Here is a 72089-nt window from a genome sequence, read left to right on the forward strand (position 1 = left end):
TCTTTCTCTCACATACGCATATGTAGTTTACGGGGACTCTCCGTAGACGGTTTTCTATACTGTATTTTCTATCCCCATACACTACCTCTATCCATCACGGAAAAATGTATGTTTAAAATTAAACACTGTTTAGTATTTTTTTAAGCCATTTGGTTTACGAGGGCACAGGAATCGTCCTCATAAACCATGTTTACATTGTAATACCTATGTTAGATATTTATAAACCATATACAAGAACAAACAGCGCTGGATGACAAAGTACAGCGAGATCGATTCGAATGCATTGGATCCCTGTGCTCCCTTATCGCTCTTGCTGTACTTTAATATCATATAGTGATCCTTCTGTGCAGCGGTGCTTCAAGTCGAATGCGTCTATCAACTTTGTGTATTTAGGGTCATTGTCCTTTTGGAAGGTGAACCTTCATACAGTCTGAGGTTCTGAATGCTCTGGACTAGGGATATGCCGGTATCAAATTTTCCTGTTGCAATTAATTGCTCATGCTTTTATCATGGTATACGGTATTATCATGGTATTGTAATTTAGTAAAAAAAAAGTGGTCATAATACAGCATAACAGGTTTAATAACTTTGTATAACAAAATAACTGAACATTTAAATACAATAAAGAAATACAGAGAAAATATATAAATTTAAAAATTTTACACAGATTAAAGAACTATAAAGACTCATAGGTATCACTTTACAATAAAACCTCATTAGTTAACCTTAGTTAATGCATTAACATTCACAATGACCAATAGCTGTACATTTGCTACAGAAGTTATTAATCTTTTCTTAAAAAAATAAATAAAACTCTTAGTTCATGTTAGCTCATTAAATGACAGTTGCAACTTTCGTTTTTAACAACATGTTATTAAATATTGGAATACCTAAGATTAACGAATTTTCAGAAGAATTTTTAATTGCCAGTTTATGTTAACGTTAACTAATGAAGCCCTAATGTAAAGTGTGAACGAACAATAAAGAATCAATGTTGTAGTCCAGATTAAAATTTAAAAAAAGTTTGAAAATAAATAGCATATTAAGTCAAATATTTAAGTATTCGGTACTGTGATGAACACCATAGCAAATACACTTATATGAATGGCTATTTTAATAAGTTTTAGAAAGTAGTGTGGATTCTTTATTTATGGGGTTTCCAGAGTAAAGGCAGCTTTTTTCTGCAGTTTAGCACCATCTGCTGTCAGACAGTGAATGTGCTTTCATTTAGCACGTCTCTCACGTGTTCCCCATGTGCTTCTCATGCGTGCTTGTTTACATCAGAGCGCACACACTCTTTCAAGCAGCATACAGCTAGCTGTGTTTGTGCATTTTGACCAGTTGATGGGAATAGTATTTTTAAAATGCATTCCAAATTCTGAAAAATTTGTAATATAATTATTCATGGTATTTAGAAGTTCCCACATATTAATTACCGTGATATATTGCATTACCGAATAACGGCACATATCTACTCTGGACTAGGTTTTCATTACAGCTATCTTGAATTTTTGGTGCATTGATATTTTCTTCTACTCTGACAAGTCCCTCTGTCCCTGCTGCTGAAAAACAGCTACACAGCATGATGCTGCTAACAGCACACTTTACGTTTGGGATGGTTCTCTGCAGATGATGAAAAGTGCCTAGTTTCCTTCAAACATGATGCTTAGAATTGAGGTTCAACCAGACCAAAGAATCTTGCAGCAGTTTAGACAAGGCCCTTCTCCACCAATTGCTTAGTTTGGCCACGAGGCCAGCTTTAGGAAGAGTCTTTGTTCTTTCAAACTTTTTCCATTTAGGGTAACAGAGACTACATGCTTTTGTAAACCTTCGATGCTGCAGAATTTTTTCTGTACCCTTCCCCAGATCTGTGTCTTGATAGAATCCTGTCTCTAAAGGTAAAGGTAAACCAAGGCTTGGTTTTTGCTCTGACATGCACTGTTACCTGTGGGACCTTATATAGACAGGAGTTTTAGCCTTTCCAAATCATTGCCAATCAACCGAATTTACCACAGGTGGACGGACTCCAGTAGAAACATCTCAAGGATGATCTGTGACGCTAACAATGGAGGACAGGAGGCAGATGCAAGTAAAGGTAGTTTATTGACAGAAGTAGTGATGGATGAATGCTGGTGAGTGACGCAGGAACCATGATGGCAGCACAGACAGGTGGGTAGGTGGTTTGAGTGCGTTGGTGGCGATGGCGGTGATGGTAGATCGGTGATCGGCGGTGATAATCCGTGAATGACTGTGAATATCCAATGAAGACTGAAGCGGGACACTGAGCAAAGACAGGAACACAGGAGCACGAACAGACATCGACACGAGGACCTCAAACAACGATCTGACAAACAGGAGACGAAAGACAGGGCGTTAAATAGGCGGTTGGAATGAGATGCACCTGCCGCTGATCAGGCGATCAGTGGCAACACCCACATGAACCAATCAACATGACATAACATGACTACAGCTGGAGACGGTGCATTCATGAACCGTGACAGTACCCCTCCTCCTAAGGACGCCTCCTGGCGTCCCCAGAATCTCTTACCTGTCGATTGTAATCATCGATAAGGGAGTGATCCAGGATGTCCCTAGCAGGTACCCAACTTCTCTCCTCCGGACCGTAACCCTACCAGTCCACCAAGTACTGAAGTTCTGGTGACCTACACTACACTCAAAAGGAGATAGGCCCGTAGCTGATACTGGTAAGGTATTGTGGGCGTACTCCACCATAGACAATTGTTGGCTCCAGGAGGAAGGATTCTTGGAGACCAAACATCGCAACACCCTTTCCAAATCTTGGTTGGCTCTCTCGGTTTGACCATTGCTCTGGGGGTGAAACCCTGAGGACAGACTTACAGTCGCTCCCAGTAGTCTACAGAATTCTTGCCAAAATTTAGCCACAAATTGGGGTCCCCTGTCGGAAACCACATCTATCGCACTGTAAAAAAAAAAACGTAGATTCTACGGTAAAACGCTGGCAGCTGGGGTTGCCAGAATTCCACCGTAAAGTTACGGGTAAAACATTTTTTTCTTTTACGGTTGGCAGCCATTGTAATTGTTGTTTCTACGGTTAAATCTGGTGCTTGAGTCAATGATTTACTGTAAAATAAAAAGTATTAACTTTAGGAAAAAACAATTTTTTGGTTTAACAGTTTTATACCGTAAAAAATAGTTACACTGTTGTAGGTTTAACGGTTTTACTTTATATTTACAGTTTAATACCATAATTTAATTGATATAATATTTATATTCGAACTTATTGAAGCACTGAAATCTATTTTGTACCTTCGTATTACACTGGTAACCACCAAAAGCAGGTGGTGATGAGAGAGTCACGTGGTGAAACAAAGCCCATCACAAGCAGCTTTTAAATAATAAGATATATAGAAGTTGCATGGTGTCATTCACACAAGCACTAAACACCATCATGGTGAGACTCATTAAACTGAAATATGCAATAAACATTAATTTAACAACATTTTATGTAACATACAAACCTAATAAACATAACAGATGAGAAAAAATTAAGGAGAAACATAGTTATTTCAAAGAAAAAACATCAAATGCAAACAAAATTTGAAATGCAACGCAGAGAATTCTGGGAACGTAAGTTTACGGTTTTTCCCTGTAAAGTTTACAGGAAATTACCGTTAACCAGTAAACAGGTTTGTACTGTAGCATTTTCACAGTTTTTTACCGTTAAAATCACAGTCATTTTTTACAGTGCGGGAGGCCATGTAAACGAAAGATGTGGTCTACGACGGTCAACGCTGTCTCCTTGGCTGAAGGTAATTTGGGCAAGGGAATAAAGTGGGCCGCCTTCGAGAACCGGTCCACCACGGTTAAAACTACCGTGTTGCCCTGGGAGGGCGGGAGGGTAATAAAATCTAGAGCGATGTGGGACCAGGGTCTCGAAGGAACCGGCAGCGGTTGGAGTAACCCATCAGGGGGCCGATTGGAAGTCTTACCAGTGGCACAAACCGAGCAAGCCAAAACAAAACTGTGAATGTCGCGAGCCATGAGTGGCCACCAGAATCGTTGCTTGACTAAAAATCTAGTACGGTTAACCCCTGGATGGCAAGCTACATTCGAGCAATGTCCCCACTGGATAACGTTGGACCTTAATCCCTCCGGCACAAATAAACGGTTCGGTGGACACCCGGGCGGAGGCGTTACCCCTTCTAAGGCCGTTCTGACCTTCGATTCGATCTCCCAAGTGAGAGTGGAGACCACTAATGTCTCAGGAAAAATACACTCGGGAGTGGACGGGCGTTCGGAATGGTCAAAAATACGCGACAAAGAATCGGGTTTGATATTCTTGGAACCTGGGCGGTACGAGATAGTAAAATCAAAACGTCCGAAAAAAAGTGCCCACCGAGCCTGCCTGGAGTTCAACCTCTTGGCGGTGCTAATGTACTCTAAATTCTTGTGGTCAGTCCATACTATAAAAGGAACCCCCGATCCCTCTAACCAGTGTCGCCATTCCTCCAATGCCATCTTAACTGCCAACAATTCTCGGTTACCAATATCGTAATTTCATTCTGCCGGAGATAAACGATATGAAAAAATACGCGCAAGGGTGTACCTTGTTGTCTAAGGGAGAACGTTGAGATAACACCGCTCCTACCCCCACCTCTGATGCGTCGACCTCCACCACGAACTGACGTGTAGGGTCAGGGGTAATCAGAATAGGGGCTGAAATGAAACGGCTCTTCAGTTTGGCGAACACAGCCTGAGCTGTGTCCAACCACCTGAACGCAGTCTTGGCGGAGGTCAAGGCGGTCAGAGGTGCGGCTAGTTGGCTGAAGTTGCGAATAAAACGCCGGTAGAAGTTAGCGAACCCCAGAAACCTCTGTAGGGCCTTACGGGAATCTGGGCTTGGCCATTCTACCACAGCCTTAACCTTCTCGGGATCCATGCGTATTCCCTCAGTCGACACGATATACCCCAAAAATGGAATTGACTGTGCATGAAATTCGCATTTCTCCGCCTTGACAAAAAGCCCATTCTCTAGCAACCTCTGAAGCACTCGTTGGACGTGCTGCACATGTTCCTGGAGAGAAGAGGAAAAAATCAATATGTCGTCCAGGTAGACATAAATGAACTGATCGATCATATCTCGCAGCACGTCGTTGACGAGTGCCTGGAAGACCGCTGGGGAGTTGGAGAGCCCAAAGGGCATAACCAAGTATTCAAAGTGCCCTCTGGGGGTGTTAAAAGCGGTCTTCCATTCATCCCCCTCCCTGATCCGAACCAAATGATACGCATTGCGTAAGTCCAGTTTTGTGAAAATTGACGCTCCCTGCAACCTCTCGAAGGCCGAAGACATCAACGGCAAAGGATAAGTATTCTTTACCGTGATGTTGTTCAGTCCCCGGTAATCAATACAAGGTCGCAGAGATCCGTCCTTCTTTCCCACAAAAAAGAACCCCGCCCCCGCAGGAGAAGAGGAAGGGCGGATGAATTTGGAAGCTAGAGAATCAGAAATATATTTCTCCATAGCCTCCCTCTCTGGAACAGAAAGTGAATAGAGTTTGCCCTTAGGCGGAGACTTACCTGATAGTAAATCTATGGCACAATCGTAAGGACGATGCGGAGGAAGAGAAGCAGCCCGAGACTTACTGAACACTTCCTTCAGATGGAGGTACTCAGCGGGCACGTTAGACAAATCCACCGCCTCCTCCTGCAACACAGACACAGACACAGACGGACAGGCAGACACTAGACAAGACTCATGGCACCCTTTACACCAAGACAAAACGGAGTTAGAGAGCCAGTCAATGCTAGGGTTGTGGAGGAGGAGCCAAGGGTGTCCGAGGACAATGGGTGCCAGGGGAGAGTCAAGGATGTGAAAAGAGATGGTTTCGGAGTGATTGCCAGAGGTGATAAGTGTAATGTCTTCAGTGATGTATGATATTGTGGGAAGTTGCTGACCAGTGAGGGCGTGAACCGTGATGTGGTGCGGAAGAGGTCTGAGGGGGATGTGGAGCTTGTGGGCTAATGTGCTGTCCATGAAGTTACCTTCTGCCCCGGAATCCAGTAGTGCCTGACAGTGATGTGTCTGTGCTGACCACCGCAGCCATACCGGGAGGAGCGTAGAAGATGATGGTGATGATGATGATGATGATGAGGTCTTCTCGGCGGAGATCCCACCCGATAGTAGCCTCATACGTACTACCGGGCCTGGCCTTTTACCGGACAGGCGTGGGCTTGATGTCCGGCTCCCCCGCAGTAAAGGCAAAGGCCCAGGGACCTCCGCCTCTCCTTCTCCTCCCGGGAAAGCCGAGCTCGCCCTACCTGCATGGGCTCGTGATCGTAGACGGGGCTGGCCACGTCCCCGCCGCTGAACCGAAGGGCCAGCTCAATGAGTCCATCGAACGACGGGGGAAGGTCCAGGGCGTAGATCTCCCTCTGGACGCGGTCAGCCAGCCCATGCAGGAACATGTCCCACTGCGCCTCCTCGTTCCAATGGCACTCCGCCGCCAGGGTCCGGAACTCGATGGAGTAGTCCGAGACGGATCTCTCGTGCTGGCGTAACTCCGCCAGCCTCCTGGCCGCCTCCCGTCCTGCGGCGGCCCGATCAAAGACCCGTCTCATCTCGGCGGAGAGCGCCTGGAACGAGGCGCAGCATGGGTCCTGGTTCTCCCACACCGCTGTTCCCCACAATGCCGCCCTCCCAGAGAGCAGGGTCAGGACGAAGGCCACCTTGGCCCTCTCATTGGCGAACGTTCTAGGCTGGAGGGCAAAATGCATATCACAACGGTTAAGGAAAGCTCTACAATAGTCGGGTTCACCTGAGTACGCTTCCGGAATCGGGAGGCGTGGTTCCGGCTGGGAGGGGGCCTCCGATGGTGCTGGTGGAACAGGCGGTGTGAGTGGCGCAGTGGGAGCTCGTAATAGCTGGAACTGTTGGGTGAGCTCGGACACCTGCGTCACTAAAGCCTGAACCGCGCGACCAGTGTCGTTAAGAGTCCGCTCCTGGGAGTCCATCCTCCGAACACTGGCGCTGAGGAAAGCTTCGAGGGAGGAGGGTTGATTACTCGCTGCCTCCATGTTGGTCAGATCGTTCTGTGACGCTAACAATGGAGGACAGGAGGCAGATGCAAGTAAAGGTAGTTTATTGACAGAAGTAGTGATGGATGAATGCTGGTGAGTGACGCAGGAACCACGATGGCAGCACAGACAGGTGGGTAGGTGGTTTGAGTGCGTTGGTGGCGATGGCGGTGATCTGACAAACAGGAGACGAAAGACAGGGCGTTAAATAGGCGGTTGGAATGAGATGCACCTGCCGCTGATCAGGCGATCAGTGGCAACACCCACATGAACCAATCAACATGACATAACATGACTACAGCTGGAGACGGTGCATTCACGAACCGTGACATGATCAGTAGAAACAGGATGCGGTATTGTACAAAATGTGGAAAGAGTGAAGCGTTTATATACATTAATAAAATAAAAACAAGACAATAAATCATAAAATTAATCTTTATTTGAATGTGACTAAAGTCCCCAGAGACATTGTGGTAAACCATAATCTCCTTATTTAATTCAGTTTATTTCACAGTTTACATTTGATATTGTGTTATGAATTGGTTACATATGCTTCATTTTTGTGTGTTATTTTCTCCATCTCCTGAAGCCCATGAACATGCTACAGCCATAACACAAAGTCACTATGAATGAAAATATCTGTGGAGAAAGAAAAGAACACTATTATAATAACACATTTTTTTGTGTTAATAACACTATTATTTTCATACTGTAAGTGTAACATAAGTGTATTATTTATTTATAATTGCTTTAAGCACGGCTCACAAAAAAAAAAAAAAAAAAAAAAAAAAAAATATATATATATATATATATATATATATATATATATATATATATATATATATATATATAAACTTCTGCTTTAGAAGATAATGTTAAAGGTAGGATAGTAAGGAAATTACTGAACCCTTCCAAATCAGTCAATCAATCAATCAATCAATCAATAAAAAATATACAGAACAATACTATTTTAAAATATTATTTCAATTTCTAATATTGGTTTTCTCTTTTAATATACTTTATTTGGCAATTGATGTTGAAAACACATCAAATCGACATCAAAATATATATAAAAAAGGTTAAATATGCAAATCCAACTGATGTCAAAAACTTGGAATAACGTAGATTTGATGTAAATTGAATTTCAAACATATTGGCCCACATATAAATTAAACCAATTTCAGTCTTATTTTCACCCAGTTATCACTGGAAGAAATTGCTGTCCAAACGGAATTTAAAATTATGTTACAGCATCGTGATCACTGACAAATATTTGACATCGAATTTATATCAAGGTACCCGCTGGGAAACACCTCATGTAGTAGAGGATAGGCTACAGTTATTTTACAATGGCCACGTCACTTTTCAAACATAATATGAGTAGGTTTAGATTTCTTTCTATGGAAGCATTATTTTACGTACCATATATCAACAGAAAAATAATATTGTCTCTTCATTTTAACTGGAACGCAATATATGCATTTATGTCTGACAAATGACAACTTTACAAATGTTCTCTGAAATCACAATATATAAATAAATATGAAGATATTTTAGAAATCACAGATTTCTTTAGAAACTTTGTTTTAGCCTTTATTAAACTTTATAAAACTATAATAAATGTTATGCTTAGTTAATCTATTTTACCATTTACACAGACTATAAACTATGTGATATGCCTCCCTCTTTTGGACAACATTAGTATGATTTCATTCATCCTCAATAGAAATCTCATTAGATTTCTTATACTGTGAACATTAGTACGTTTTAGTCCATCTGCAATTTTGAAAAATGTGTGGGTATGTGTGTGTGTGTGTGCACCTTGGAATATTTGGGACCATCCTGCAAAATTTGGTGTTTCTACAACTTATGGTTCTAGCTGGCCAGACACTAGCCAGGGAAGACACTTTTAGTTCATAATAAAAAAAATAAAAATATATAATAATAATAATAATAATAATGACAATAATAACGTCTGCAAGCTTAAAATTATGGGTCATCACTTTTGACCAATAGGTAGCGCTGTTATCAAATCGATGTGCCATGTTCTGTATGAGGTAAAATGGCACACACACAATGTCAAACCTTTGAGATCATACAAACTCAGGGTCGTTTTAGCATTATGCCTTAAGTATGTTTGCTGTGCTTTACAATAAGTTTTGTCTGTAGACAAAAAATACATAACTTTTTGTCAGCATGGTCTGAAGATGATCTGATTCAAGTCAAGATAAATGGTCTAGGAGGATTTACAAAAATAGTTTTTAAACATAAATCAGAAAGACGGACATTAAGTTCAATATTGATATCTATTTCTCTGCATGACCCAATGAATATTTTAAGATAATTTTCATTCCAATAGGCTATTTTAATCAAAAGATATTCGCATTTTATGGAAATTTTATTATTAATGGTTAATGGCTTAATATGAATGGATTATAGTTTTTGACCAATATGTGGTGCTGTTACCAAACTGGTGTGGCATGGTCAGTGGGCGATGACAATGGCACATACAAGATTTGGTGTCAGTATTTCAAAGCTTGGCAGAGATACAGTCTCTGATGCAGTTTTGAATCCAACAATTTAATTGATTGCAAAATGGTTTGGTCTATCAAAAAGCTTTTGATATCTTTTTGTTAGTATGTTCTGAAGATGCATTTGGTGAAATTCAGACAACCGGTCTAGGAGATGTTAGAAAAAGTAATTTTCAACATATCCAAATCAAAATGGCAGGCACTGGGCAGTAAGTTCAGCTGAATATGGCAAAAAAAGAAAAATGTATTCGTGTTCTCAGCATATATTAAGAGTTTCATTACAATAGACTAATGTACTCAAAATTTATGAGCATTTTAAATCTTATTATTAATGGTTAATAGCTTAAAATGAATGGTTTATCACTATTGTTTATCACAGGCTCTTATATTCTGTCTGGAATATATTTATATTTCTAGATGGATACTCCACTCCAAAATTACAATTCACTCATAATTTACTCACCCTCATGCCATCCCAGATGTATGATTTCTTCAGATGAACACAAACAAAGATTTTCAGTCCATATAATTAAAAAAAGTGAACACAATGGTAAAGTTTAAAATATTAATAATAATAATAATTGTATGTTTCATACATATATGCCTATTGTTCCACTTAAGAAGACACCAGCAGGGGTTATTTGGGTTACTGTTGTCTTCTCTTTGTATACCTTTTGAAGCATCATCTTTGGAGATACCGTACACTTGCATTACATGCAGAAAGATGGATTATTTTTGTTTCTAAAACTGTTAGATTGTGTTCAACTGAAGAAAGAAAGTATAAATATGGGATGACATTAAGGTGTAAATTATTATTTACACATTCTTTTTTTATATTCCACTGTGCTGCATTTTAATTGTTGTTGTTTCATTAAATAGATGTGTTTGCCATTATTATTATGCCATTGCTTTGTTTTCTCCCTTTAATCAAACTTTTGTATTTCTGAAAAAAAAAACATGCAATCTATTTTTAAGCAAATTTACTTTGCATTGAGAATATGGTTCAAAATGATGGAACAAGACAATCTACTTTTTTAATACTTGAGTATAATTTAGTCATACTTTTTTACTTTTACTCAAGTATGTTTTTGGCCAGGTACTTGTACTTTTAATTGAATAAAATTTTCGCAGAGTATCTGTACTTTGACTTGAGTATAATTTTTTTGAGTACTTTTTACATGCCTGACTCCGAGTCACAAAGTCATTCAACTTTTGCACTGGACTTCTAATATATTATACAAGTCATATGGACCACTTTAATGATACGTTGATGGTGCTTTGGGGTTTTATTTCTTTTCACATGTTGGGAGCTTTACAAAGTCATTATGAACTAACAAAGTGGTTTGAAATGATGTGAGGGTAAGAAAATAATTAACTATTCTTCAATCTTCATAATACAATATTCTGAAATAATTGCATACTCTTGTGGAGTGGAAACTATAGACTGTGATTGTGTTCTGGATGTTCTACTGCATATTTGAATTTATTTGTACTATTTTTTGTTGTTGTTGTTTGTTTTATTAATTAGTTTATTTATTTTTATTGTGTGTTCAGTGTGTTCTTTGTATATAACAAAATCTTCAGTGGTTGAATGTGAAAATTACAATCAATGAAAATCAAGGGAAAAGAAAGGTAGTGTTAACAACTCACCGCAGCAGCAACATTAATGGTATATTCTTTGTAGTCCAGAAATGTTATTATATTGCCACGGGGCCTGCGTATGCAGGTGCTGTTTGCATATGCACCCGCAGATGAAACTGTAGCTTCCAGCAAAAATGCACCAAAATAAAACAGCAAAGCGATGAAATGGTAGAACATGTCCTGTAAACAATTGGAGACAATTTGAGTTTATGATGTGTACATATCAACTGATCAAAGGATAGATTTCAGATAATCCAGTCAGATTATATTTCTAAATATATAAAAAAATCATGCATTCATTCATTCATTCATTCATGCATTCCTTAAAAAGGATTGTGCCAACATCTCCAAGACACTTGAAGAAACCTATACTGAAAATTTATACCTGAACATCTATATGCAAGTGAACCTAGGACAAAACCTGTTTTAAATGCAAAATGGTCACATCAAATATTTATTTTTCAATTTCTTCATGCTATTCCTGAGAGTCTTGATGATTGTGAGATCAGCTCATAATAGTAATAAAAACGTGCCTCACATGGCTCCGGGGCATGAATAAAGGCCTCCTGTAGCAAATACATGCATTGTTGTAAGAAATATGGATTCGCTACAGGAGGCCTTCATTCACCCCCTGGAATCATGTGAGGCATGTTTTATTACAGATGTGCACTACAATGATTGATAAACACAGAAGTAAAACACAGGCAAATTTTTATTTCTAGGTGAACAAACCCTTTAAAAGATTAAGATCATCAAAATAAATGTTTATATTACACAAAGATAATGCAAATAAATGCAAAATGCAGTTTTTAAATGATGATTTCATTTATTAAGGGAAAAAAAGCTGTCCATCTGCAATCTATCTGATCCTTAGTGAAAAATTAAGTGTCCCCTCCTGTTAAATCATGAAAAAAATGAAAGCATAAACGCAAGTTCTACTAGGAAGACTTAATGCCACGTCACATTCCAATTAAGGTCTAGCCAATCGGCTCTCAATACGAGGGATATAAAAGTGCACTACTCACATCCTATTGTGTTTGCAGATCCTGCTGCTGTTTCTTGCTCAAGCGGTCGCTTGATTTATCGTTCGACTTTCCCTGGGTTATTTGCATGTAGTTAAGTTTGTTTCCTGCAAACTATTGCGAGTTTGACACTTCTCTTAAGATGCACACGGGATCATTGGCATTGCTCGGTGTCGCGGTGAATGTTGGCAGTCGTTTGTGTTGGATGATATACAGGCTTCAGAGTTTTCTCAACAGAGGATGTGAAACATTGGCGGATCGAGTTCCAAGTGCTTTCCAGGGTTGCTAGGTTTTCTCAAAACTGGCTATTACTACTAAAAACTAGCCCAATCACGTTAAAAAAAGGGGGTTCCCCGATAAAATTCACATTCCACGGGCTAAATATGACATTAGTGGGGTCACCTCAACCCGAGGACAGGAAAAGCAACCCGTAGCAATAGTGGAGCAATCGCGTCAGCGCTGCTAAGGTCTCAATCAACAAGATATTCCAACTGTACGTTCACGTGAACCTGCAAGAATGAAGTCTCTCCAGACCTGCAGACAAAAACAAGGCTGCCGGTGTCCTTCAGCATCTAGCCCCCATCTCTTCATCAGTCTACAGAATTATAAGTATCAGTTTTGTTTTTTTCACTTGTGGTGCTTGGGCATTAATTTTATTCTCTGCGAGGTTATATACTCACACGTTCAAGATTAAATGCTGGGCGTTTCGTGCTTATCTAGCAAACTCTCACAAGATGTTGATCAAATTAATGCATATGATTTTTGGAACAACTCATTTGTAACGAGGCATTTTAAGGCTTGTTAATTAAGGCTACAATCTTTTATACTGAAAGATTGTTGCTCGCATTATTCATTTCTGTAAAAAATATGCTATGTTTAGCACACTAAAAGTATTTGTTTTCTTAATTATATGCTTTCATCTTTGTGTATTCAGCCATCATTTCATTCGCGTCTATCTACATCAATTCCTGAATGCTTTGTACGGGAATGGGATAAGTATTACGACTTACATCTCTCCTGTGACATAGACCATTCTGCTAAGAGGTCTTCGCTGTCTATTTATGCACCAGCATCCTCTGAATAAGAGCATTAACGTAAACGGACATGTTTTGTTGCTATGCTCAAACACTAAAGTTTTCCCAATACACATTATATTTACTAATAATTTCATCATACTTTCGTACAATCTGCCAAGGCCTTTCTATATTCTGTTTTTATGTACTTCCTATCATAGGTGACTTCATCTCAGAATTTCCTCAAACTTCACCAATGTCTGGACTTGTAGGTTATGTTTACTATTATTAATTTAGTTTGTGCCCCGTGATTTAATGTCCTGAACCGTGTATGCTCACTCATAACATCTGCTTTAAAGTTCTGCAAAAATCTTTGTGTAAGGACTTTGTGCTTTTACAGGATTCAATAGCCATCAAAGTTTAATTGGCTTGTAAGGCATCATTGTTAAATGTAAAGCGTTTTTATCCTTCTGCAATGGTAATGTATCAAGATTTATTTTTCTATCTTTGTCCTAGTCCATACACTACTAATATTTGCGATTTGGTTTCTTTTGAAAAGTTCACTTGTCGGGTTCATATGGTTAAATGGAGTCTATAAAGTTTTGAGGGGGAGTTAGCCAGATGTAATGCCACGCCAGCAGAGGGAGCTCCTGTTTCCTGTTTGGGACTTTTTTTTATTATTTTTATTTTTATTTTTTATTGAAATCTTTCCAGTACAGACATAACAATTATAAACATAACCATTTGAACATGACAGTTTAAGATGGCTTGCGGACAGTCAAACACAAAAGACGCTTAAGAGAAGCGAGAAAATTACAAGAGATAGAGATAGATTAACATAGTGAGAAGAAAAAATAAATAAAAAAAAATAAAAAATAAAAAACAACGGGAGAGAGCTAGGGATTTTTTTGCATTTCGAGATCATCTATCATTGTACAGAGTTTCACAGCATTCTTTCCTTTCATGTGTTTCAGAGATGAAAAGTACACCGTACAATTCTTTGTGAAAAGCAAAAAATTTGGGAATGGATTTCATAAATCTGTTCTTATATATGAAGAATTTTCCAAGTATTACTATGGAGTTGATCAACATATTGTGATAGTTATCTTTGACAATAAAACCATATAAAACTTTTTATTTCTTTAAAACATGAACAGGCAGATATTTAGACAACCAATGGAATAAATCACTCCAGAGGGCATTGATGTAAATACGATCATAGAACATATGATCTGTGGTTTCTGCGTTATTGGTACAAAACACACAGTTCTTACAGTCAAAACCAAATCTCTTAGAAAGAAACCCAGAAGATGGATAGATTCCATTTAGGACCTTGTAGTGCACTTCCTTAACTTTTGGCACAATTGGAAATTTAAAGAAAAAGGATCTTAAACATTCAGCGTCTTTTTTGGAAAAAAAACCTGGAGATTGAATTGTAAGATCTAGAGAATGGGTACAGTTCTTTGTTAAATATTTGTCTAATGTCGAGGTTACTTATTTTACCTTCAAACAGATTACTCCCTTGTACCAAAAGCGAAGGAAGCTTTGGAGTCGAACAGTCTCGATGCCGGTGAGATATCATTAAAAGAACTTGCTTAGGTATTGCATTAAAAACTTTTTTATATTGCTGTTTGTCTATAATATTAAATTTAGCACAAAAATCCTCGAATGAGAGTAAGTTACCATTACAGTCCAGTAAATGAGAAACAGACCAAATGCCTTTATCTAACCAGTTTTGTATAAACAGATTTACGATTATGTAAAATATACCTGCAGTTCCATATTGGGATATTGTGGGGGCTAAAATTATGTTTGTATATCATTTTCCAATAAAACAGAGTTTGATAATGAAATGAAGAGATTTTATAGGGAAGTATCTTGAGGTCATAGTCACAACTAAGGAGAAATTTGATGCCACCAAGTTTCATAAAGCTATTGTTGGGAATGTGAAACCAAATTTGTGTTTTTTTATTTATTTAGAAATTGTTTTAGCCAGTTGATTTTGATTGTACCATCAATACATTTAAAATCAATTGCCTTAACCCTGCCTTCTTCATAGTTCCTAATCATGTTTTTTTTTTTTTTTTTTATATATAATGCGTTTTACCTTTCCAAATGTAGTTAAAGTTTGCTTGGTTTATAGCTTTAATTGCTTCCTTGGGAACTGACAATGATTGGGCTGGGTAGATGAAGCGAGAGATGGTTTCAGTTTTTGTAAGTAATGTTCACCCGATAATAGATAGATCTCTCTGAGACCAAGAGTTGAGATGAACTTTACATTTTTCCAAGTTCCCCCAGATATTAAGTTTGGTTAATTGATTCACATCCTTTGTAATTTGTATGCCTAGATAATTAACTGTTGTTTTCACAGGGTTGGAATGAATAACTGAGAGATTACAATCATGAATAGGTAGAAGTTCACATTTATTGAGATTCAATTTTAGCCCAGACGCTTTTGAAAAGGAACCTATTGTTTCAAGGATTTTTGGGAGTTGGTCGCTATTTTCCATAAATATGGCTAATATAAAGCAAGTTGGCTAATTGTCAGTTGTTGATCAAATATTGTTAGTTTTTTAAAATCTGAATTTTTAATAAGAATGGATAACATCTCGGCTGCAATAATAAATAACAGTGGGGATATAGGACATCCCTGCTTAATACCTTTTTGAATCGGGAATCTTGGGGAAGTTCCTTGTGGCAGAAGGGACTGTGCTATTTGTATCTTTGTAAATTAATTTGACTGTTTATAAATAGTTCACCAAATCCTAAGAGCTCTAATGTTCGAAACATAAATCTGTGTTCGATCGAGTCAAAAGCTTTAAAGAAAAAAGCTTTTTTTTTTAGACAGATTAGGGCTTTTTCCACCTCTTCCATTTTAATTTCAGCATCACAGTTAATCTTAAAACAATCATCAATTTTAGGGATCTGTTCAGAGATTTTATTAAAGAAAGCTTCAGCATCTACCTGCGAATAAGAAGAGGAATATAAAATATAGCTGCAAGCAGCAATTACGGGGCCAAGCACTACACAAGTAAGCTTCAGACAAACGGCAGGAATGAGTAATTAAAACCATTTTAAGATTATTTTAGGCAAAATGGCTTGAAAACAATAAACACAACTAGTAATAGGATTTACTGGCTTATCACGTGTAACCAATAGTTGGCGCTGTTACCAAATTAGTGTGGATTGGTCAGTGTGATGTGACAATGACACATACAATGTTTGGTGCAAAAATGTTAAAGCTTTGCTGAGATACAGCCTCAAATGCATTTTGGCATCCTTCCAGCATATTTGTTGATGCGCTAAATGAGAACCGTTTCGTATATATCGACACGAAATCCATTTCCTTCAGTTGTCACAGTCTGAAGATGATATGATTCGATTTTGGTGAAAATAGGACAAACGGTCTAGGAGGAGTTCGAAAAAGTAGGTTTTGACTGAAAATCAAGATGGCGGACCGGAAGTTCAGCCAAATAAGGAAAACTTCGTATCTATGTTCTCGGCTTGACCCAAGGAATCTATTAAGACCAGCGGCATTTCAATAGCCAGATTTATTCAAAAGTTATTAGCCTTTATGTAAATTGAGTTATAACTTTTGACCACTATGTGGCGCTGTTTCGAAATATTTTGAGTAACTTCAGGAGATGGTGTTGTTGGCACATTCTGAGTTTCGTAATATTACACCAATGCATTTGTTTAGTATAACATTTTATTTTACAAAACTGTATTGAAGTCAATGGGAATTTCATGTTTTGTTCTATTATAGTGCCACCAAGAGGCTCAGTCCCACCATTTTTTGTATGTGTCATCAGAGTGAGCCCATACATATGTGTTTCAATTTTGGTGAAAATATCTCAATTCACTTCAGAGTTATAGACATTTATATGAAAAAACACGTAAAAAATGACTGACTCTTGACTTTGATTGAATTTTACTACCCCTTACTATCAATATTTTTGCATTTGGGCATTGGCATGTAGCTATCGACCTATGTTTTCGAACTTCTGACGGTGGTTTCATCTCGATCAGAAAAACTGTTTCGAAGATATAGCCAAATGGTTTTGAAGCGCTAAATCACAATGCTACACAAACCGTAAGGCGAAACCTAGCATGTTTGGTATCATAGGACTCGGTAAGGTTTCAGGAGTCTAATTTGATGAGTCTCGTGAAAATAAGTCGACCACACCCAAAGTTATAAGCATTTAAAAAAAGATCACCACTAGGTGGCGCTGTTTCGAAACTTCTCATTGTGCTGATGACCCATACCATGTTTCGTAACAATCCGTTGATACATTCTTAAAATACAGCATTTTAGCACAAAATTCAAAATGGCCAACAGTCAAAATGACCAATATGGTAAAATATCAGTCAGATATCAGTCGACTCAGCATGTTGCCCTGAATCTAATAAGACCAATTTTATGATTTTTGGACAAATTGTTCAGAAGTTATAAACAAAAATATCAATTTTCCATATCTCCAGACCAGTAGGTGGCGCTGTGCCGAAAAGCAACATGTAGCCTCAGGCCATGCTTATTATGACATGTACCAAGTTTGGTCTGGATACGATAAATCGTTGCAGAGATACAGCCTTACGACTGTTTTTGCAAGCGTTATGTAAAATTTGGTCGAGCGTTTATTGAAAACGCTTTGACGAATCAATTTGAATTCCATAACTTTTGGTCAGCTCTGCCTGAAGATGATCTGGTTCAATTTTCGCGTGAATCGGACAAACAGTCTAGGACGAGTTCGAAAAAGTAGGTTTTTCAAAATATTCTAAATGGCGGCCATATTTCTATGATGGAAAATGACTTCATAGGGTGCAATCGAATTAGCATGAGCTCAGAGATCAGAGGAAAGAAGAATTTTGTTGATTGGCCTTATGGTTAAAAAGTTGTTAACAAAATTAAAGTGAAATTTTGGACAGTTGGTGGCGCTAGAGGGAATGTCTTAGACACACCAAAATTGGTGTAATTAATGTTGGCACTGTCCTCTATCAGAATGTCAAACCATTACAACTTTCCCGCAATCGGTTCTATGGGCTGCCATAGACTCCTAGTCGAAAGAAGGAAGAATAATAATAAGAACGGGAACATTTACAATAGGTGCCTACGCACCTACGCACCTTCGGTGCTCGCACCTTCGGTGCTTGGCCCCTAATAATAATAATAAGAACGCCAACAAAAACAATAAGTGCCTCACACCTTCGATGCTTGGCCCTTAATAAATATAGCTGGGGCCAAGCACTCCAGCGGCAAATTTAGGAGCTAAGCATGGCATGGAGGACCACATCAAATGCAACAGTGAGCAATTACAGCAATTTTAGGATGATTGTATGATTAAATGGCTTATCACTTTTGACCAAGAGGTGGCACTGTAATCAAATCATTTTGGTGTGTTCTGTGAGAGATGACAATGGCACACTCAAAGTTTGGTGTCAATATGCCAAAGCATTGCAGCGATACAGGCAGACGTGTGATTTTGGCATGATGCCTCAAATTCGTTGCTGTGGTATGCAAAAATGGTTTTGTCTATCGACAACAAAAATCATAACATTTTGTCAGCACAGTCTGAAGATCATCTGATTCGAATTTGGTGAAAATCGGACCAACGGTTGATTAGGAGTTCGAAAAAGTCGGTTTTCAACATAAATTAAAATGGCGGACCGGAAGTTCAGCTTACTCTGGCATATTTGGTATCTATGTTGTTGGCATAAGCCAGGGAATATTTTGAGTCCAGTTTCATTGCAATAAGCTAATGAATTTTTAAAAGTGTAATTATTCATGGTTAATGAATGGTTTATTACTCTTGACCAATAGGTGGCGCTGTTACCAAATTTATGTTGCATGGTCCGTTTGAGGTGACAATCACAGATACAAAGTTTGGTGCAAATATGTCAAAGCTTTGCAGAGATACAGCCTCAAATGCATTTTGGCATCGGTCCAGCAAATTCATTGATGCACTAAATGAGAGCCGTTTCGTATATCGACATGAAATTCATAACTTTTGGCAAATGGGGTCTGAAGATGATCCACGTCATATTTAGTAAAAATCGGACTAACGGTCTAGGAGGAGTTCGAAAAAGTAGATTTTCAACATTAATCAAAATGGCGGACAGGGAGTTCAGATTTCCTACAAAAAAAATTGGTATGTTTATTGCTGGCACAACCCAAGGAATATTTTGAGATCAGTTTCATTACAATAGCCTAATGCAATCAAAAGTTATTAACATTTTTGGAAATTTCATAATTGAAGGTTAATGAATGGTTAATTACTCTTAGCTAATAGGTGGCGCTGTTTCCAAATTGATGTGGCATGGTCAGTGTGAGGTGACAATGACACATACAAAGTTTGGTGCAAATATGTCAAAGCTTTGTTGAGATACAGCCTCAAATGCATTTTGGCATCCTTCCAGCAAATTTGTTGATGTACAGTTTATTTCAGAGTCAGGACTGATACCTGACACAAGCCAGTAGTCTAGTCTAGATTTAATTGTTCCATCTGGTTTAAACCAAGTAAATATTTGAGTGTCTGGGTTTAGATAGCGCCAAATATCTATCAGTTTGAGTGAGTTACAAAGTACCAACAAAGCTGTATTGTAGTGATAATTTTGAAATCTTGTAGGGTACCTGTCAAGCCGTTCATCCATTACTACGTTAAAATCTCAGTGCTTCAGAGGCTGTTAGAGAATGGCCTTTTCGTCAAGGTGAAGAAATGCGTTTTCCATGCACAGTTTGTTCCTTTTTTGGTATACATCGTCTCGGTCGAGGGGGTGCGCATGGATTCCGACAAGATCCAGGCTGTGGTGAATTGGCCAACCCCAGAGACTTGTAAGGCCCTGCAGGGGTTTCTGGGCTTTGCCAATTTCTAACGGCGGTTTATTTGCAATTTCAGCCAGCTATCCGCTCCTTTGACTTCCTTAACCTCTATCAAGACTGCTTTCAGGTGGTCTAGTGCAGCGGAATTTGCATTTTCAAAACTCAAAGGCTGTTTCATTTCAGCTCCCATCCTTACTGCCCATGATCCTTCCCGGCAGTTCGTGGTGGAGGTTGACGCGTCAGAAGGTGGGGGGTGGGCGCGGTTCTATCACAGCGTTCCCTCACGGACGGTAGGGTGCATCCTTGCGCTTATATTTTTCACTGTTTGTCCCCCGCCGAGAGTAATTATGACATTGGTAACAGAGAGCTGTTGGCAGTCAAGCTTATTTTGGAAGATTGGTGTCATTGGTTGGAAGGTTCGGGGCTTCCTTATGTTGTTTGTACTGATCACAAAAATCTTGAATACATCAAGTTCGCTAAAAGATTAAACTCTAGGCAGGCTCGGTTGGTTCTTTTTTTTTCGGTCGTTTTGATTTTTCTATTTCTTATCGTCCAGGTTCTAAGAACATCAAACTGGACGCATTATCCCGTATTTTTTGATGTTTCGGATCACCCGTCTTTTTCCGAACCCATTGTACCGCAGAAAGTGTTTATTTCTGCAGTCATGTGGGAGATCGAATCGAAGGTTCGCACAGCCTCTCAAGGGGTAAAGCCCCCACCCGGATGCCCACCGGGTCGGTTGTTTGTGTCAGAGGCTTTAACCCCTTTGCATTCAAGCATCACCGACAGCCCCAGTTTATTATTGTTTCACTTTCATAGTACGTTAAACATCACTCTCTTACTTGATCTGGACAAACTGTGCATCAATGGAAAGTTTAAAGACTCTAGCTTCAATATTTGACCAATGTTTTGATAAAACATTGTTGCAGTGATAGTTATTTAGTAATATATCTCAGGAGTGCAAAATAATAAAACCGTATTATTCCTAATTTTTGAATAGAAATTCACCACCCATTCATATTCAGTCACGTCAGCAGCGGTTTATTTGTGTTGACATAGACTGAACAGCATCAATAAGGATTTATAGACAAAGGATGCATATCTCTGGAGATATATGGATATATTTACTGATATTTACTTCATATTTCTTCAGACAGAATCATCATTTCTATTCATTTTCCACTGATTTTTGCGATCTGATTATAAACAGCCTCTCCCAGCGGAGAGTTTGAGCGCTCTGAACCCTATTCCTCGCCCACCTGGGATTCCTGCGCTGGGTTAGAGTCACTGCAGCTTGAGTCACTGAAGATATTCATCTGGAGTTATGCCATCATCTTCCTTCATTTCTCATTGCTTGCTATACTGAGATATGCAAAATAAAAAAATTTGGCCCTCACACTTGGATCTCAAGACTTGATCATTGTGACACCCAGGAGTGGCCAACCTACCAAAATTACTCCAAGAGCACAACAACAATTCATCCAGGAAGTAATAAAAGAACCCATAACAACATCTAAAGAACTGCATGCCTCACTTGTCTCAATTAAGAGTTCATGATTCAATAATAAGAAAGAGATTGAAAAAAAAAAAAAAAAGGCATCAATGGGAGAGTGCCAATGCAAAAGCCATTGCTGACATTGTGTGTGTCTCGTTACATCTGTTATGGCGCTTTTCCACTACACAGTACCAGCTCGCCTCGACTCGGCTCTGTTTGGTTTTCCACTGTGTAAAAGTTGTACCTGTACCGGCTTCCAGCTACTTTTTTTCGTACCACCTCCGGCGAGGTTCCAAGCGAGCTGAGGCGATACTATAATGTGACGTGAAAACACAGCAGACTGCTGATTGGTCAGAGAGAATCGTCACTATTCACTGCGTCATCATTACACGCGCCTGCAATAGTATCCAGATAGTATCCAGAATAACCCCGCCATTTTTAAAAAGTTTGGCCAGAGATTGCGTGATATATCCAATCCATTACATATTATGGCAAGGATCAAAAACAACATGCACTCGATTTCCTCCATTGTCCTGTGTGTGTAGGTAGCGGGTGTGTGTCGCATAGAAAATTACGTCACGGCAGTTTCCTGCAGCGTCGCTATGACAACCAGGTACTATTGTGGAGGTACTATCTGCAATGGAAAACGGAGCGAAAAGCGAGCCGAGGCGAGTCGAGCCAAGTCGAGTCGAGCTTGTACTGGTAATGGAAAAGCTCCATTAGTGAATGTGAGGTGACATAAAGTGTGGTCAAGTATGGTGACCCATAGTCGGAATATGTGCTTTACATCTAAGTGCACACACACGAACCATGAACACATACCCGACAGTGGGCAGCCATATTGCTGTGGCGCTAGGGAAGCAGATGGGTATTTGGTGCCTTGATCAAGGTTCTCACCTCAGCCATAGTATTGAAGGTGGAGAAAGCGCTGGTTATTCACTCCCCCTACCTACAATCCCTGCTGGACCTGAGACTCGAACCTGCAACTCTACACTCTTTAAAAAGATTAAAGTTTTTAATCCAAAATTTGGGTTAGTCCATATTTGACCCAAAGTTGGGTTGAAACAACCCAGCATTTTTTAGAGTGTATCCATTATGCCACGACTGCCCATCATACCAACAGTCAAACATGGTGGTGGAAGTGTGACGTTCTGGAGCTGATTTGCAGCTTCAGGACCTGGAGGACTTGTCATGATTGATGAATTCTGCACTCTGTAAAAAAATCCTGAAGGAGAATTTCCGGCCGTCAGTTTGTGACCTCAAGCTCAAGTGCACTTGGGCTATGCAGCAGGACAATGATTCCAAACACACCGGCAAATCCACCTCTGAATGGCTCAAGAAAAATCAGTTAATCAGTGAGTGCATAAACACCACCAGCAGCGGCGGCATGTGAGCACCAAGCAGGAGCATCACGTGAGCAGCATTGAAGCTGGGGTTTCGGCTCAGAGTCTATTTTTGCTGCACTGCTGACGCTCAATTAAAGTAACAGTACAGTTTTGATGGACAAAATAAACATGATTTCACACAAAACGTGCTAAAATGCACATAATAAACACGTCTAGTGTGTTTTAACATGAAGTGGAATATCTCAGTTAAGAAAATGGAGAATCAAAAATATGTATAGAAGATTTACCCATTTTAACTTTTAAATTTTTAATTGCCGAAAGCAAATTATAACTTACCGTATTTTCCGGGCTATAAGTCGCACTTTTTTTCATAGTTTGGCTGGTCCTGCGATTTATAGTCAGGTGCAACTTATCAAAATTAATTTGACATGAACCGAGAGAAATGAGCCAAGAGAAAATATTACCGTCTACAGCCGCGAGAGGGCGCTCTATACTGCCAGGGATGCTGCTCATTGCTCCTGTAGCCTACAGTGAGCAGCATAGAGCGCCCTCTCGTGGCTTGGGACAGTAATGTTTTCTCTTGGTTTTAAATGAATGCGACTTATATATGTTTTTTTCCTCATCATGACGTATTTTTGGACTGATGCTACTTATAATCAGGTGCGACTTATAGTCCGAAAAATGCGGTAAAACATTTTATTAAACTCACAGGAACAATTAATCTTTTTCAGGATTTTAAGTTACAATTTAGTATATACATAAGAAATTCATTATTCATTCATTGTTGACAGCTTCTGTAAATATTGTATTGTAGCGTTCACTCACGACTTACGTGACAAACTTACACTTTTTATTTATTTTCAGTTCCACAGTTACAGAAACGGAGCTATTGATACAATAAATGCACATGAAACATAATGACATCTTCAACATTCAGCCTAATAAAAATATTATGAACACCCAGCGTGCTCACCTCGGTTAGAAATCATCTTTTTATTTTTTAAATAAATCTCTATGAACAAATAATGACTTAAACATAATTCTCACTTAACAATTAGCTAAATTACAATGAATAATTCTATTTCTCCAAGTCTTCAATATGTCACAGTGTCTGGTCTGTGTATCCCTGGGTGTCCACTAGAGGTCTCACTTCCCCATATCGTCACCCCACTTCAGTACAGCATTTCACACAAGCCTTTATCTGGACTAAACACTCCTTTCCACACAGCTGTTCCCACTCACATTGTTTGCACCTGTCTATATATCTGTCATTGTCATGGAGTCCTTGTGTAATGTCACCTTGCTTTTTCGTGTTCCCTGGTTTATGTTCCTGTTTCTTGTTTTGGACCTATTACCTGGATTTGACCTTTGCCTGGCTGTATTTATGATTCTGGATTTACCCAAATAAACACTGCTTTTGGATCACCTGTTTGTGTGTGCGTTTCGTGACAGAAGGACTCCATCATGCCCAGATCCAGCGGTGTGGGATTTCGAATCCGTTCCCCAGCCACCATGGAGGAGTGGAGGGGGAGACTCCACCCTTCGTCAAAGGGGGAGTGAGGTGGGTGGTCTGGCTTAAGTGTTTTGGACCATGGCAATAGGGCTGGAGTATAACGATGAGGCACTGAAGGACTTGTTTAATCACTGCCTGGATCACCCTTTGCCTCAATGTGAGATGAAGGGGCTGGAAATCCTGGACATTTGGGGCTTCACCAATTACCTACACCATCGTAGTCAATGGGATACACGAGCCACACCCGTCTCTCCAGACACGATGGCCGACTCTACGCTTGTGTCTCCAGACTAGATGGCCACCCGCTCAGCGACACTGCCCAAGATGGCTGCCAGCCCAGCGCCACTGCACAAGATGGCCGCCAGCCCAGCTCCACTGTACAAGATGGCCGCCAGCCCAGCGCCACTGCACAAGATGACCGCCAGCCCAGCGCCACTGCACAAGATGGCCGCCAGCCCAGCGTAACTGCACAATACGGTCGCCAACCCCACACCACTGCACAAGATGGCTGCCAGCCCCATGCCACTAGACATGATGCCCGCCAATCCAGAGTCACTGCACAAGATGGCAGCCCCCGCTAACTTTCCAGAGTTGAGTCAGGTCCCCATGGACGCTCCAGAGTCAAGTCAGGTCCCCGTGGATGCTCCAGAGTTGAGTCAGGTCCCCGTTGACTTTCCAGAGTCGAGTCAGGTCCCCATTGATCAGGTCCCTGTTGACTTTCCAGAGTTGAGTTAGGACCCCATTGATCAGGTCCCTGTTGACTTTCCAGAGTCGAGTCAGGTTCCCGTTGATCAGGTCCCCCGTTGACTTTCCAGAGTCATGTCAGGTCACCATCGACCGTCCAGAGTCAGGTCAGGTCACCATTGACTGTCCAGAGTCAGGTCAAGTCACCATTAACACCCATGAGTCAAGTAAAACCACAGTTAAACCTTATGAATCAAGTCAAGTCACCGTTGATCTCCATGAACAGGGTCAAGACACAGTTGGTCTTTATGAGCCCATTCAAATCACTACCGTTCTTCCAGAACTTCATCACATCTCAGTAGATCTTCAAGAACTTTGTCATACCACAACAGATCACCCAGAGCCTGGTCACGTCTCTGGTGAACTTCCAGAGCCTCCTCACATCTTGTCTGTTGCACCCAGCAATGTTCTCTTAGCCTGTTGTATTGCTGTCAAGGAGACTGTTACGGCTGTGGAACCTCCAGAGGTGGCGGCAACTGCTGCAGAACCTTCAGAGGCCATCTACCATGGAGGCCGCCATTAACCTGTTCATGGTGTCTATTTCAGTCCTACCTGACCAGACTTGCTCTCCTGGCCCTCCATCCCTACCCAGATCCACCACCATTCCACCTCCCTCCTGGTCACCTTGGTTTGTTTTAGGAGCATCTGGAAGCTGCTCCTTAGGGGTGGGGGGTGATGTCACAGTGTCTGGTCTGTATATCCCTGGGTGTCCACTAGAGGTCTTACTTCCCCATATCGTCTCCCCACTTCAGTACGGCATTTCACACAAGCCTTTATCTGGACTAATCACTTCATTGCACACATCTGTTCCCACTCACATTGTTTGCACCTGTCTATATATACCCTGTTGTTTCTTTCATTGTCATGGAGTCCTTGTAATGTCAACCTGCTTCTTCTGGTTCCCTGGTTTATGTTTGTGTTTCTTGTTTTGGACAGATTACCTGGATTTTGACCTTTGCCTAGCTGGATTTATGATTCTGGATTTACCCAAATAAAATAAAAAACAGACAAGAAGCCACAAATTACAAACAAGGACACAAGATGAACATAGACACACAGATATTGACAGCTTCTCAGAAAAATGTTCAGATTTAAATCACAATTTGATGGAAACGCATAGCCTGCTTTTATATTCAGCTCACATAAATACATGTTGACATTCTTAACTAGCCTAACGATTAGTTTAAATCCAACAAAATAATTCACATTTCTTCTTAAGCTTAATCACAGAGTAATCACATGAAATGTACCTAGTATTGACAGTATTGAGCTATAACTTGGTTAATACCGCATAACCTATCTGGGTAACTGCCTATGGGTAAAACTATGTATTATTATTATATTGGGGTGGCAAGGTTCAACTTTTTCAGGGTTCGGTTTGTTTCACGGTTTTGGAATGGTTCAGTATGTACTATGTTTACAGAGAAACTATACTTAAAAAAATCTAACTACAAGCAACAGCACAAAAAATACAGTAGAGTAAAAATACAAATAAAATAAACAGTGGTTTTCAGGTTTTTTTTGTAGGGAGGTCTAGCATTAGTTTTTAGGTACAGAAAGTGGATAAAGTAATCAAATGTAAAACAGCATCTCGTATTTGACTGTATAAATTAAAGATTGTTCTTTATTTAAGAAGCTTTTGTAGCTTTTTAATCAAGAGCAGTGAGTGATTTTTTTGTTGTTGCTGTTCGATTAATATAAAGTCACTTAAGAGATTGCACTAATAAAGTTGGCCTACATTCAGCCTGCTATGTCTGCTGCAGTGGTGGAAAGAGTACTGAAAATTCATACTTAAGTACAAGTACTGTCACATTGATGAAAAAATACTCAATTACAAGTAAAAGTACTGCTGTCAAAACAGTACTTAAGTAAAATTAAAATGTACTCCTCTCAAAAAATATTCAGAGTACAAGTTACTAGTTACTTTTTAGCTGGCCATATTTAGTTACCAAAGAATATTCATATCAAAGATCGATGTGGATGGATAATAGCAACTTTGAACAAAACCCACTTTTATCTTATTGACAAAGTATGTTAATTAGTGGTCATGATACAGGGATTTCTAACTTCAATGCCTTGGTTGGATAGGAGTGGTTAAATGGGTCCTATTATGCTCTTTTACAATGTCTTGAATTTGTTTTGTGTGTGTACTAGAAAAATGCTCTCATGCTTGGTTCACATTATTTTTCACATAATTTACATTATTACAATACCTTTCGACCTACAAATATCTCGATTAGTTCTGGGTTTGATGAAGACCTGCCTTCCGAAAAACAAAATGTGTTGTGACTGGTTAGCTGTCCCAGTGTGTTGTGATTGGTTAGCTGTCCCAGTGTATTGTGATTGGTGAACAGCTCAGACGTGTTTCAGTACTGCCCGCCACTTGCCAAAGCAGGAAGTTCCCTCTGATAAGGATGGCATCAATATTGCCATATCAATTTGATATTGTTTTGGAAAACAACTCTGTAGTCCAAACAAGCTGTTTATTGTAGTTCTTGAAAAGGGATTTTTAAAAAATGAAATATCTCTCTTTGGAGTGGACTTTGAGATTTGTATCTTTGCAGAGGTGGGTAGTAACGAGTTACATTTACTTCGTTACATTTACTTGAGTAATTATTTGGGGTAAATAATACTTTTCGGAGTATATTTAAAGATGGGTACTTTATACTCTTACTTGAGTAAATTTTGGGGGAAAAATCTGTACTTTTACTTTGTTACTGTGGATGACGCTCCTCTCGTTACTTTATCTTAATGCAATAAATGTTATAAATGCTTCAGTTTATTCCAAACACGCCGTCTACTTTTCTCTGGGCAATGAGCGATGCCCATTCGCGAATGATTCATTCTTTTGAGTCAATTCTGTTCAAAGGCTTGATCAAACCAATTGGCAAACGAGTGAATTGGTTCATGAATCAGTTTGAATGAGTCGTTCAGTTCCCTGCCGCACGCGCTGAGCATCTGAAGCGGTTCACTCAGAGTTGTAACGTTTTTAAGAACAGAAAGAGCGTTGAAAACCTGGCTGGAACTGCACTGAATTGAAAGCAAATCTGCAAAGGCTATTATTTGCTAGCGATGGAGATCCTTATTAGATGAACACCGCGTGTGCTGTCTACTGTTTAACAGGTAATAACTTGGGCTACATTCGATTACAGTACACGATACCTCTGACATTAGTTTGTTGTACGTGTGTGGCTTATAACAGAGGGGAGTCAAGTTGAATGCAGCTTCCAAAAGACAAAAAATAGCCGATTAAGATTTTATTAATTTTAATACAATAACTCCGGTGCGAGTATGTTCAGCAAGTCATATCATCAATCAGCTGCTAAATTCAGATCTGTGATTGCTTGCTGGCGCTGAGCCAGAGATAGATGTGTTTTTACAGCACTGCGCATTATAACCAATCACACATGATTCTTTTGAGCTTATTAAAGCATTGGCCAATCAGAGGCGTTCAGATGAGTCATCGCTAAAATGCCGGTGCTTCCTTCACTCGCTTGCTGACTGAATACCTCTTTCTGGCGAATTCTCTTGTCAGAAACAACAAAGTGCAGATGTGTGTATGAATCTTTAATTAAGATATTGATTTCACAGTGTTAACAGTTTCAGTGATTTTAATGGGAGTTTCTGAGAGTGATTGAAATCTAGACTGTCAGTGAAAATGATCTTTGATAATGTAAATGTTATTTGCTCTCTTTCTGAACAATGAAAGATTAGTAGCAATATTTATATCACATTAACTTTCAATGTTAAATTCACATTTAATATAAAGTCAGTGGTATTAAAAATATGTTATGGCATGACACCTAGCCTATATCTGTTACTTAAAGGTGCCATCTGTCATATCTGGCAAAAAAATCAAGTCATACTCCACATTCCATAACAGATGGGGGCAGTATTCCTCAATAAAGTGAATTTGTCTACTCTAGAGTAACAAACGAGAAACGGCATAGTCTCTATGCTCCGGCCCTACCTTCACAACTTCCCTAGAGCATAGCCGAAGCCTATAAGACAGCGGTTCTCAATTGCAGTCCTCGCGCCCCACTGCTCTGCACATTTTGAACGTTTCTCTTAGAGCTTCAGACATTTGTTCTATTCGAACATAAGTGCCCTGCGAAGTGGACATCACAGGATATTCAGCCATGATTCCAGTTCGAAGCGAACGTAGCTATATGTTCCAATCAAAGTGCATTGAAGTGTGCAAGACGTGAATTTAAATTGTATCGATTTACAGAGGTATATGATGTCACAGTTGTCCATGTTTAAAGACGCTGCACAGCACAAATCAGTGAATGAATGTTTCGATTGTGAGGTAAACTTCAACAGACTTCCCCTGCTCAGAGAGTAGGGAGCAATGAACATTTGAAAAACAGTTCATGCACGGAGTTCATTTCTAACGAGCTGATTATCTGAATCAGGTGTGTTAACAAAGAGAAACGTGCAAAATATGCAGAGCAGTGGGGCGCGAGGACTGGAATTGAAAACCGCTGCTATAAGAGGACGTTTTGCCTCCAGAGGAACATTGGGTGATGTCAAGTGATTTTGAAACATGACATCTTCAAGCTACTCCCCTTCACCTTTACCAGTGAATATGTTCATATTCGTTTTGTTCATATTACATTGACTTGTAAATACACATTATTGGAATTAAATTAATTTGACAGACAGCATTCTGTCAACATCATTGGTCAACATCAGACAGCTGATGTTGACCAAGCTAGCGCCAACCAACGTAACCAGAGCTGCCAACTCTCACAAGCATTCACCGTGAGACACAAGCAATTGACTCTTTTCACACGCTTTCACGCCACACATCAATTTTCTCACATACAGAAAAACCACGAAGCAAAGAGGAAATGGAGACCAACAGAGTAGACAGAGCAGGTTACTTATGATATAAAAAAATGGGTAAGTTATAGCTAGCTAATTATCAAACGCAGCTACGGTTAGCCATCGCTAACATTAGCACGTTTCTAGAACAGCCTTCGATACATTTCTATGTTATAACTTCCCGGAAAAAAAACACAAACATATAAAACAAACTTCTAGCGAAATACTAACAGCATCTAACTTACCAATCCAAAAGAAATGTTGCAAGTTCGGTGTCGGACCTCATTTCTTTCAGGTCCATCAGTTGGTTTACTCTGTTGTTTACTGTGGTTCGGCTCCTTTTCTTATCGGATTTGATTTGTGATTCCGAGCACGGTTGTTTCCCTGTAGCGGGTGGTGGTCTCTTGCCAAGGGCTTAAGTCACATGAAGTAGTGGGCTGTACTTTCCACATGATTGACATCAGGTTCAGGTACGCTTACAAGACGTGCGAGTTATTCGTGTATTGCAGGTTGGCTGGTGGTTATGTTGCCCGCATACCGCCTCCCATGGCCGAAACTGTTATTACGACACCTGTCGGGCCGGGGCTAGTAATGCTACTGCTAATTAAGGTTGATATCTCTGCAGCACTATAACTTCACATTTTTTTAATGACATCATCGCCCTTATTTCTTCTCATACTTTTGATGCGTGTAGGTCATTTATTGAATATTTTTAGCTCAATTTTTGCACATGGCACCTTTAAGTAAACAGACAGGGTTTTATAATAAATTACATAAATTGGAGTAAAGGCTGATGAAATATATACATTTATACACGCACACAAACATTACATACATTTTATCTATATATCTAAATAAAAATAGGCTCAGTATATATGACCCAAAGTAACTAGTAACTAACTACTTTTATCCAATACTCTTTTACTCTTACTCAAGTAACTATTCAAGACTAGTACTTTTACTTTTACTTGAGTAAATATTTCTAGAAGTACTTTTACTTTTACTTGAGTACAGTTTTTGGGTACTCTACCCACCTCTGTATCTTTGTAGATCTTTGTTATGACCAAACATACACACTGACTAAAATTCAAAAAGTGAAAAAGCATAATAGGACCCCATTAAGAATATCTGCTTGTTACGTCTGACATCATCCTTCACCACTTCTGGGACCTAATGCTCTGCCAGACTCCCCCCAAAAAACAACAAACTGAATCAGCTAAAATATTAGTGTCTGAGACACTGTGAGCACAGAGACTGTAGTGTGCACAGGAAATTACGCTTAGCATAAATACATAATATTAATGAAATAGTGTTAATAAATGGCTGCTGAGATAGTATTCTCAAGTGAAATGAGTAGAGGCTTGGACCCGGAAACAGCAGTCCAAACATCATGAGTTTACAAGAGGATTCTCCCAAGCCATCAAACTGACTCCATCAGAGCAAGAATGCCATTCCAGAGCCGGAAGCGACGGCAGACTATTTTTTTCCCAGTGTATTGACTAGCATGGTTCAGCTATTTGCTACAAGACTAGTACTGTGCACTAGAAAAGCAAGTAGTGTTATCAGTAGTGTTATAAACACGTGTTATCAGCACCCGGGTGATGACGGAATAAATGACTGCTCATATTCAAGCATAAGGCATTCATATTGAAAAAGAGTGCATGTTTTGTCCACTTTTTTTCTGTCTGGGAATCCAGAATGCGCATGCATCAACAGAAACATATATTAGCTGAACCCTGTTTGTTTTACGTGTTATTTATAGCAAACAATATTACAGATGCTTTGTCAGATTTAAGTTGAACCGCGGTCTCCGCGTGCCAAACCGTGTGTGGTAAACTGAATGGTGCCATCTCTTAATATATATATATATATATATATATATATATATATATATATATATATATATAAATAAAATAAAAAAATGTAAACATATGAAGAGCACGTTCTATATTTGAGTATGACTGAAATACATAATGACCAGTTCCTCTTCAGTAACTCGAGCTGTGTTAAAACGCTAGGGGGAACGCCTTTTGCATGAACGAGTCTGAATATCATGTGCAATCTGTCCAATGGAAGGGCGTGACGTCACCGACGGGGTGACCTAAACGACCAGGAAACTATAAAAGCACGTGCAATCGCTTTGTTTGTGCATGTTATCACTCTGTCTTGTAAGTCTTATTTAGTGTTGTCTGTCACTATAAGCTCCATAATATGTCTAAGAGCAAGACTAAGACTAAGCATTTGAAGGGCCATTCCAGATCGTGCTTCAGACTTTGTGTTCCTCTCTGTCCGCGTTATATTACGAGCGGGGATACACACATCCTGTACATGGTCTGCCTGGGATCCGGAGGGATCTCTTCAAGGGGGAGCCTTAGCCAACGTTCTTCGGGGGGCTGGTTCCACTTCCGCTGAGGCGGAGTGGCGGCTGCATTTGTTGGGTTTGCAGATAGATCTGCTGGAGGGAACAGAGACATGTGCGTCCTTATCCACTACCTCACCCACCAGATCTCCCCGTTCTCCGGGTTCGGAAGCCCGCGCTGCAGTCCTTTCCCCCCGAGGAGAGGGCACAATGCTGCGCCTGTCTGTCTCTGAGGAGATTGACACGGAGGGTGTCGATGAGCTCGCAGTTGCACAAACATCAGTTGCATAAACATCAATTGCATAAAAATCAGTTGCAAATGCATCAGTTACACAAGCATATTATGCCTAATATTATAACTAGCAGAATTAATAAGTAGCGTAGCTCATGCAGTTGACTCTCGAAAAAAATAAGGGGGCTGATTGTGCTTCTCCGCTCTCACCGGGCACGCTCCGAGGAGTGTGTCCATGCTTGTAATCTTGCGATTCCGGTCCTGTTGTTGCTGAGGCACAGCAGTGACTAAGTTTGCGGGGATAGAACATATCTGGCGGATGGGTTGGAAATGGTTCTTCCTATCTTCACCTGTGTTCCCTAGATCTAGAGCTTGTTCTCGGGGCTCGGAAGCCCACACTGTGGTGTCTTCCCTGCCTGACTGTGAACTTGCTGCTGCAGCTATTTAACTCAGAGGAGATTAATATTGTTTGTGTGACTAAGCAGCTCACGTGCTCTCATTTTCAGTTTTGATATGAATCTTACCACACCAGACTGTGTTAACCTATCAAGTTGTTTGGCTCCATTTGATAATTAGGAATTAAATGATGCATTTATCTGACTATGAGAAGTTAGATATATCTAACTGGTTTAAGACCAAGATGGCGGCACGTACACATCGCAAGGCTCTGCGTCTCTCCAGTTTTTGCAACTTTGCGGCGTTGTAAACAAAGGCGGTGGAAGAGCAGAGGTCTAAGGGCTAAGCTAAAGCAAACACCACTCCAGCTCTCTTTACCCAGCATTTTCCTCGCTAATGTGCGGTCACTGGTGAACAAAATGGACGAGTTACGACTTCGCATCACCCACAGTAAGAGACATTTGGACTGCAATGTCATGGTTTTCACAGAAACATGGCTACACAGCGATGTACCCAATAATGCTATTGAGCTAGCCGGACCCTACATGCTCCGGGCAGATAGAACAGCAGATGACTCTTGGCAAAACATGAGGTGGTGGATTGTGCATTTACGTTAACAAAGCTTGGTGTATGAACACTGTCATTGTTGGGAGACTCTGCTCAGCTAACCTAGAGTTTCTCATGGTTAAATGTAGACCCTTTTACATGTAGACCTTTTAATGGTGGAATTCACTTCCACCATTTTAACTGCATTCTATATTCCACCGAATGCTAATGCCAAGCTTGCTAGGAACGAACTTCAGACGACCATTAGTAAACAACAGACTGCTCACCCGGAGGCAGATTTTATTGTTGCGGCTGATTTTATTCACTGCAAATTAAAGAGAGGATTAACCTGAAAGGTGGAATCAAACAAGCTGAAGGTAGAAGTACACTTTTCCAACTCTGACCCCCGATGCATGTGGCAGGGCATCCAGGTCATCAGCGACTACAAGTCAAGCAACTCTTTTTCTATGGTCACAGAAGTCTCCTTCGTTAACGAGCTAAATGACTCTTATGCTCGCTTCAACAGCAACAGCAAGGAGATGGCCACCAAAATCACAAAATCAGCAAACCACCAACCCCTCAAACTCACCTCCACAGATGTCCACACTGCATTGAGCCGGATCAACGCATGCAAGGCTGCTGGCCCGGATGACATTCCTGGTCGTGTGCTTAGGGCATGTGCAGAGCAGCTTGCACAGGTCTTCACAGACATTGTCAATCTGTCCCTCACCCAAGCAACTGTGCCAACATGTTTAAAGTCCACATACATTGTGCCAAAACCGAAACACTCCTCCCCGCTTAAATGACTACCGCCCCGTAGTACTTACACCCATCATTATGAAGTGCGTCGAGCGAGTGGTTCTAGCACACCTCGAGGACTGCCTCCCACCCACACTGGACACACACCAATTTTCCTTCCGTAAAAATAGGAGCACAGAGGATGCAGTATGCACAGTGCTGCACTCTGCACTCACGCACTTGGACAATAACAACACATGTATGGATGTTGTTTCTTGACTTCAGCTCAGCATTTAACACTGTCATTCCCTCCAAGCTGACCACAAAACTTGGAGATCTGGACATTAACACCTCCCTCTGCAACTGGATTCTGGACTTTCTGACCAACAGACCTCAGTTTATTAGGTCAGGCCACACCTGCTTCACCACCATCACACTCAACACCGGCATACCACAGGGCTGCGTGTTGAGACCATTCATCTACTCCCTCTACACCCACGACTGCAAGCCTATGCATGGATCAAACTCCATTATTAAGTTTGCAGATGACACCACAGTGATTAGTAAAATCTAATAAATAACATGTATCTCACTTTGAGAAGTTAGATATACTGGAGGGGCTGCTGGGCAGGAGCAGCCCCCTCCAGGTATCAGCTCCTCGTACAGGGAGGCGCATAAATAGAGCATTGCCGCCTGCACTCCCCCACATCAGGACCGAAGGCTGAAACAATGCTCTTGGCTACGGGCTTGCCAGCCTAAGCCTTATCTGAGGGCCGTACGTCAGGTGTGGAGGTCCTCTGTCAAGAAGTCCTGACGTGTGTCAGTCATGACTGCAGAAGGCAGCCTCTACTGGGGTAGAGTGGTGTTTATATGCATTACATGGTGCCCGTCTCTCCTCAGTGCCCTCGGGAAGTCGATCTACCAACCCTGCCAGAGCTCCAGTGCGCAGTGGCTTCCAATCAACGCTGCTCTCAGTTTCTTCTCCCCGCGAGCGTAGCAGAGCTGAGAGGCTTGCTACCCCTTCGGGGTCTCTAAAACCCCAGTTACACCAGAGGTCAGTCTCGAGAGACTGATTCCCTTAGTAGATTATTTAGCAGCGTTGGAAACAACTGCCAAATGTATCTCAATGGGTCCTGCATATGGTAGAAAGGTTATCGCATTCAGTTCGGCTCTTAACGCAAAATTCAATGGGGTTATCCTGACGTTGTCAGACCCGAGCAGGCTCTGGTTATAGAACAAGAAGTGAATACCCTATTAAGGAAGGAGGCCATCGAGGTGGTCCCTCCTCAAGACAGGGAATCCAGGTTTTACAGTCTGTATTTCACAAGTTCCAAAGAAGGATAGGGGGGGTTGTGTTCGATCATAGATCTACGCCAGTTAAATCAGTTATGAGGCTGAAGTTCAAAATGCTCATTATAAAGCATGTTGTATCACAAATCAGGTCTGAGGACTTGTTTGTCATGATAGATGACAAAGATGCATACTTCCATGTCTCCATCCTTCCACAACACAGGAAGTTTCTGAGGTTCGCTTTCAGGGGTGAAGCGTATAAATATTGAGTACTTCTGTTCGGCCTTTCACTCTCACCCCGTATGATTGCGAAATGTGTAGATACAGTTCTGGTTCCTCTAAATTATATCGGTGATTGGTTGATTTTAGCTCAATCAGAGCAGATGGTGGTTCGACATCAAGATGTTGTTCTTGCCCACATGGGGGACCTGGGTTTAAGACTGAACGCCAAGAAAAGTGTACTTTCTCCATCACAGAGGATCACTTATCTAGGCGTAGTGTGGGAATCAACCACGATGCAGGCACATATGTCTCCTGCTCGAATCGAGTCAAGCTGACTTAAGCTGTTAACTTTTTTAATGTGGCTGACACTCCCTCTGAGTTAAAACAAACCAATATCCCAGAGTAATTAATTTACTCAAACAGTACACTGACTGAACTGCTGTGAAGAGAGAACTGAATATGAACACAGAGCCGAGCCAGATTTTCTTAAACCGGTTTATTGAATCGAACTGTCTGAAAGAACTACTTGTGATCCGAAAACCGATGAGTCAATCATTATCTGAATTGGCTCGGCGTTCATCTTCAGTTCTCTCTTCACAGCAGTTCAGTCAGTGTACTGTTTGAGTAAATGAATTACTCCGGGATATTGGTTTGTTTTAACTCAGAGGGAGTGTCAGCCACATTGAAAAAGTTAACAGCTTAAGACATTTGTTGATTAATAAGTATTGGAGACGCGAACCGTTTAAAGCGATTCAGTTCGATTTGGTGAACTGGTTCAAAAAGATCCAGTTACATCGAATGATAAGTTCGCGAACTGGATATCACAAACGGCTTTGTTTTGAACTCTCTCACAACAGACACCGAAGAGATGACAATGATGAATCAAGTCGTGGTTTTTGCTATTTTTGGACCAAAATGTATTTTCAATGCTTCAAAAAATTCTAACTGACCCTCTGATGTCACATGGACTACTTTGATGATGTTTTTCTTATCTTTCTGGACATGGACACTATACCGTACACAAAGTTTCAATGGAGGGACTGAGAGCTCTCGGACTAAATCTAAAATATCTTAAACAGTGTTCCAAAGATAAACGGAGGTCTCACGGGTTTGGAACGACATGAGGGTGAGTTATTAATAACATTATTTTGATTTTTCAATGAACTAACCCTTTAACAAACTTTCAAGACTTCAAAACATTCAAGTTTATATCTGACCAACCTCTAAAAACAAATCATCTTTGTATAAAAATGTGACCCGTTCCGGAAACCAGTGACACAAGACGGTAGCACAACTTTTGAGCAAAATGAGAAAGAAAAGGTTTTTTTTTTTTTCAAAATTGGTGATTTTCGTTTTTTTGCAGAATCTGTTAGTTGAGATCACGAAGAAGCCTCTCCGTGTTTGAGATAGCAGTATTGGAACATTTAAAAGCATACATTCTGAGGTTGAAATCGGCTTTTTTTTCGGAGATTCTAGCACGCAGTAGGGGCGTGTCATTGCCTGTGTGTATTTTCATACTGGATTTTGCCGGCTTTTGTTTCTTTTGTTATTGCCCCCACCTTCCAAGGGAAGCGTGGCTACTTATTATGCAGCGCTCTGGCCAGCAAGATGGATGCTTATGAACAAGCGCTCACTGATTCTAAAGACGATCTGAGCAATGATGAAAGCGGCATAATATGACTGAATAATATCCCTAATCTACAACTGAGCAAAGATGAAGACGAGGAAGAATGTATCGGACTGGCGTCAGACGAGTTGGACTGTAAGATATCAGAGGCTAAATCGATAGGAGAAAAGAGAACTCTCTGCATGGGAGACAGTCCTGTAGCCAGAAGCTTTCTTCAGACATTATGTACAACATACGGATGGATTCTTTAGCTGCGGAATAAGAGTGGCAGGACATGCAAATTATTGGACATTTAAAGGCAAACAGATGCACAGTGCAAACTTCGGAGATGGTTACATCCACAAAGAAGACCCCGACAAAGAGAAAGTGTGCCCGAAAGACTTATTTCATTGGAGGCAGCGAGATCTGCAAGAATACTTTTCTGTTTCTTATGGGGTGAGTTTCCATAAACATCTAAGTTTGTCGTTTTCTGTTCATTCACCAAGTTTTATGTAGAAAATCAGCAAATAACAAATAAAATTATCAATATGTACTTTTTGTTTACATAAACATTAAAATAATAACATTAAAAATGATGGCCAGATTAAAACATGTCTTGCAACATGTTATCTACAATACACAAGTTCAAAATTTTGAGTTTTGACAAAAAAGGTTTTATAAAATATAAAACTCACATATTTCAGCCTCTAAATTATTTTAATAAAAGTCAAAAAAAAAGATAAATTACTGACATTCACATTGTACATTATCCTTTATTATTAATAGTATGCGGTCCAATTTTTCCCGTTGCGTCTGTCGTTGCTATGCAACCATGCAGCTTTACAGGGGGGAGCTTTACAGGAGGTATGGCTTATCTAAATGAGATGTAAATGAGCCCTATTGTAACTCCCAGCAGGTGAGAACAGGTGAGAACTGCACAATTTTTAGAGTCCATTTTCTCCGTTTTGAGCTTTTTTGAGTGCCTACCTTCAAATGGCCACAACTTCTCCAAATATTATCAGATTTCCATGTGTTACACATCATTGGAAAGCTTAAAATCTACGCTGAATAACTCAAAATGCCCCAGAACTTTCTGTGATTGGTCAGAAATATGTAGCTTTGGAGCCGCTGCTGTTACGCTGTACAAATGCTTCCAGTGTGAATACTCTTGCACATCTACAGCTGCAGTGTTGCTGTAGTTATGCTCATGCTCTGCTCACGTGCCATTCATGCTTGTAGTTCTTGGTTGTTGCAGCAAAGGGTGGCACAACCAGTTATTAGATTTAGGGTGTGATTACTTTTTCAAAGTGCGAGGCAGGTTTAGACAGCTTTTTTCCCTTAATAAATGAAATAATTATTTCAAAACTTTATTTTGTATTTTCTCTGGTTATATTTGTGTAATATTAACATTTGTTGGATGATCTGAATCAAAGTATGACCAAAAAAAAAAAAAAACCGGGGAGGGGCAAAAACTTTTTCACACCACTGTAATTGATAACGAGATATGCCAGTACTTTGTGAATTGTGAAATTAATAAATTCTTTACTAAATGTAAGGTGGTACAGAATCCACACTGTTTTTTATGTTTGTTTGTTTTTGTTTTTTTTTTGAGAAAAACTATTTATATATAAACATAAATTTAATATCATCCATCCATCCATCCATCCATCCATCCATCTTCTTCTGCTTATCCGGGTCGCGGGGGCAGCAGTCTAAGCAGAGAACCCCAGACTTCCCTCTCCCTAGACACTTCCTCCAGCTCTTCTGGGGGGACACCGAGGCGTTCCCAGGCCAGCCGGGAGACATAGTCTCTCCAGCGTGTCCTAGGTCTTCCCCGGGGTCTCCTCCCAGTGGGACGCGCCCGGAACACCTTTCCGGGAAGGCGTCCAGGAGGCATCCGGAACAGATGCCCGAGCCACCTCAGCTGACCCCTCTCGATGTGGAGGAGCAGCGGCTCTACTCTGAGCTCCTCCCGGGTGACTGAGCTTCTCACCCTATCTCTAAGGGATCGCCCAGCCACCCTGCGGAGAAAGCTCATTTCGGCCGCCTGTATCCGGGATCTTGTCCTTTCGGTCATGACCCAAAGCTCATGACCATAGGTGAGAGTAGGAACGTAGATTGACCGGTAAATCGAGAGCTTCGCCTTGCGGCTCAGCACTTTCTTCACCACGACAGACCGGTACATCGACCGCATTACTGCAGAAGCTGCACCGATCCGTCTGTCAATCTTCCGTTCCATCCTTCCCTCACTCGTGAACAAGACCCCAAGATACTTAAACTCCTCCACTTGAAGCAGGAACTCTCCACCAACCTGAAGTGGGCAAGCCACCCTTTTCCGACTGAGGACCATGGCCTCGGATTTGGAGGTGCTGATTCTCATCCCAGCCAGTGCATGCTGAAGGTCCTGGCTTGATGAGGCCAACACGACAACATCATCCGCAAAGAGCAGAGACGAAATCGTGTTGTCACCAAACCTGACCCCCTCCGGCCCCTGGCTGCGCCTAGAAATTCTGTCCATAAAAATCATGAACAGAACCGGCGACAAAGGGCAGCCCTGCCGGGAACGCACCGGGAACAAGTCTGACTTACTGCTGGCAATACGAACCAAGCTCCTACTCCGGTCGTACAGGGACCGGATAGCCCTTAGCAAAGGGCCCCGGACCCCATACTCCCGGAGCACCCTCCACAGGCCACCGCGAGGGACACAGTCGAATGCCTTCTCCAAATCCACAAAGCACATTTGAACTGGTTCGGCAAACTCCCATGAACCCTCCAGCACCCTGTAGAGGGTATAGAGCTGGTCCAGTGTTCCACGGCCTGGACGAAAACCACACTGTTCCTCCTGAATCCGAGGTTCTACTATCGGCCGGATTCTCCTCTCCAGTACCCTGGCATAGACTTTCCCAGGGAGGCTGAGAAGTGTGGTCCCCCTGTAGTTGGAACACACCCTCCGGTCCCCCTTCTTAAAAAGAGGGACCACCACCCCGGTCTGCCATCCCAGAGGCACCGTCCCCGACTGCCACGCGATGCTGCAGAGGTGTGTCAGCCAAGACAGCCCCACAACATCCAGAGACTTGAGGTACTCAGGGCGGATCTCATCCACCCCCGGTGCCTTGCCACCGAGGAGTTTCTTGACTACCTCGGTGACTTCAGCTTGGGTGATGGACGAGTCCACATCTGAGCCCTCAGCCTCTGCTTCCTCAATGGAAGACGTGACAGCGGGATTGAGGAGATCCTCGAAGTATTCCTTCCACCGTCCAACGACATCCCCAGTTGAGGTCAACAGCTCCCCACCTTTACTGTAAACAGCATTGGTAGGGCACTGCTTCCCTCTCCTGAGGCGCCGGACGGTTTGCCAGAATCTCTTCGAGGCTGACCGATAGTCCTTCTCCATGGCCTCACCGAACTCCTCCCAGGCCCGAGTTTTTGCCTCCACAACCACCCAGGCTGTAGTCCGCTTGGCCTGCCGGTACCTGTCAGCTGCCTCAGGAGTCCCACAAGCCAACCAGGCCCGATAGGACTCCTTCTTCAGCTTGACGGCATCCCTTACTTCCGGTGTCCACCACCGGGTTCGGGGATTGCCACCTCGACAGGCACCGGAAACCTTACGGCCACAGCTCCGAGCGGCCGCTTCGACAATGGAGGTGGAGAACATGGTCCACTCGGACTCAATATCTCCAGCCTCCCTCGGGATCCGGTCGAAGCTCTGCCGGAGGTGGGAGTTGAAGATCTCTCTGACAGGAGACTCGGCCAAACGTTCCCAGCAGACCCTCACAGTACGTTTGGGTCTGGTAGGGTCTCCCAAGGCAAACAGGTCCTAGGCGACGGGTCAGACTAAGAGCGGTTCAGAACCCCCTTATGAGAAGACTAAATCTAAGGACCGTGACGTCGCCCGGTATGGCGCAGCCGGGGCCCCACCCGGGGTTGGAGCTCGTATGCGAGCGCCTGGTGGCCGGGCCTCTCCCCACGGGGTCCGGCCGGGCTCTGCCCGAAGGAGCGACGTGGGGCCACCTTCCCGTGGGCTCACCACCTACAGGAGGGACCGTAAGGGGCCGGTGCTTAGACAATTGGGCGGCAGTCGAAGGCGGGGGCCTCGACAGCCCGATCCCTGGACACGGAAACTAGCTCTAGGGACGTGGAACGTCACCTCACTGGCGGGGAAGGAGCCCGAGATTGTGCGTGAGGTTGAGAGGTTCCGACTAGCGATAGTCGGGCTCACCTCTACGCACAGCTTGGGCTCTGGAACCACACTCCTCGAGAGAGGATGGACTCTTCACCACTCCGGAGTTGCCCATGGTGAGAGGCGGCGGGCTGGTGTGGGTTTGCTTATAGCCCCCCAGCTCAGCTGCCATGTGTTGGAGTTTACCCCGGTGAACGAGAGGGTCGCTTCCCTGCGCCTTCGGGTCGGGGATAGGTCTCTCACTGTCGTTTGTGCCTACGGGCCGAACGGCAGTGCAGAGAACCCGGCCTTCTTGGAGTCTCTGGGAGGGGTGCTGGAAAGTGCTCCGACTGGGGACTCCGTCGTTTTACTGGGGGACTTCAACGCCCACGTGGGCAACGACAGTGACACCTGGAGAGGCGTGATTGGGAGGAACGGCCCCCCTGATCTGAACCCGAGCGGTGTTCAGTTATTGGACTTCTGTGCTAGTTACAGCTTGTCCATAACGAACACCATGTTCAAGCATAAGGGTGTCCATCAGTACACGTGGCACCAGGACACCCTAGGCCGTAGGTCGATGATCGACTTTGTGGTCGTTTCATCCGACCTCCGGCCGTATGTCTTGGACACTCGGGTGAAGAGAGGGGCGGAGCTGTCAACCAATCACCACCTGGTGGTGAGTTGGATCCGATGGCGGGGGAGGAAGCTGGACAGACTCGGCAGACTTAATATCATGAAGGCAGAATTTAATATCATGAAAAAATTATTAACTAGATTATTTACATGTAAAGTAAAACATTTCATTTTTTTTTTTTTTTGATGATTGCTTACATGCAGCTCATGAAAGTCAAAAATCCAGTATCTCAAAATATTTTAATATAATTAAGATCAGTATTAATTATAAAAAAAGGATTTGCAAAACATAAAAGTTTAAGTTCTTTGAAGTATGTTAATTTCTGCACTCAATACTTGGCCAGGGCTCCTTTAAGATAAATTACAGCATCAATGAGGTGTGGCATGGAAGCGATAGGCCTGTGGCACTGCTGAGGCACTATGGAGCCTTCACCTTGTCTATATTGTTGGGTTGACTGTTTCTCATATTTCTCTTGAGAAAATCCCATAGATTCAATATGGTGTTCAGTTCAGCCATGTTGGCTGGCCAATCGAGCATAGTTATATCATGGTCAGCAAACCAAGTGGTTTTGGCACTGTGGGCAGGTACTACAGTCCTGTTGGAAAAGGAAATCGTAATCTCCATAAAGCTTGACAGTAGATGGAAGCATAAAGTGTTCCAAAATCTCCCGGTAGATGGCTGCATTGACTTTGGACTTGATAAAACACAATGGACCAACACCAGCAGACGTCATGGCACCCCAAATCATCCCTGACTTCGGAAACTTCACACTGGACTTCAAGCAGCTTGGATTCTGTGCCTCCCCATTCTTCCTTCAGACCTTGATTTCCAAATGAAATGCAAAATTAGATTTTATCTGAAAAAAGAACTTTGGACCACTGAGCAACATTCCAGTTATTTTCTTCCTTAGCCCAGGTAAGATCCTTCTGACATTGTTTCTGTTTCAGAAGTGGCTTGGTTGCCCTTTTCCTGAAGACATCTGAGCTTGGTGACTCTTGATGCACTGGCTCCAGCTTTAGTCCACTCCTCGTGAAGCTCTCCAAAGTGTTTGGACTGGCTTTGCTTGACAATATTCTCAAGCTGGTGGTCATCCCTGTTGCTTGTGCACCTTTTCCTGATCATCCATTTTCCAATTTTTTCCTTCCAGCCAAATTTGCATTTAATATGGTTTGATGCAGCACTCTGTTCAGCAACTCCTTTCAGTAATGACCTTCTGTCACTTATCCTCTTTGTGGAGGGTGTCAGTGATTGTCTTCTAGACCATTGCCAAGTCAGCATTCTTCCCTATCATTGTGGTTTCAAAGAACAAGAGATATCTGGAATTTACACTGTAGGGATGGTCATTTAATGAAAATCAAACGTAAATATTCTAATATTTTGATACACTGGATTTTTTACTTTCATGAGCTGTAAGCGCTAATCATCCATATGAGAAAAAAACTGTGTAATGAATCTAGAATATATGATTGTTTTAAAAGTAAAAAAAAAAAGTTTTTCACAATATTCATTTATATATATATATATTAGGGCCGGGACTTTAACGCGTTAATTAGATTAATTAATTACACAAAAAATAACGCGTTAATTAAGATTAATTACTTGCACAAAACATTTTTCCGCATTTTTAATAACTTATTTTTGCACCGCAGAACGTTTCTCACTGGATGAGTTTCGGCGGACCGATTATACTGGTGCACTAACTAGCGTTCATGACTTCAGACAACAACAAACCACAGTGAACATGAACGAAGAAGCAGACGAGACCGCTTTGGTTGGCCCCTTGGAGGGGAAATTTTGTTATAAAAAACGAACGGATGGAAGCGTCGATAAGAGCATGGTTGTGTGCAAGCTATGCAACAAGGAATTTGCATATCACCGCAGCACATCAAGCCTCAAGTATCACCTCAATGCAAAACATATAGCAGCTATTTCTAAATTGTTTCTAAATATGCTATTGCTACACTTAATGGCAAAAATTGCACTGGTCTGCTAGACTCGGTTGAACAAAAATAAACAATATTTTGTTGCTTAAGCTTATGTATTCAGTCATTATTCAATTGTATACTATAAATCCATGTAAAAAAAAATTACTTCTCACTGTTCTCAGGTCAAATATTTATATGCGATTAAAATGCGATTAATTTCGATTAATTAATTACAAAGCCTCTAATTAATTCGATTAATTTTTTTAATCGAGTCCCGGCCCTAATATATATATATATATATATATATATATATATATATATATATATATATATATTTGATGAATAAAGGTTAAAAAGAACTGCATTTATTCAAAATTTAAAAAAAAATTCTAATAATATATATTCTAATAATATATTTTCTTTACTATCACTTTTTATCAAAGTGATAGTTGTTACAAACACGCCAGGTTCCACCTCCACACAATCACAGCGCACACCCTCACCTGAATATTAGTTATCACCACCTGCTCCTCATCACCCACTCATCAGCGCTGCACCATAAAAGCCACACACACGCACTCAGTCATCGTCCGGTCACGTTCGCAACAAGATCATTCCTGTATGCTTACTATTAGGACTCCTCTTCTACCCGCTCTCTAAGGATTGCCTTCGAAAGATACCGATTCCCCTAAAGTGCGTGTGTGTGGTTCACCTACCCTTCCAGAAGTCACTACCTTCCTGGCACGGATTCCAACGCCCATCCACTCCTCACTTCCTGCTCCTCTGCTTGTGTCTTTAATAAATCACTTCATCTGTTACTCCTCTGTCTCCAGTGTGATCCGTAACAGATGACCGGACCGGCACCGAGAGACACAAGCATGAGCCTCACGGATCGCTTCCAAGACCTTGTGGATGCACTCATGTCAACACCTGCATCCCCACCACCAGCGAGCACTTCCGCCGATCCCATCATCCCTCCTTCACCTGCCGTGCACGCCAGTCCCATGGCCAGGCCCGCGCCCTACTCTGGTTCGGCGGAGGAATGCAGCGGTTTCCTGCTTCAGTGTTCACTAGTCCTGGAGATGCAACCGCTCTCGTATCCAACGGACCGCTCTAAGGTAGCATTCATCATTTCCCAATTGCAAGGCAAAGCATTACTATGGGCAGATTCACTCTGGACCCAAAATAACCCAGTGATTCAGTCATATTCTAGCTTCATCGAACACTTCCGCGAAGTTTTCGGCAGACCTGCCTGGGATTCCTCGATAGGTGAGAGGCTGTACAATTTAAAACAAGGGAAAATGTCTGTCAATGAATATGCCTTGCAGTTCAGAACCCTGGCGGCCTCCAGTGGATGGAACGAACAAGCCTTGCTAACGACCTACCGCCAAGGACTAGAACCCAGAGTGCGGTTGCATCTCACTGCATACGAGGATACCATCGGCCTCGAGCTATTCATCCAGCTGTCCATCCGCTTCGCCACTCGTATGCAGTCGTGCTTAGAAGAGCACCAGGGCCAGGCGCAGTCCTCCACACCGCTTTGCCGACCAGAGAACGTCAGCTCCCCAGAACCAGCCCACGAACCCATGATAGTGGACTCTTACCGCCTCACTATGGCGGAGCGTCAGAGACGGCTGGCCCAGAACCTGTGTCTGTACTGTGCAGCTCCGGGGCATACCATTGCTGTGTGCCCCGTCCGTCCTCCTCGTCCTATGGTGAGTGCCATTCTCCCTTCACGATACCAAATGAAACCACTCACCACTGTTGTGTCACTTACTGCCGCTGATGTATCTCTTCCAGTTTCCGCCCTCCTCGATTCTGGGTCAGCCGGCAACTTCATCTCCGGCGCCCTCTGCCGTCAGCTCAGACTCCAAACCACGGCCACCCCGGCCGCTTACCAGATCCACACAATCACCGGCAGGCCGTTAAGCAAGAAATATGTACATCACTGTGTGGGTCCCATTTCCCTCCAGACAGGACTCCTACATCATGAGGAAATCCATCTGCTGGTTCTGGAGGACTCCACCGCTGACGTAATCCTAGGGCGCCCATGGTTGGAGCAGCATAACCCAGTGATCTCCTGGAAGACCGGAGAAATCCTGAAGTGGGGCGAAGCTTGCTTTCAATCGTGTATCTCCGGCTGCCCTGTTCCCTTGGAACATCCCTCTGAACTGCTACCAGTTTACTCCACATCCGTTGAAAGCCCTGTCGAGAACCAATCCATCTCCATTCCCCAGTGCTACGCCCCCTTCAGCGATGTCTTCTGCCCTAAGCGGGCCTCCAAGCTGCCTCCACACCGGCCGTGGGACTGTGCCATAGATCTGCTGCCGGGTGAACCAGTGCCAAGGGGACGGATATATCCCCTATCCGTTCCCGAGGAGAAGGCCATGGAGGACTACATCAAGGAGGCGCTGGCACAAGGATACATCCGCCCATCTACCTCCCCTGCTGCGTCCAGCTTCTTCTTCGTGGCCAAGAAAGATGGTTTGCGGCCATGCATTGATTATAGATCCTTAAATAAGATAACTCAGAAGTTCCGGTATCCACTTCCCCTCGTCCCAGCGGCCCTGGAACATCTCCGTGGTGCCACTGTATTCACCAAGTTGGACCTCCGCAGCGCGTATAACCTCATCCGGATATGTGAGGGGGACGAGTGGAAGACCGCCTTCATCACCCCTACCGGCCATTACGAGTACTGCGTCATAACATATGGATAACATACGGAGAGGAAGGTCCAGGAGATCGGACGCTTCCTCCGTACCTTCTGTCACGGCCACCAGAACTCCTGGAACCAGTTCCTGGGGTGGGCCGAGTACACACAGAACTCCCTCCGTCAACCCACCACCGGACTCACACCCTTCCAGTGCATACTCGGCTACCAGCCACCTCTATTCCCCTGGTCTGGAGAGCCCTCGGATGCAACGACATCTTGGATCCCTCCTTACTGGAAACCTTCCATGCCAGTCACCCCAACCGACCAGCTCCCAGGGGAAGAGGACGCCCACCACGTTGTCGGGGTCCCCGGCCCTCAGGAGCGGGCCCTGGGGAGGGGGGTACTGTTACAAACCCCCCAGGTTCCACCTCCACACAATCACAGCGCACACCCTCACCTGAATATTAGTCATCACCACCTGCTCCTCATCACCCACACTGAACATGGTTTCAAGTCCGTTATTTCTATGTTTTACTGTAGTGTGTCAGTAGGAAATATCAGTGTACATTTCCAAATATTCATTTTGCAATTAATTGTAATACAGCCAGTGCTCCACACAGAGATCTGATCTCATCATGATCCAGTCTGTCTGGAATTACATGAAGAAACAGAACAAACTAAGACAGACTAAATTTGGCGCCTAAACTATGGAATAACCTACCTAACATTGTTCTGGAGGCAGACACAGTCTTGCAGTTTAAATCTAGATTAAAGACCCATCTCTTTAACCTGGCTTACACATAACATACTAATATGCTTTTAATATCCAAATCCGTTAAAGGATTTTTTGGCTGCATTAATTAGGTAAACCGGAACCGGGAACACTTCCCATACCACCCGATGTACTTGCTACATCATTAGAAGAATGGCATCTACGCTAATATTAGTCTGTTTCTCTCTTATTCCGAGGTCACCGTAGCCACCAGATCCAGTCTGTATCCAGATCAGAGGGTCACTGCAGTCACCCGGATCTAGTACGTATCCAGACCAGATGGTGGATCAGCAACCAGAAAGGACTTCTACATCCCTGAAAGACAGCGGAGACCAGGACAACTAGAGCCCCAGATACAGATCCCCTGTAAAGACCTTGTCTCAGATGACCACCAGGACAAGACCACAGGAAACAGATGATTCTTCTGCACAATCTGACTTTGCTGCAGCCTGGAATTGAACTACTGGTTTCGTCTGGTCAGAGGAGAACTGGCCCCCCAACTGAGCCTGGTTTCTCCCAAGGTTTTTTTTCTCCATTCTGTCACCGATGGAGTTTCGGTTCCTTGCCGCTGTCGCCCCTGGCTTACTTAGTTGAGGTCACTTCATCTACAGTGATATCATTGACTTGATTGCAAATAAATGCACAGACACTATTTAAACTGAACAGAGATGACATCACTGAATTCAATGATGAACTGCCTTTAACTGTCATTTTGCATTATTGACATTTTTGCATTATGTTTTCCTAATGAATGTTGTTCAGTTGCTTTGACGCAATGTATTTTGTTTAAAGCGCTATATAAATAAAGATGACTTGACTTGACTAAATCCAGAAGAACTGTGGCAACGTCACCCAAGATGCTTAAAGAGACCAACCTGCAAGCTACAGTACTGTCAAAAGTTTTAGGAATTTGTGTAAAAATGCTGTAAAATGAGGATGTTGTATGAAATAATGTCATATTTTCTTTGTCAGTTAACTTATATTAACTAAATTAAATCCAACATTTGACTTGACCATCTTTTGTGACAGCGAGCAGCTTGTGCATAGGTTTCAGGTAGCTTTGCAGGTGGTTTCTTGAAGCATCTTGGATACATTGCCACATTTCTTCTGGATTTAGCCAGTATCAGTTTGTTCTGTTTCTTACATTTACATTTATTCATTTAGCAGACGCTTTTATCCAAATCAGAGCAATCAAAAACAACAAAAAGAGCAATGATATATAAGTGCTATAACAAGTCTCAGTTAGGTTAACACAGTACATGTAGCATGGGCTTTTACAACCCGAATTCCGGAAAAGTTGGGACGTTTTTTAAATTTTAATAAAATGAAAACTAAAAGACTTTCAAATCACATGAGCCAATATTTTATTCACAATAGAACATAGATAACATAGCAAATGTTTAAACTGAGAAAGTTTACAATTTTATGCACAAAATGAGCTCATTTCAATTTTGATTTCTGCTACAGGTCTCAAAATAGTTGGGACGGGGCATGTTTACCATGGTGTAGCATCTCCTTTTCAAGACATCTGGGCATTGAGGCTATGAGTTGCTGGAGTTTTGCTGTTGGAATTTGGTCCCATTCTTGCCTTACATAGATTTCCAGCTGCTGAAGAGTTCGTGGTCGTCTTTGACGTATTTTTCGTTTAATGATGCGCCAAATGTTCTCTATAGGTGAAAGATCTGGACTGCAGGCAGGCCAGGTTAGCACCCGGACTCTTCTACGACGAAGCCATGCTGTTGTTATAGCTGCAGTATGTGGTTTTGCATTGTCCTGCTGAAATAAACAAGGCCTTCCCTGAAATAGACGTTGTTTGGAGGGAAGCATATGTTGCTCTAAAACCTTTATATACCTTTCAGCATTCACAGAGCCTTCCAAAACATGCAAGCTGCCCATACCGTATGCACTTATGCACCCCCATACCATCAGAGATGCTGGCTTTTGAACTGAACGCTGATAACATGCTGGAAGGTCTCCCTCCTCTTTAGCCCGGAGGACACGGCGTCCGTGATTTCCAACAAGAATGTCAAATTTGGACTCGTCTGACCATAAAACACTATTCCACTTTGAAATTCACAATTTTAAATGAGCCTTGGCCCACAGGACACGACGGCGCTTCTGGACCATGTTCACATATGGCTTCCTTTTTGCATGATATAGCTTTAGTTGGCATCTGCTGATGGCACGGCGGATTGTGTTTACCGACAGTGGTTTCTGAAAGTATTCCTGGGCCCATTTAGTAATGTCATTGACACAATCATGCCGATGAGTGATGCAGTGTCGTCTGAGAGCCCGAAGACCACGGGCATCCAATAAAGGTCTCCGGCCTTGTCCCTTACGCACAGAGATTTCTCCAGTTTCTCTGAATCTTTGATGATGCTATGCACTGTAGATGATGAGATTTGCAAAGCCTTTGCAATTTGACATTGAGGAACATTGTTTTTAAAGTTTTCCACAATTTTTTTACGCAGTCTTTCACAGATTGGAGAGCCTCTGCCCATCTTTACTTCTGAGAGACTCTGCTTCTCTAAGACAAAGCTTTTATAGCTAATCATGTTACAGACCTGATATCAATTAACTTAATTAATCACTAGATGTTCTCCCAGCTGAATCTTTTCAAAACTGCTTGCTTTTTTAGCCATTTGTTGCCCGTGCCAACTTTTTTGAGACCTGTAGCAGGCATTAAATTTTAAATGAGCTAATTAAGTGGATAAAAGTGTAAAATTTCTCAGTTTAAGCATTTGCTACGTTATCTATGTTCTATTGTGAATAAAATACTGGCTCATGTGATTTGAAATTCCTTTAGTTTTCATTTTATTAAAATTTAAAAAACGTCCCAACTTTTCCGGAATTCGGGTTGTAAATAATATAATAAATAAAAAGAAAACGGAATAAAAAAAGAATAGAGCAAGCTAGTTTTAGAGGTCTTTACACACACACACACACACACTCATTCACAATTGCATAATAAATGAAAAGAAAATAGAATACAAAAAGATTAGAAAGGTAGTTAGATTTTTTTTTAAGAATAGAATTAGAATAGTGAGTGTTAAAGTTAGAGGGTCAAATAAAGATGGAAGAGATGGGTTTTAAGCCGATTCTTGAAGATGGCTAAGGACTCAGCTGCTCTGATTGAGTTGGGGAGGTAATTCCCCCAGGAGGGAACATTTAATTTAAAAGTCCGTAAAAGTGACTTTGTGCTTCTTTGGGATGGCACAATCAAGCAACGTTCATTTGCAAAACGCAAGTTACTAGAGGGCACATAAGTCTGAAGTAACAAATTTAGGTAAATGGGTGCAGAGCCAGTGGTAGTTTTGTAGGCAAACATCAATGCCTTGAATTTTATGCGAGCAGCTATTGGAAGCCAGTGCAAATTGATAAACAGAGGAGTGACGTGTATTCTTTCTTTCGTGTATTTGTTTCTTCATGTCATTCCAGACAGACTGGATGATGATGAAATCAGATTTCTGTGTGGCTGCTGTCAGACTCCTTGTGCAAACAAAAATCTTACTGGATCATTACAATGCAAAATGAATGTTTGGAAATGTAAACTGATATTTTCTACTTACAAACCACAGCCAAAGATAGAAATAACTTAAAACCATTTTTAGATGGTGAAAATACTGGTGTTCTAATAAGTTTGGCTAATATGTTAGACATTGCAATTCATGTAATGGATTCAAAATGGATTTTCATATTTTCTTGATCTTGGACAGAATCAGGATCTATAAGAATACATTATGTACATAAATGCAATTTAAAAAAAGAAAAGAAAAAATAAACAATACAGGCATAGTAAAAGGTATAGTTTTGAATATGGATTAAAGTGACCTTCATATTACAAAAATAAAGATCTGTTAATTTTAATAATAATGAACTCATGGGATATAAAATGATCTCGAACAAATGCAAATCCTCCAACCTATCTAAAAATTTAACTTTCAGAATTGTATTGCATGCACTGGTATTTCCTGTTTTACCAACCCTGTGACCTTGAGCCAGGTGCTTAACCCTAAACTGTTCTTGGAAGACTGCCCTGGCAGTTAGCGTTCAATAATCTACACTAAAGTGTCCACTCTATGAATGTGTTATGTGTTAAAATTATTCTTTGCAATGTGCATTTGTTAAGCCATATACACTCACCATGAAATTCCAATCAGTGTTAATCTTGTCAGCCAGGCCCAGCAGAAACAGGGCAAGGTATAGAGATGAACAGATGAACATGGTTACTGAGACAAACATCACCCATCCTTGCAACAATGGCACGGACACATTCGTTGACGCTACTAATATCCACACCAACCCTCCAAACACCTGATTGAAAAATAGTGTATATATATGAAGCCACTGCATTTTATATAGCATATTAAAAATAAGTAAGACTCAAAGATGAACAATTACTAGATATGTTCAATATTATCATGGGATAAAATCATTGTTTACTTGTCCTAATGCAACCTGCAACCCATTAAAAACACCACAGTTTGCTGACAGTTAAGACAGGTTTTCTTAATTCAAAGACTTCAAAATGTGTTATGATTAGTGTGTACGAGCATAATAAACTTAAAACTACTATATGCTTTCAGAGTATTAAGTATAAATCATATACTTGTAGCCTTATAATTATGACTTACACATGAAATCAAGGTTTAGGCTACTGTACTGCCATAATCCAACAAATGATACATCTTTGTGAATTAGAGATTTAACCCATAAAGCCTTGAAAAAGTTATAAACAATAACACTTACAATTTCCAAACAAATCAGGGCCCCTGAATATGTCCTGAATATTTCCATTCCAAGGGGTAGGGAAATAGTCGGTGCTGGAAAGGAGGTAGTGGCCGGGTTCGGTGTTTCCGCCATCCTCATTCAACTTGACAAATACAGGTTAAACAAAGGACTAATGCATGGGAGAATCCTGCTTGAGTCATGTATCAGGAACAGGTCTGACAGGTTTGTGGCCACTCCCATCTTGTTAGGTCGTTACCGCTCCCACAGTTGATCCAAACAACAGTGTCTGAGGGCATGCAGACTCAATTACTCTGAATTTTACAGGCTTTATTATTTCAAATGTGCCACAGTTTTTAGTTAAGTTTTAAGTTAACCTTTGTCCACAGTATGATTTTTTTTCTTCTGTTTGGCCATGCACAAATAATAACTGAACAGTTTCATAGCTTTGGTTAATAATTACCACATGCTTATGTTCAACATACCTAAGTATACATTATTGTACACCCTGAATTGCTAATAGATAAATTCAGCACAGCTCCAAAAATTAACTGTTACAATTATACACTTATTTTCACATAGCCATGAGAAGCGTTAAACATTGATGGGCATGCAGTTGCCATACCATATTAAAACTTTAATCATGATAAAACCGTATATTAAAAGCTAACATAAGCAGTAGCATTTACAAATAACAGATTATCTAAAAGTATGAGACAACAAAAAACATAGGCCTACCATTTAAAGCTGTGCTTGCACAGGGCCTGTATGATCCTCTTCAATAATACCCTCTGCTTCTCAATCGGGCTCAAACTGATAAACGATATTAACAATGCCGTTGTTTAGGGGTGGGACTTTAGACGTGCACAAGATGCACCCAAAGCTAACTACCATTGATAACTTTTATCACAAGTGCTGCCTGGGCAGGGCAAGGAACATCAAGGATGCCTCCTTCCATCCGGCAGGCATTACATGAGCCTAGGCTCTCTCACAAGTAGGCTCAGGAAGAGTTTCTTTCCCCAGGCGGTGACCCTTCTGAACTTCACACCACCAATCAAACCTGCACCTGCTCTCTTATTGCACAGGTCACAGTACTTTATTTGCACTACTCCTATTTTGCACTGACTGTACATTGTTCAAGCTATTACACTGTAAACTGTGTAACGTTGTTAATGTAAAAAAGCACAGTAAACTATTTCTATAAAAATATTATTGCACTACTGATACTTTGCATAGGATACATTAAAAATATTTATTTTATTTATCACCACTGTTCTTGCATTGCTGCTGTTCATAATGTACATATAATCCTACATTGCATTCCTATTTATATCCTGTACATACTCTGATTAATATTGTATATAGCAACTTAACTGTACATTATGTAAATCATAGCTTCACTTACTCTGAACTTACATGTATATAAAACACTATTTTCTCGCACTTCTGGTTAGATGCTACCTGTATTTCATTATCTCTGTACTTGTACTCTGCATACTGATAATGACAACACACTCTCTGTTTAAATCTAGATTAAAAACGCATCTCTTTCGCCAAGCATTCGAAAAGTGCATCTCTTAAATTGTGACTGCAGTTGCATCTGATCAAATTTGCATTCTTATTCTTTAGCTTGGGTTAAACTAATTAATTTAACTTTGATGGAACAGCAGCTATGCTGATGATGTCTCTATTTGTTTCTGTTTTGCTATTTTGGTAACTAGCTCCAGTCTGGATCCAGAACACCTGAGAAGAGATGATGCTGACCCCTCAGAGGACCCCAGATGATGTTTAACCTGAATCAACAAACAGAACTAAAAAATATTGCTACAAGTGTGACTGCTTCATATAATAATTGCTGTTAATAATGTTCATCGTCTGGCTGACTACGTCTTGTATTAAGTTTTCTGAAAAATCCTGTCATATGCGCACAAACTGACAGTCACCACTTATAAGCTACTACTAAATATTGTAGAAACTTAATTTTCTGTAAAGTTGCTTTGTAATGATTTGTATTGTAAAAAGCGCTATACAAATAAATTTTAATTGAATTAAAATATCTCATATATCTAAAATAAAAAGTATATTCCCATTCATATTCACAATTTTGAGCACTCCAGCATGATTATTAACATGAAATTAACCAGCCATGGCTACTTTTTTGACAGAAATATGAAGAGGAGTGAAAGCAAAGCCCAAATTCCCTTAATCATCCATCACAATGAGACATACCAAACAATATATATTTCTGATGTGCAGCAAAAGAAAATTGAGCTTCACAAATTGGTGAAGTGGCTTTAAGAAAAGAGCTAGAGCGGTAAAAATTCCCATTTTACTATTCCCATTTTGCTACTACTAAATATTGTAGAAACTTAATTTTCTGTAAAGTTGCTTTGTAATGATTTGTATTGTAAAAAGCACTACACAAATAAACTTGAATTGAATTCAATTGACAATAAAGTTTACATTTACATTTATTCATTTAGCAGACGCTTTTATCCAAAGCGACTTACAGATGAAGACAGTGGAAGCAATCAAAAACAACAAAAAGAGCAATGATATATAAGTGCTATAACAAGTCTCAGTTAGGTTAACACAGTACACATAGCATGGGATTTTAAATAATATAATAAATAAAAAGAAAACAGATAGAATAAAAATAAAAAAGAATAGAGCAAGCTAGTTAGAGGTCTTTGCACATACATACACACATACATATACAATTGCATAATGAATGAAAAGAAAATAGAATATAAAAAGATTAGAAAGGTAGTTAGATTTTTTTAAGAATAGAATTAGAATAGTGAGTGTTAAAGTTAGAGGGTCAAATAATGATGGAAGAGATGTGTTTTAAGCCGATTCTTGATGATGGCTAAGGACTCAGCTGCTCGGATTGAGTTGGGGAGTTCATTCCACCAGAAGGGAACATTTAACTTAAAAGTCCGTAAAAGTGACTTTGTGCTGGTTGAGTTGAAGGTGATGGTCCATCATCCAGGAAGAAATGTCTGTTAGACAAGCTGAGATGCGAATAGCTACCGTTGGATCATCAGGATGGAATGAGAGGTAGAGTTGAGTGTCATCAGCATAGCAGTGGTATGAAAAGCCATGTTTCTGAATGACAGAACCTAATGATGCCATGTAGACAGAGAAGAGAAGTGGTCCAAGAACTGAGCCCTGAGGCACCCCAGTAGATAGATGTTGAGACTTGGACACCTCACCTCTCCAAGATACTTTGAAGGACCTATCTGATAGGTAAGACTCAAACCATTGAAGTGTGGTCCCTGAGATGCCATTTGCCAGTAGGGTTGATAGGAGGATCTGGTGGTTAACCGTGTCAAAAGCAGCTGACAGATCAAGCAGGATAAGTACTGAAGATTTGGATTCTGCTCTTGCCAGTCTTAGACGTTCAACAACTGATAGCAAGGCCGTCTCAGTTGAATGTCCACTTCTGAAGCCAGATTGGTTGCTGTCAAGGAGATTGTTGTGTGTGAGAAATGTAGAGACTTGTTTGAACACAGCTCGTTCAAGTGTTTTTGCAATAAAAGGAAGAAGGGAAACTGGTCTGTAGTTCTCTAAAATAGATGGGTTGAGGTTGGGTTTCTTAAGTAGTGGAGTTATACGTGCCTGTCTAAATGATGAGGGAAAAACACCAGTGTGGAGGGAAGTGTTGATGATGTGAGTGAGTGCAGGTACAACTGCAGGAGAAATGGCTTGAAGGAGATTAGATGGAATAGGATCAAGCGGGCAAGTTGTAGGGTGATTAGAAAGGATGAGTTTTGAGACTTCTGCCTCAGAGAGTGAAGAGAAGGATGTAAATGAGTGTAAGTTTGCTGGTGATATGAGCTTGACTGATTGTGGTGTGGAAAATTGTGCACTAATGTGTTTAATTTTATTAATGAAAAACGTTGCAAAGTCGTCAGCTATTTAAGATGAAGCAGGAGGGGGAGGAGGAGGACAAAGAAGTGAGGAAAATGTTTTAAAAAGCATGCGTGAGTTAGATGAATTGTTAATTTTGTTATGGTAGTATGTCATTTTAGCAGAGGAGACATTAACAGAGAAAGAAGATAGGAGTGACTGATACACAATAAGGTCAGTAGTATTTTTGGACTTGCGCCACACCCTTTCAGAAGCTCTAAGCTTAGAACAGTGTTCGCGTAGAACATCAGATAACCAAGGGGCAGAAGGGGTGTTCCGGGCTGGCCTGGAAGATAAGGGGCAAACAGTGTCTAAACAAGATGTAAGAGTGGAGTAGAAAGTATCAGTAGCACTGTTTGCGTCCAAAGATGCAAACAGTTTAGGGGAAGGAAGTGAAGATGAAACCATTGCAGATAGCCGGGAGGGTGAAAGTGTGCGTAGGTTACGTCGAAAGATGACATGTGGAGGGGTAAGTGATATGTCAGGGATCATGTTGAGGTTAAGAGTGAGGAGGAAGTGATCCGACGTGTGCAGTGGAGTAACCAGAACATGATCAGTAGAGCAGTTTCGTGTATAAATAAGGTCCAGTTGGTTGCCTGATTTGTGAGTAGCAGTAGTTGACACTCGGTTGAGATCAAAAGAGGCAAGCAGAGTGTGGAAATCGGCAAACAGAGGTTTATCTAGATGAATGTTGAAATCTCCAAGCATAACTAGGGGAGTACCATCCTCAGAAAAGGTTGAGAGCAACACATCTAATTCATCCAAAAAGTTACCCAGTGGTCCTGGGGCTCGATAGACAACTACAAAATGTATTTTAAAAGGGTAGGTAACAGTAACTGAATGAGATTCAAAGGAGCTGTTGATACCCAAAGATGGTAAAGGATTAAATTTCCAATCATTAGAGATGAGCAGACCAGTACCTCCACCTCTTCCAGTCAAACGGGGGGAGTGGGAAAATGAGAAAATATTGGAGAGTGCTGCAGGTGTAGCAGAGTCCTCTGGTTTGATCCAGGTCTCTGTTAGGGCCATGAGATTAAGCTTTGAATGACTAATAATAGAAGTAATGAAATCGACTTTGTTTACAGCAGACTGGCAATTCCAGAGACCAATAGGAAAAGAAAGTAGTGTATTAGCAGACATAGGCAAAGTGTGCAGGTTGTTAAGATTGCACTGCCTACATTGTGTGATGCATGGTTTACGTGTGGAAATGATAGTTGGGATCTGGAAACACATAGTAAGATTTGGTTATAAACAAAAAACAACTGAAACAGAAATGAAACAAGGAAAAGGAAAAAGATTAATCAAAACAATACTTATATTCCCTGCCGATGTCCCTGCCCGGTGGAGTCGCACGGTAGAGTCGATGGTCTTTACACTCTTCGGTCTTCACACGAGGAGGGCTTAACTGGAGGGCTGCCGCAACCGTTGCCCCGGTATACTAATCTTTTTTTAAACCCGACAAAAGGAAATTGAATTCAGCTGAACGTACTTTACTGTTTATCACAACAAAGGTCTAAGCAAGCGCACAACACTGACAACGTATGCGAAAGAGTACGAGACCAAACGCAGCACGTCTCAACACAGTAAACAAACAAGTGTTTCCTAGCAACGACAACTGCGCTAAACACTAATGAGACAAGAAATAAATACACTTACGATCTGCTTTTAACTCCCGCTGATTTAACTGCTTCTCACAAAGGGTATTTCTTTACACTCTCTTGGCTGGTGCTTGAACACACTTTACTGTTTATCACAACAAAGGTCTAAGCAAGCGCACAACACTGACAACGTAAATATAAACCTAATGTAAACATTTATGTAAACATAAAGTTGAATCTAATCTAAAAAAAAAATATGAGTAATCTAATCTAATGTGGTTTAGCCAACCACAACACACTGGAATAGGTAACCAATCAGATCACATCGCCTACTTCTGAGGGAGGGGCTTCATAAAAGCACGAAATTATCAGCGCTTTTCTCAGAGAAGGGACAGAGCGGTGTGTGAAATTTTTATTTTATTTTTTAAACAAAGCATTAACACATGTTAGACTGCACCCCATAAGCACAATCAAGCCTAGAAAAAAACACCTCTTTAAAATTCATGTAAGGTGATATTAAAAAGATCTTAACTTTAACTTGTTCATATCTGTAGACACCCTGTTGATCACATGGTGCTGCAGAGTAACACCTGCAATACAAAGTCTTGAGGGGGCTCATCCACTTTAAGATCATGCCAGAGGAAACACAGTAGGGGACGATCTTCAGGCAGACACACTTTTGTGACGACCTGATGGAACATCGCCTTCATGTCACCACTAACTGCGACTGGATGCTCCCTAAATCTGATGAGCACACCTAGCAATGATGCGCCATGTGTAGGTCCATTCTTAAGACACTGCAGCATTAGTGCTCTCAGAAGCTCTCAAGTGACAATCCTGAGCACTGAAGCTCTAACATAGGTTTATGTGCATAGAACGTTTAACACATTAAAAACTGTGTTTCTGCATTGCAAAAAACACTTTAGTTCATAAGTCAGAAACATCTTTCATGTTGGCAAATTTTGCAGTTAACATTGTAAAAAGCAACATTCTCTCACTGAGAGAGAAGCTATATTGCATATGTGGGCTTGTTTTAGCTTCTTTTCACCAGAACCACTAACTAAGCATTAGTGCTCTCAGAAGCTCTAAACTGACAGTCCTGAGCACTGAAGCTGTAACATAAGTTTATGTGCATAGAACGTCTAACACATTAAAAACTGTGTTTCTGCATTGCAAAAAACACTTTAGTTCATAAGTCAGAAACATCTTTCATGTTGGCAAGTTTTGCTGTTAACATTGTAAAAAGCAAACATTCTCACACTGAAAGAGAAGCTGTATTGCATATATGGGCTTGTTTTAGCTTCTTTTCACCAGAACCACTAACTAAGCATTAGTGCTCTAAGAAGCTCTAAACTGACAATCCTGAGCACTGAAATTCTAACATAAGTTTTTGTGCATATAACTTCTAACACATTGAAAACTGTCTTACATTGCAAAAACATTGTATTTCATAAGACATAAGCATCTTTCAGTTTGGCAAGATTTGCACTGAACATTGAATGAAGCAGCTTTCCCTCACTGAGAGAGAAGCTTTTGAGCAGATTTGGGCTAGTTTTCACTTCATTTGAACAGAAGCACTATTTCAACATTAGTGGTCTCAGAATCCTGAAAACTGACAAACCTGAGCATTGAAGCTCTAACATAAGTTTTTGTGCATATAACTTCTAACACATTTAAAAACTGTCTTACAGCATTGCAAAAACAATGTATTTCATAAGACATAAGCATCTTTCAGTTTGGCAACATTTGCACTGAACATTGAATGAAGTAGCTTCCTCTCATTAAGAGAAAAGCTTTTGAGCAGATTTGGGCTAGTTTTCACTTCATTTGAACAGAAGCACTATTTCAACATTAGTGGTCTCAGAATCCTGAAAACTGACAATCTTGAGCATTGAAGCTCTAACATAAGATTTTGTGCATATAACTTCTAACACATTAAAAACTGTTTCACTACATTGTAAAAAAAAACATTATATTTGATAAGACATAAGCATCGTTCAGTTTGGCAAGATTTGCACTAAACATTGAATGTAGCAGCTTTCTCTCATTGAGAGAGAAGGTTTTAAGCAGATTTGGGCTAGTTTGCAGTTCATTTGAACAGAAGCACTATTTGAACATTAGTGGTCTCAGAAACCTGTAAACTGACAATCTTGAGCATTGAAGCTCTAACATAAGATTTTGTTCATATAACTTCTAACACATTAAAAACTGTTCTACTGCATTGTAAAAAACAATCTATTTGATAAGACATAAGCATCTTTCAGTTTGGCAAGTTTTGCACTGAACATTGAAAGAAGTAGCTTTCTCTCATTGAGAGAGAAGGATTTAAGCAGATTTTTGGCTAGTTTGCAGTTCATTTGAACAGAAGCACTATTTGAACATTAGTGGTCTCAGAAACCTGTAAACTGACAATCTTGAGCACTGAAGCTCTAACATAAGATTTTGTGCATAAAACTTCTAACACATTTAAAACTGTCTCACTGCATTGCAAAAAACATTTTATTTCATTAGACATAAGCATCTTTCAGTTTGGCAAGTTTTGCACTAAACATTGAATGAAGCAGCTTTCTCTCATTGAGAGAGAAGGTTTTGAGCAGATTTGGGCTAGTTTGCAGTTCATTTGAACAGAAGCACTATTTGAACATTAGTGGTCTCAGAAACCTGTAAACTGACAATCTTGAGCATTGAAGCTCTAACATTAAGTTCCTTTTCAGGAACTCGAGCTGCGTCTAGCGCTTTGGGGAACGTCCCTGACGAGAACGACTCTGAATATCGTGTGCAATCCGTCCATCGGAAAGGCGTGACGTCACGGGCGGGGTGACGTAGCGACCAGGAAGCTATAAAAGCACGAGCCGTGCAGCTGGCTTCAGCTTCACATCTGTCAGCAAGCGCTCTGTGTGTGCATGTCAAAAGTCTGTCCCGTTGGTCCTATTTATTGTTGTCTGTCCTTTAGCCATTAAAAGATCGCTAAAACAGCTCAATATGCCTAAAATGAAAGCAAAGACCAAACATATAAAGGGTTCCAATCCATAGATTATTATAGATTGTGTGTTCCTCCCTGCCCTCGCTACATTACGAGCGGGGATACACACAGTCTGTGCGTGGCTTGCCTGGGATCGAAGCACGCTGAGTCGGCTCTCGAGGGGGCAGACTGTCCGCATTGCGAGCGATTGCCAATGCGGACGCTTCGATCCCGGAGGGCTCTCTTCGAGGAGGGAGCCTTCACCAGCGTTCCTCGCGGTGCTGGCCCCGCTTCTGCCGAGGTAGAGCGGCTTCTGCCATCGTGGGGTTCGCAGGTGGATCTGTCAGAGGGAATGGAGATGGGCCAGTCCTTATCTCCTTCCTCATCTGCCAGATCCGGCGCCCAAACCCTGGGTTCGGAAGCACGCTCGTCGGTTTCTTACCCCCAGGGTGAGGGATCAGCTCTTCACCTCTCTTCGTCCGAGGAGGTCGATGTGGAGACTGTTGCTGGGGATTCGCCACCCCTGTCGCCCCAGTTTGAGGAGCTTTTGGAGGTGGTTACGCGAGCAGTAGATAAATTAAAAATCGAATGGCCTGCTGAAAAACAAACTGAGCCGCAGAGAAGAACGCTTTTTGCGGCCGAGGCAACCACCTCCACATCGGAGCCTTCCATATTTTCCCGATCTCCACGATGAAATATCGAGATCGTGGAACCATCCTTATTCAACCCGCCTCTTTGGCCCCGATTCACTATATTATGGCAACGTGATGGGGCTGGGAGAGCGGAGTTATAGAGCGATGCCACGGGTCGAACAGACGCTCGCGGGCTATCTGTCGCCCGGCTCGGCATCGTCTCTAAAGGCTCCGACATTGCCCACTAAGCCTCTTCGAGTTTCATCATCGCTAGTGGTCAAAGGTTATGTGGCAGCAGGTCAGGCTGGGGCTTGCCTTCATACTATGGCAGTCCTTCAAGCTTATCAAGCTGACCTGCTGGGAGATATCGATGAGGGAGAGGGGATTAAGTCTGAAGATGTAGAAGAACTTAGAAAGACCACTGATCTCTCCCTCCGCGCCACTAAAGAGACCGCTCGCGCAATTGGGCGGTCTATGGCAGCCTTAGTGGCCGCGGAGAGGCATTTGTGGCTGACCCTGTCAGAGATAAAAGAAAGAGATAGGGTCTGCCTCCTGGACGCCCTGCTTCAAGCCTCGGGCCTGTTTGGCGACACAGTCAACACTGTCATCGACAGGTTCCAGGAGGCACGCAAACAGGCGGCGGCGTTCCAGAGTTTCCTCCCTCGTCGCTCTCGTGGTGCATCTGGGCGGGAGATGACCACGCCACATACCGGCTTCTCATACCGGGAAGCACAGAAACAGAGTGTCGCTGCTCGTGCTCCCTGACGCCAGGATCCAGAGGGTAGCCCCTACTGGGGTAGAGCGCAGTCCACCTCATTTTACGGTGCCCGCCTCACCTCAGTGCCCTCAGGAGGTCGGTCTGCCAACCCTGCCAGAGTTTGAGGGGCGCAGCGGCCTCCAGCGAGCGCTACTCCCAGTTATTTCCGCCCGTGAGCGCAGCAGAGCTGGGATGCTCGCCGCCCCTTCGGGGGCCTCTTACACCAGAGGTCAGTCTCGAGAGACTGATTCCCTTAGTAGATTATTTAGCAGCGTGGAAACTACTGCCAAATGTATCTCAGTGGGTCCTGCGTTCAATAGAAAGAGGCTATTGCATTCAGTTCGGTCATCTACCACCGAAGTTCAACAGGGTTACACCGACTGTGGTCGGCCCCCAGCAGGCTCTGGTTATGGAACAAGAAGTGAATACCCTATTAAGGAAGGAGGCCATCGAGGTGGTCCCTCCTCTATACAGGGAATCCGGGTTTTACAGCCGGTATTTCATAGTTCCAAAGAAGGATGGAGGGTTGCGTCCGATCTTAGACTTACGTCACCTGAACCGCTCAGTTATGCCACTGAAGTTCAAAATGCTCACTGTCAACCAGGTTGTAGCTCCAATCAGATCCAAGGACTGGTTTGTCACAATAGATCTCAAAGACGCATACTTCCACATATCCATCCTTCCACAACACAGGAGGTTTCTGAGGTTTGCTTTCAGGGGCAAAGCTTATCAATATCGAGTACTTCCCTTTGGCCTCGCACTCTCACCCCGCACGTTCACGAAATGTGTAGATGCGGCTCTGGTATCCCTCCGTATGCAGGGCATCCGCATTCTAAATTATATCGACGATTGGTTGATCCTAGCTCAATCAGAGCAGATGGCGGTTCGACATCGAGATGTCGTTCTCGCACACATGGGGGAGCTGGGTTTGAGACTAAACGCCAAGAAGAGTGTACTTTCTCCAGTTCAGAGAACCACCTATCTAGGCGTAGTGTGGAATTCGACCACGATGCAGGCACGTTTGTCTCCTGCTCAGATCGAGTCGATCCTCACATCAGTCGAGAGAGTCAAAGAAGGCCAGTCACTCACTGTCAAACAATTCCAGAGATTGTTAGGGCTGATGGCAGCTGCGTCCAACGTGATACCTTTTGGCCTGCTGCACATGAGACCCCTACAGTGGTGGCTCAAGTCCAAGGGCTTTTCCCCGAGGGGAAATCCACTTCGAGTTATCAAGGTCACGCGGCGATGCCTTCGTGCCTTAGACATGTGGAAGAAACCTTGGTTCTTGAATCAGGGCACGGTGCTGGGAGCTCCTTGTCGCCGTGTAACGCTAGCGACAGACGCGTCCCTCACCGGTTGGGGTGCGGTCATGAGTGGCCACCCTGCCCACGGTCTGTGGAGTGGTCGCCTTCTGACATGGCACATCAATTGCCTAGAGATGCTAGCAGTCTATCGAGCATTGAAATATTTCCTTCCAGACCTGAGAGGTCACCATGTGTTGCTGCGCACCGACAACACATCAGTGATCTCTTATATCAATCACCAGGGGGGTCTGCGTTCACGCCACTTGTACAAGCTGGCACACCAGATCCTTCTGTGGTCCCAGGGCAAACTCCTCTCGATCAGAGCAGTGTATATTCCTGGGAGATTGAATGTGGGAGCAGACATACTGTCGAGGCAGGGGCCGAGGCCCGGGGAATGGATGCTTCACCCCGAGGTGGTGAAGCAGATATGGAGAGTATTTGGCACAGCCCAGGTGGACCTCTTTGCGACTCAGGAGACATCGCAATGTCCCCTCTGGTTCTCTCTAGTTCATCCAGCTCCTCTGGGACTGGACACTATGGTACAGACCTGGCCGAGGTTTCGTCTGTACGCTTTTCCCCCTATCGCTCTGCTCCCGGGAGTTCTGGCGAGAGTACGCCAGGACGGGGTCCGTCTGTTATAAGTAGCCCCGTTCTGGCCGGGCCGAATATGGTTCTCAGATCTAGTCTCGCTCCTCGACGGCTCTCCGTGGGAGATACCGATCAGGACTCTCACAGGCGCAGGGCACAATAATTCACCCTCACCTGGAGTTGTGGAAGCTGTGGGTGTGGCCCCTGAGGGGGCACAACTGTTAGGAGCTGGTCTCTCAACCGAGGTTGTTGAGACCCTACTCCAATCCAGAGCTCCCTCTACAAGGAAACTGTACGCCCTGAAGTGGAAACTCTTCACTTCATGGTGCAGAGACCGTCAGCTTGACCCAGCAAACTGCCCAGTTGGTACAGTTCTGGAGTTTTTACAAGCCAGGCTCTCTGCGGGGTTATCCCACTACACCTTAAAAGTGTACGTGGCGGCCATAGCTGCTTTCCATGTCCCTTTCAATGACCAGTCAGTGGGTAGACACCCCCTAGTTACACGTTTCCTCCGCGGTGCACTGAGGCTGAGACCTCCAGTACGGTCCCGTGTTTCCCCCTGGGATTTGGTTGTGGTTCTAGAGGCTCTTTGCAAAGCTCCATTCGAGCCAATACAAGACATCTCAGACAGACATCTGACGATTAAAACTGCCCTGTTACTGGCAATCACCTCTCTAAAGAGAGTTGGAGATCTCCAGGCCCTTTCGGTGGCCCCTACTTATCTAGACTTTGCCCCTGGTATGGCCAAAGCATTCTTATACCCTCGAGCGGGTTATGTTCCCAAATTTCCCTCTGTTACACCACAACCTATTGTACTGCAGGCCTTCTGTCCTCCTCCCTTTCGGGAGCCAGACCAAGAGAAGCTAAACTGTATGTGTCCAGTGCGAGTACTGGACGCATACGTCCACAGAGCTGCCCTGTGGAGAAAATCCGACCAATTGCTTGTTTGCTACGGTCCTTCTAACAAGGGTTCTCCTGCCACCAAGCAGACCCTTAGTCGTTGGATAGTCGAGGCTATCAACGTCTCCTATGAGTCCTCTGGTCTTCCCCCTCCTTTGGGGGCCAAGGCACACTCTACTCAGGGTATGGCGTCCTCTAAGGCCTTCTCACCAGGTGTGTCCCTCTTGGACATCTGCAACGCTGCGGGGTGGTCCACGCCCTCTACATTTGTCAGATTCTACGATCTTGATATGCCAGCCACTCCGGGCTCTTCTGGTCTCCTGCCTTAGCTGTGCTCTTCGGATACACACTAGGCAGGGATTTGGAAGTCTGGCAGCGTGGGCACATTGTTCCCCAAAGCGCTAGACGCAGCTCGAGTTCCTGAAAAGGAATGCCTCAAGGTTACGTATGTAACCCTAGTTCCTTGAAGGAACGAGACGCTGCATCGCAAAGTCATACTCCCGGCACCCCTGCCGGCGCTTGCTTCCCTACACGAAGCTGAAGCCAGCTGCACGGCACGTGCTTTTATAGCTTCCTGGTCGCTACGTCACCCCGCCCGTGACATCACGCCTTTCCGATGGACGGATTGCACACGATATTCAGAGTCGGTCTCGTCAGGGACGTTCCCCAAAGCGCTAGACGCAGCGTCTCGTTCCTTCAAGGATCTAGGGTTACATACGTAACCTTGAGGCGATTTTGTGCATATAACTTCTAACACATTAAAAACTGTTTTACTGCATTGTAAAAAACATTATATTTGATAAGACATAAGCATCTTTCAGTTTGGCAAGTTTTGCACTGAACATTGAATGAAGCAGCTTTCTCTCATTGAGAGAGAAGGTTTTATAAGCAGATTTGGGCTAGTTTGCAGTTCATTTGAACAGAAGCACTATTTGAACATTAGTTGTCTCAGAAACCTGTAAACTGACAATCTTGAGCATTGAAGCTCTAACATAAGATTTTGTGCATATAACTTCTAACACATTAAAAACTGTTTTACTGCATTATAAAAAAAACATTATATTTGATAAGATATAAGCATCTTTCAGTTTGGCAAGTTTTGCACTAAACATTGAATGTAGCAGCTTTCTCTCATTGAGAGAGAAGGTTTTAAGCAGATTTGGGCTAGTTTGCTGTTAATTTGAACAGAAGCACTATTTGAATATTAGTTGTCTCAGAAACCTGTAAACTTGACAATCTTGAGCATTGAAGCTCTAACATGAGTATTTGTGCATATAATTTCAAACACATTTAAATCTGTCTCACTGCATTGCAAAAATCATTTTATTTCATTAGACATAGGCATCTTTCAGTTTGGCAAGTTTTCCACTAAACATTGAGTGAAGCAGCTTTCTCTCATTGAGAGAGAAGGTTTTAAGCAGATTTGGGCTAGTTTGCAGTTCATTTGAACAGAAGCACTATTTGAACATTGGTGGTCTCAGAAACCTGTAAACTGACAATCTTGAGCATTGAAGCTCTAACATAAGATTTTGTGCATATAACTTCTAACACATTAAAAACTGTTTTACTGCATTGTAAAAAAAAACATTACATTTGTTAAGACATAAGCATCTTTCAGTTTGGCACGTTTTGCACTAAACATTGAATGAAGCAGCTTTCTCTCATTGAGAGAGAAGGTTTTGAGCAGATTTGGGCTAGTTTGCAGTTCATTTGAACAGAAGCACTATTTGAACATTAGTGGTCTCAGAAACCTGTAAACTGACAATCTTGAGCACTGAAGTTCTAACATAAGATTTTGTGCATATAACTTCTAACACATTAAAAACTGACTCACTGCATTGCAAAAAACTTTTTATATCATTAGACATAAGCATCTTTCAGTTTGGCGAGTTTTGCACTAAACATTGAATGAAGCAGCTTTCCCTCATTGAGAGAGAAGGTTTTCAGCAGATTTGGGCTAGTTTGCAGTTCATTTGAACAGAAGCACTATTTGAACATTAGTGGTCTCAGAAACCTTTAAACTGACAATCTTGAGCATTGAAGCTCTAATATAAGATTTTGAGAATATAACTTCTAACACATTAAAAACTGACTCACTGCATTGCAAACAACATTTTATATCATTAGACATAAGCATCTTTCAGTTTGGCAAGTTTTGCACTAAACATAGAATGTAGCAGCTTTCTCTCATTGAGAGAGAAGGTTTTGAGAAGATTTGGGCTAGTTTGCAGTTCATTTGAACCGAAGCACTATTTGAACGTTAGGGTCTCAGAAACATGTAAAGTGACAATCTTGAGCATTGAAGCTCTAAAACAAGATTTTGTGCATATAACTTCTAACACATTAGAAACTGTTTTACTGCATTGTAAAAAACAATATGTTTGATAAGACATAACCATCTTTCAGTTTGGCATGTTTTGCACTGAACATTGAATGAAGCAGCTTTCTCTCATTCAGAGAGAAGGTTTTAAGCAGATTTGGGCTAGTTTGCTGTTCATTTGAACAGAAGCACTATTTGAACATTAGTGGTCTCAGAAACTTGTAAACTGTCATTTTTGAGCATTGGAGCTCTAACATAAGTATTTGTGCATATAACTTCAAACACATTTAAATCTTTCTCACTCCATTGCAAAAAAGATTTTATTCCAATAGACATAATCATCTTTCAGTTTGGCAAGTTTTGCACTAAACGTTGAATGAAGCAGCTTTCTCTCATTGAGAGAGAAGGTTTTGAGCAGATTTGGACAGAACAGAAGCACTATTTGAACAATTATTTGCAAAAAAAAACATTTTATATCATTAGACATAAGCATCTTTCAGTTTGGCAAGTTTTGCACTAAACATTGAATGAACCAGCTTTCCCTCATTGAGAGAGAAGGTTTTGAGCAGATTTGGGCTAGTTTGCAGTTCATTTGAACAGAAGCACTATTTGAACATTAGTGGTCTCAGAAACCTGTAAACTGACATTTTTGAGCATTGGAGCTCTAACATAAGTATTTGTGCATATAACTTCTAACACATTAAAAACTGACTCACTGCATTGCAAACAACATTTTATATCATTAGACATAAGCATCTTTCAGTTTGGCAAGTTTTGCACTGAACATTGAATGAAGCAGCTTTCTCTCATTGAGAGAGAAGGTTTTGAGCAGATTTGGGCTAGTTTGCAGTTCATTTGAACAGAAGCACTATTTAAACATTAGTGGTCTCAGAAACCTGTAAACTGACAATCTTGAGCATTGAAGCTCTAACATAAGATTTTGTGCATATAAATTCTAACACATTAAAAACTATTTTACTGCACTGTAAAAAAAAAACATTATATTTGTTAAGACATAAGCATCTTTCAGTTTGGCGAGTTTTGCACTAAACATTGAATGAAGCAGCTTTCTCTCATTGAGAGAGAAGGTTTTGAGCAGATTTGGGCTAGTTTGCAGTTCATTTGAACAGAAGCACTATTTGAACATTAGTGGTCTCAGAAACCTGTAAACTGACAATCTTGAGCATTGAAGCTCTAATATAAGATTTTGTGCATATAACTTCTAACGCATTAAAAACTGACTCACTGCATTGCAAAAAACATTTTATATCATTAGACATAAGCATCTTTCAGTTTGGCGAGTTTTGCACTAAACATTGAATGAAGCAGCTTTCCCTCATTGAGAGAGAAGGTTTTGAGCAGATTTGGGCTAGTTTGCAGTTCATTTGAACAGAAGCACTATTTGAACATTAGTGGTCTCAGAAACCTGTAAACTGACAATCTTGAGCATTGAAGCTCTAATATAAGACTTTGTGAATATAACTTCTAACACATTAAAAACTGACTCACTGCATTGCAAACAACATTTTATATCATTAGACATACGCATCTTTCAGTTTGGCAAGTTTTGCACTAAACATTGAATGTAGCAGCTTTCTCTCATTGAGAGAGAAGGTTTTGAGCAGATTTGGGCTAGTTTGCAGTTCATTTGAACCGAAGCACTATTAGAACGTTAGGGTCTCAGAAACATGTAAAGTGACAATCTTGAGCATTGAAGCTCTAAAACAAGATTTTGTGCATATAACTTCTAACACATTAGAAACTGTTTTACTGCATTGTAAAAAACAATATATTTGATAAGACATAAGCATCTTTCAGTTTGGCATGTTTTGCACTGAACATTGAATGAAGCAGCTTTCTCTCATTGAGAGAGAAGGTTTTAAGCAGATTTGGGCTAGTTTGCTGTTCATTTGAACAGAAGCACTATTTGAACATTAGTGGTCTCAGAAACTTGTAAACTGTCATTTTTGAGCATTGGAGCTCTAACATAAGTATTTGTGCATATAACTTCAAACACATTTAAATCTGTCTCACTCCATTTCAAAAAAGATTTTATTTCAATATGTCAATGTCAATGTCACCTTTATTTATATAGCGCTTTAAACAAAATACATTGCGTCAAAGCAACTGAACAACATTCATTAGGAAAACAGTGTCAATAATGCAAAAATGATAGTTAAAGGCAGTTCATCATTGGATTCAGTTATGTCATCTCTGTTCAGTTAAATAGTGTCTGTGCATTTATTTGCAATCAAGTCAACGATATCGCTGTAGATGAAGTGTCCCCAACTAAGCAAGCCAGAGGCGACAGCGGCAAGGAACCGAAACTCCATCGGTGACAGAATGGAGAAAAAAACCTTGGGAGAAACCAGGCTCAGTTGGGGGGCCAGTTCTCCTCTGACCAGACGAAACAGTAGTTCAATTCCAGGCTGCAGCAAAGTCAGATTGTGCAGAAGAATCATCTGTTTCCTGTGGTCTTGCCCTGGTGCTCCTCTGAGACAAGGTCTTTACAGGGGATCTGTATCTGGGGCTCTAGTTGTCCTGGTCTCCGCTGTCTTTCAGGGATGTAGAGGTCCTTTCTAGGTGCTGATCCACCATCTGGTCTGGATACGTACTGGATCCGGGTGACTGCAGTGACCCTCTGATCTGGACACAGACTGGATCTGGTGGCCACGGTGACCTCGGAACAAGAGAGAAACAGACAAATATTAGCGTAGATGCCATTCTTCTAATGATGTAGCAAGTACATAGGTTGTTATGGGAAGTGTTTCCGGTTCCGGTTTACCTAATTAATGCAGCCTAAAAATCCTTTAACGGATTTGGATAATAAAAGCATATTAGTATGTTATGTGTATGCCAGGTTAAAGAGATGGGTCTTTAATCTAGATTTAAACTGCAAGAGTGTGTCTGCCTCCCGAACAATGTTAGGTAGGTTATTCCAGAGTTTGGGCGCCAAATAGGAAAAGGATCTGCCGCCTGCAGTTGATTTTGATATTCTAGGCATTATCAAATTGCCTGAGTTTTGAGAACGTAGCGGACGTAGAGGATTATAATGTAAAAGGAGCTCATTCAAATACTGAGGTGCTAAACCATTCAGGGCTTTATAAGTAATAAGCAATATTTTAAAATCTATGCGATGCTTGATAGGGAGCCAGTGCAGTGTTGACAGGACCGGGCTAATATGGTCATACTTCCTGGTTCTAGTAAGAACTCTTGCTGCTGCATTTTGGACTAGCTGTAGTTTGTTTACTAAGCGTGCAGAACAACCACCCAATAAAGCATTACAATAATCTAACCTTGAGGTCATAAATGCATGGATTAACATTTCTGCATTTGACATTGAGAGCATAGGCCGTAATTTAGATATATTTTTGAGATGGAAAAATGCAGTTTTACAAATGCTAGAAACGTGGCTTTCTAAGGAAAGATTGCGATCAAGTAGCACACCTAGGTTCCTAACTGATGACGAAGAATTGACAGAGCAACCATCAAGTCTTAGACAGTGTTCTAGGTTATTACAAGCAGAGTTTTTAGGTCCTATACTTAACACCTCTGTTTTTTCAGAATTTAGCAGTAAGAAATTACTCGTCATCCAGTTTTTTATATCGACTATATAATCCATTAGTTTTTCAAATTGGTGTGTTTCACCGGGCTGCGAAGAAATATAGAGCTGAGTATCATCAGCATAACAGTGAAAGCTAACACCATGTTTCCTGATGATATCTCCCAAGGGTAACATATAAAGCGTGAAGAGTAGCGGCCCTAGTACTGAGCCTTGAGGTACTCCATACTGCACTTGTGATCGATAGGATACATCTTCATTCACTGCTACGAACTGATGGCGGTCATATAAGTACGATTTAAACCATGCTAATGCACTTCCACTGATGCCAACAAAGTATTCAAGTCTATGCAAAAGAATGTTGTGGTCAATTGTGTCAAACGCAGCACTAAGATCCAATAAAACTAATAGAGAGATACACCCACGATCAGATGATAAGAGCAGATCATTTGTAACTCTAAGAAGAGCAGTCTTAGTACTATGATACGGTCTAAATCCTGACTGGAAATCCTCACATATACCATTTTTCTCTAAGAAGGAATATAATTGTGTGGATACCACCTTTTCTAGTATCTTGGACAGAAAAGGGAGATTCGAGATTGGTCTATAATTAACTAGTTATTTGGGGTCAAGTTGTGGTTTTTTGATGAGAGGCTTAATAACAGCCAGTTTGAAGGTTTTGGGGACATGTCCTAATGACAATGAGGAATTAATAATAGTCAGAAGAGGATCTATGACTTCTGGAAGCACCTCTTTTAGGAGCTTAGATGGTATAGGGTCTAACATACATGTTGTTGGTTTAGATGATTTAACAAGTTTATACAATTCTTCCTCTCCTATAGTAGAGAATGAGTGGAACTGTTCCTCAGGGGGTCTATAGTGCACTGTCTGATGTGATACTGTAGCTGACGGCTGAATGGTTGCAATTTTATCTCTAATAGTATCGATTTTAGAAGTAAAGTAGTTCATAAAGTCATTACTGCTGTGGTGTTGGGAAATGTCAACACTTGTTGAGGCTTTATTCTTCGTTAATTTAGCCACTGTATTGAATAAATACCTGGGGTTATGTTTGTTTTCTTCTAAAAGAGAAGAAAAGTAATCGGATCTAGCAGTTTTTAATGCTTTTCTGTAGGATATGTTACTTTCCCGCCAAGCAATATGAAATACCTCTAGTTTTGTTTTCCTCCAGCTGCGCTCCATTTTTCGGGCTGCTCTCTTTAGGGTGCGAGTATGCTCATTATACCATGGTGTCAAACTGTTTTCCTTAACCTTCCTTAAGCGTAAAGGAG

The 72089-nt window shown here is 41.6% G+C and overlaps 1 protein-coding gene across 1 annotated transcript; it reads right to left on the minus strand.

The window, feature by feature from the left end:
* Positions 1 to 7493: 7493 nt before the first annotated feature.
* Positions 7494 to 52456, minus strand: mal2 (mal, T cell differentiation protein 2). Its single transcript, XM_059567338.1, has 4 exons — positions 52287 to 52456; positions 51681 to 51851; positions 11238 to 11408; positions 7494 to 7695 (listed from the first exon to the last, which is right to left on the minus strand). Exons 1-4 carry the CDS (start codon positions 52404 to 52406, stop codon positions 7624 to 7626), a joined length of 534 nt encoding a protein of 177 aa, XP_059423321.1. The 5' UTR covers positions 52407 to 52456; the 3' UTR covers positions 7494 to 7623.
* Positions 52457 to 72089: the final 19633 nt, after the last annotated feature.

The sequence above is a fragment of the Carassius carassius genome, chromosome 15 (assembly GCF_963082965.1).
Source record: "Carassius carassius chromosome 15, fCarCar2.1, whole genome shotgun sequence".
Taxonomy (NCBI): domain Eukaryota; kingdom Metazoa; phylum Chordata; class Actinopteri; order Cypriniformes; family Cyprinidae; genus Carassius; species Carassius carassius.

Excerpts from the sequence above, each read along its gene's own strand:
- mal2 (XM_059567338.1), bottom strand. The coding sequence starts at position 52,406 with ATGAGGATGGCGGAAACACCGAACCCGGCCACTACCTCCTTTCCAGCA. Across the intron at positions 11,409-51,680 it reads ACACTGATTGGAATTTCATG|GACATGTTCTACCATTTCAT; the intron begins GTGAGTGTATAT and ends AATTGTTTACAG. Across the intron at positions 7,696-11,237 it reads CCATTAATGTTGCTGCTGCG|ATATTTTCATTCATAGTGAC; the intron begins GTGAGTTGTTAA and ends CTTTCTCCACAG.